At 38.6% G+C, this 72,089-nt stretch overlaps 5 protein-coding genes and 2 pseudogenes across 5 annotated transcripts; all 7 read right to left on the reverse strand.

Moving 5' to 3' along the window:
• Positions 1-9,544: 9,544 nt before the first annotated feature.
• Positions 9,545-10,471, reverse strand: LOC128100063 (taste receptor type 2 member 107-like). The gene has a single exon (XM_052722106.1). The coding sequence runs from the start codon at positions 10,469-10,471 to the stop codon at positions 9,545-9,547; it is 927 nt and encodes a 308-aa protein (XP_052578066.1).
• A 6,077-nt stretch (positions 10,472-16,548) lies between these two features.
• LOC128099788 (taste receptor type 2 member 106-like) lies at positions 16,549-17,511 on the reverse strand. The gene has a single exon (XM_052721605.1). It carries the CDS (start codon positions 17,509-17,511, stop codon positions 16,549-16,551), a length of 963 nt encoding a protein of 320 aa, XP_052577565.1.
• Positions 17,512-24,033: 6,522 nt separating this feature from the next.
• On the reverse strand, positions 24,034-24,945 carry LOC128099790 (taste receptor type 2 member 104-like; annotated as a pseudogene).
• Positions 24,946-33,533: 8,588 nt separating this feature from the next.
• Positions 33,534-34,463, reverse strand: LOC128099791 (taste receptor type 2 member 105-like). Its single transcript, XM_052721606.1, has one exon. The coding sequence runs from the start codon at positions 34,461-34,463 to the stop codon at positions 33,534-33,536; it is 930 nt and encodes a 309-aa protein (XP_052577566.1).
• A 2,940-nt stretch (positions 34,464-37,403) lies between these two features.
• LOC128098522 (taste receptor type 2 member 114-like) lies at positions 37,404-38,333 on the reverse strand. The gene has a single exon (XM_052719748.1). The coding sequence runs from the start codon at positions 38,331-38,333 to the stop codon at positions 37,404-37,406; it is 930 nt and encodes a 309-aa protein (XP_052575708.1).
• Positions 38,334-49,236: 10,903 nt separating this feature from the next.
• Positions 49,237-50,150, reverse strand: LOC128098181 (taste receptor type 2 member 114-like; annotated as a pseudogene).
• A 19,606-nt stretch (positions 50,151-69,756) lies between these two features.
• On the reverse strand, positions 69,757-70,682 carry LOC128099792 (taste receptor type 2 member 104-like). The gene is given in 2 exon segments (XM_052721607.1): positions 69,757-70,247; positions 70,250-70,682. Coding segments are annotated over 2 exon segments (924 nt in total).
• Between the last annotated feature and the right edge of the window lie 1,407 nt (positions 70,683-72,089).

Here is a 72,089-nt window from a genome sequence, read left to right on the forward strand (position 1 = left end):
CACTTTGTTAATGGGCTCATTGGGCAATGGCAGAGAAGCGTAGCTCCCATCTCTCATCAAAGAAGCTCCTTCTGCAGCAGATGGAGACCATTACAGAAAATCACAAATGGTCACAATACAGAAACCAATTCTCTGTGGTTGGCCTGCCCCAATCAATATATCAACAACATGTAAAACTCAGGGAACATAGCAAAAGAGGGGATGAAAAGATTGTTAAGGGCCAGAGAACCAGGATGTCCACTGTGAGACAGTGTGCTTTATGTATGGCAGAATGGCTGAATCAGTGAAATCTTAAAAACATAGTCACCAAAACAAGACCTGTACAATGACGATGTAGGCTGACAAGCTAATGTGGATGGGGAAATCTCATAAGACTTTCCCTTAGATGAAGAGTTACAGGTAACTGTTAGCTGCTAAAGAGAGAGAATCTTTTCCAGGGATGAACACCCTGATAGGTTATCTAATTCCAAGCAGTCATTTCTATATATAAATAAATATAAGCAACACTAATAGCAAGACTCAGCAGGCTATATATATACATATGCATGTATAACTGTATATATATACATACACATACATGTACATGTATATGACAATAATCAATAAGAAATGATCATGAATTTGAGAAGAGGAATGAAGGGCATGGGAAGAGTTGGAGAAGGGAGAGAGAGGCATAGAAATAATGTAAATACAGTGCTAATGTTTGAAAATTTCAAAACCTTAAATAAAAGAAGAATATGCCAAATCAGATGTCTGAAGCAATTCTTTACGTTCTAGAATATAAAAAAAAAACAAACAAACTGATAAGGACTGGGGAGATTTCTCGGTGGCTAGAATGCTTGCTATGTAAACATGATGATGTGACTTTGCATCCCTAGCACCCAGGTGAAGGCTAGATGCAGTGGCATGTGTCTGTAGACTCAGCATTTGAGGAGACAGAGAGGTCCCCAGGGGTGCACTGATCAAACAGTGAGACTGAGGAATACTATTAGACCACGGGCTTGTTGCTTTAAGATCAGGCCTGCCTCTCTGCGGGGCTTGTCCCCCGAGACAAAGAATTGTCAAGCCCCATGCTTTTCTCCTCCCCACATCCTGAGGATGCAGCAGGCACTAGTAAACAGATGTGCTATTTGTCTTAGCTGATGCCTCACTTGAAACTGGCTTTGAGCTATTACCAAGATCCCCACACCTCAGGAAGAGTTATCAAAGCAAGATTCCCCAACCCCTCATACATTATTCTCTATCTGCCAGAGGCCATGATGCCAGAAGCCCTGTTAAAGGAGCAGCAGGTGGTGATTGAGGTTGAGGGTGTCTGCCCACCAGGAGGAAATCCCCTGATGGACAGTCTCGGTTAGGCAAGGCCCTCCCACCCTCGAGACCCACAGACCCCAGAATGTCTTTTGCTTCTGCTGTCCCTTTGCATGCTTGCTGTTGCTATCTCTCTGTGATTTCTGGTGTGGTTGAATTGGGTGTGTGGAAGTTCCCCACTGTCTGTAAGGAAATGTTTATCTCTTTGGAAATATCCTGTGCTTCTGGGCAATTTTACCTCGAAAATGAGATGACTTCCTCCATAAGTTTTACCTTCTAACTGATAATAATATATAGAGCTTTGATGAATAAAAGTACATACAAAGACATGCTTTTCAGCTAAGACCTTTGAGCTCCATCTTAGAAACTGCTTTAGGTAACGGCTCAGCTTAATGGTTAAAGGAGAACAATTGAATTCTTCAGGAGCCAGGCTGGCTTGAATTCTCTTAATGTTTAATAAATGCAGACACAGGTGTCCTTGTACCCATTCTTGCACTCAATTCTCCTGACATAAGAAACTAGTGATAGATGGGTATACACACTGAAGATCTAAAGTATAGCTAACTGATTGCCTTTTATGTACATAGTTTAGGTTTGTGATTCCTTTAGGAGTCCTTGTAAGATGAACTTTCTAGATAGACAGCAGAATGATTGATTCTTTCTTTGTAGCCATGGTACACACCTTGCCAGCAAGCAAGGGAGTTGTCTGTGAAGAGATCCTTTCTGTCTGCTTATGCTTTGTTGACCTGCAATAAGTTACTTAGAAGTAAGTGTATATGGGATAGTGGGATGACTTTATTCTTAATCACATAAGCGAGATGAAGAAAATGTCACCTGCACTCTGTAGGAATTTAGCAAAATCACTGTATGAGATAGAGACTAGAATAAATAGACACTTCTTAAAAATACTTTGACCCTGAAGAATCCATGTGGAGAACAATGGTTGTTTTACTGAGGTGGACCTTGTGGCCATCCCATGACCTTGATCATAGGACACCTCAGGCACATCTGGGGCTCTTGTATTATTTGTGTATTGAACACAATGCTTAATGAAAGACTAGAGTCAAGGAGGCATGTGATGCTCCCCTTCAGTAAGACGTGTAGATTAAGGTTGGGGACCTTGGAATGAGGAAATACTTTGTGTAACAATTGATTAATACATTTTTGTACATCTGTGAGCACACAGTCAGCTCCAGCCCAGAGAATCCATCAGAAGAGGCTGATGAATAATGAAGGAAACCATCAAGAGAATGTGTGTCTTTTTATAACCCTCCCAGATAGAAAAGGTCTTAGCTTCACCAGCACCGTGGCTTGCCTCTGAACCCTGAGCTGTCTAGAGGCTGGCCCCTGAGGTAGCAATATCTATCTCTGTGTCTTACGTACTCCTATTCTCTCTTTCTCTCCTCTCTCTCCCACCATCTCTCCTTCTCTCCCTTCCCTTCTCTTCAGGTCTTTCTGTAATACTTTCCACAGCAGATATCTCTTTTACAATTTCATCTTAAGCCAACTTTCTTAATGTTTGTGTAATACTTTCTCACCTCATAGCCCTGTCATGCTGCCTTCGGCATGATGCACTATCTTTCATGATGCTTTCCCACTTCATGGCTTGATGATGTTCTCTTTGGTCACATATCCCTCTTGTTCCTAACAAATCTCATTTCCTGAGGGGGCATTTTTGTGTCATCTCCTTTCTAGAGTCTAACCACCACCCTTTTATAAACAGAGAGTGATTAAGAAAGACATCTGATATTGACTTCCGGTCTCCACATGTATGGATGGGTACACTCTGCTCACCCCCCATATTGGTGCACACATACATGCTGAATAAATATTCAGAAATATGAGTAGATGCCATAGCTTCCAGGAAATATATCTATCTATCCTCAGAGGTTGAAAGTGTGGGAAACACAAATTTTTGATAGAAAAATGAATGTTAAAATAGCTACTCCAAAGACCATTGACAATTGCCTTGAAGCAACTGTTTTGATATTTAAAGAATATGCACTTATAGAATGAGCCCTCTGACTAGGTAAGTCCAGGATTGGAACTAAGGCAGTATCTTACTGAGAAAATTGTATACAAGCAGCAAGTGGTTCAACTATGGCATCCAGTGGAAGAAGGGATGTACAGAATCCAAGTTCAGAGTTTTTTTTTTTTTTTTTGCCTTTCAAGACAGGATTTCTCTGTGAAGCAGTCCTAGCTGTCCTGGAACTCACTCCGTAGACCAGGATGGCCTCTAACTCACAGAGATCTGCATACCTCTGCCTCCCAAGGGCTGGGATTAAAGGTGTGTGTCACCACTCCCCAGCTTCAAAGACTTTCTTATAAAAGCCTTGTCTGCATGTATATTTGGAACTAGAATTTGTACTGTCTATGTTGCCTATTATTTAATAAACTAAAAACTTATTTTTAAAGAAGTTCAAGTCTGGTAGAGTCCATGTCACCCTTCATTAGCAAAATCAAGTCTTTGCTGGTAGAAAAGATTATGAGTCCAACTTCAAAGGACTCTCAAGGTAAAGGTCTAGTTAAGCTGTTAAAGATAGAATCACAAAATCCATCAGGACTAAACCATCCAACTTGAAAATCAGGACAAATAAGAAAATAATAAGAAAGTAAGGCATGGCACCTGCCATTGCAGCAGATGTCATGACCTGCACTTTCACAGACAGTGAGCTCACTTGAACTGGGCTTCTCTTGACTTATTAAGAAAAGCTAATGTCACTGATTTTTTTCATAGATTTTAACTTCTATCATAGTTTTTCATGGTACACGAGTTATTGGATAGAAAATATAATAATTTATAGGTGAGCAAATAAGAAAATAATATATAATGTTACCATCCACATATTAGGGACCTATCCATTTGGTTCAAATATAAATGTAAAGAAAATATCCTTCTAAGCAACATACCTATTGCCTGTTATCAATATATGTATGTATGCATGTATTTATCATCTATCTAAATCTATCTATCTATCTATCTATCTATCTATCTATCTATCTATCTATCATCTATCTATGTGAGAATCTTTGAATGCTGACTGGCAGAAAAATGATCCACAAGAGGCAAGAAGGAGATCAGTTCAGCAAGATTTAGTCTGTGTTGGTTCAAACTTCTAGAATCTGATACAAGGCTATTTATTTTAGCCATATTTAAGTGCAGCACAGCTTTAGAAAAATGTTTCCTGATGACAATTAACTCAGTACTGTTTGTACAAAAAAACTTAAGATAGGTTTACACTGAAATTCTTTACAAAGTTCTTCCATAAAGATGGGTACTGTTGAACCAGAAACAATACTCAAGATAAGGATCTATGGAGAATGACTGAAGTAAATATAATAGCCTGTTGGAGTCAGGATTGCCCTGGCCCTAAAATAACACAGAAGTTTCTTAAGGTGTTGTGAAGTGTAAGATGAATTGCTAAATGGTCTTATTAATAAAAAACCTGGAGTCAGATAATGGGGTGAAAGCCGAGAGATCAGAGGAACAGAACAAGCCACATCCACAAGTTCTTACCCTAGGAAATCTGAAGCCCAAAGAGAGAGTCCTACTTCCTGTACACTCACATCTATATGCCTTTCTGTCCCTGCCCTCTCACTTCCTCTCTCTACCCAGCTACATCACTTCCTGTCTGTCTGTACAGATCTCCAGATCTCCATGGTTAGTACTGGGATTAAAGGCGTATACCACCATGCCTGGCTCTGTTCCCAGTGTGGCCTTGAACTCACAGAGATCTGGATGGATCTCTGCCTCCCAAATGCTAGGATTAAAGGCATGTGCTATCATTGCCTGACTTCTATGTTTAGTATAGTGGCTGGCTTTTCCCTCTGATCTTCAGATAAGCTTTATTGAGGTACACAAATAAATTATCACCACAGTAAAGTACAAACGATTTTGTTCATACGGATGAGTTCTATGAACTGAGAAGCAATGCTCAAGATCTATGTGGAAAAAGTCTGGGACAAAAAAACATAATAGTTTGGAGAATTGGGGCGAAGCCTGGGCCTATAGATATCAAAAGATCACCAGATTGTAAACTATATCCATTCTCAACATTCTGAGTGGAAAACAGATAATCATCCCCCTCCTTAGAGGAGATGAGCATGTGTGTTTAACTTCCCTCATTTCCCTAGTGCTTATCTGTGTGCACAAGGACCTCGTACCCTCTACATATCTATATGTCTCTTGTTTGTCTGCCTGCCTGTGTCAGTTAATGTTTCTATTGCTGCAATGAAACACTATGACCCAAAGTAACTTGGGGAGTAAGGGTTTATTTCATCCATAGTTCCATATAATAGTTCATTATCAAAAGCAGTGAGGGCAGGAAACTGGATGCAGGAGCTAATGCAGGGACCACGGAGGAGTGCTATTGGCTTGCTCCTCATGGTTTGCTCAGCCTGCTTTCTTTTAGAACCTAGAACCACCAGCCTAGGGATGGCATCATCCACAATGGGCTGGGCCCTCTCACATCAATCACTAAGTAAGAAAATGCCCTACAGGCTTGCCTACAATCTGATCTTATGGAGACATTTTCTTATTTGAGGTTCCCTCTTCTCAGATGACTTTAGTCTGGTCAAAAAGACATAAAACTATCCAGCACACTGTCTGTCTATTTATCTATCTATCTTTCATATATCTACCTATCATCTATCTATCTATCTATCTATCTATCTATCTATCTATCTATCTATCATCTTTCTTTCTTTCTTTCTTTCTTTCTTTCTTTCTTTCTTTCTTTCTTTCTTTCTCCTGTTCTTTCATCTTTCCTCATGACTGTAACAAAATACTCAACAAAAGTAGCTTTAGGAAGAAAAGGTTTATTCTGGATCAAAGTTTGAGATACAGTAGTCCATCATGGTGAGGAAGTAATGGCAGCAGGAGTTTGAGGCAGCTGGTCATATTACATCCATAGTCAGGTGGGAGTGAGAAATGAATGCTTATGTTTAGCTAGCTTTTCCCTTTTTGTGCAGACTGGAACCATAGTTCATGGCATGATGCTGCCCGTATTGGAGTAGATTTTCCTATTTCAACCTCTGCTATATAATTCCTTATGAATATATTTGGTGATTTTATTTATTTGTTTTTGGATTTTGTGAGACAGGATTTCTCTGGGTAACCTTGGCTATCCTGGAACTTGCTCTGTAGATCAGGCTGGTCTCAAATTCAGAGATTAGCCTGGCTCCACCTCTCTAGTGCAAGAATTAAAGGTGTGTGCCACCACTCCTGGTTCTTTGGTGATTTTAGATCCTGTGAAGCTGACAGTTGATATTAACCACTGATGTATGTATGTATGTATATATGTATGTGTGTATCTATCACCTATCTGTAATCTACATTAGCATACCAGGTAATGGATTATTATTACATTTTAATACATATATGTCATTATTCTTTATTCATTTGAGGACTCCCCACACCTCTGCCTTCCTCCATCTCCTTTGCTTCTCTCTTCCTGGCCCCATTCTTAGTATCACAAAATCGCACTTTTTTTTGCTTTCAGCTTATAATTTCTCTCTCTCTTCCTCCTTCTCTCCCTCTCTTTCTCTCTCCCTCTATCTTTGCTGCCTGCACACTCCATTAAGACTCTTCTTCTCCTCTCCAAGTCCCCTTTCTACACACACACACACACACACACACACACACACACACACACACACACTCCCTAGATCTATACATGTGAGAGAAAAACACATTGTATTTGTCTTTTTCAGTCTGACTTGTTTCATTAAATGTAGTGATCTCCTCCTGCATTCATTTTCCAGCACATGTCGTTATCTCATAAAATTCCACTGTATATACCACATCTTCTTTATCCATTTATATCTTGATGGATGTTTAGGTTGGATCTTAGCTGTTGTGAATAGCACAAAAATACATATAAATGGGAAAGTATCTCTGCATCTCCAGACTTAGAGTCCCCCAGGTGTACACTCAATAATGATCCAGCTGTGTTGTATGATCATTCTGCCCCCAGTCTTAGAAGAATCTCACTGGATTTCATAGGGGAGGCACTAGTTTAGTCCTCCCTGTGGTGTACAATGGCTCTTTTTACTACATCCTTGAAGCATGGAGCCATTTGTTTTCTTGGGAGCCAGATAGTCACTCTGACTGAGTGAAATGGCATCCCAGAGCAGTTTCAGTTTGTATTTCTGTAATGGCTAAGGATGTCGAGTGCTTTTTAAAATGTTCACTCATCACTTAGCTTTCTTCTTCATCATCTATTTTCTTTAGACAATGAAGCACAATTCTAATTAGTCTTAACAATAAAAACCAGAGTCAGATGTCAGAGTGAAAGCTGAAAGGTCAGAGAAGCAGAACAACCAGCCACCAGAGACTTCTTTCCTCTATGAAATCTTAGACTGAAATGGGGGGCCAAGATCCTGTCTCCACCTGCCTTATAGTCCTGTCTCCACCTCCCTAGTGCTGAGATTAAAGACGTGAGCCTCCCATGTGCTAGGGTCAAAAGCATGAGATCCCAAGTGCTGGGATCAAAGGCGTGCACTACCACAGCCAGCTCTATTTCTCTTTTAGACTGGTTCAATCTCATGTGGCCCAGAGTGGCCTTGAACTCCGGATCTTCCTGCTTCCTCCTCCCAAGTGCTGGGATTAAAGGTGTGTTCCACCATTGCCTGGCTTCTATAGTTAACTAGTGGCTAGCTCCACTCTCTGATCTCCAGGCAAGCTTTATTTATCAGAACACAAACAAATATCACACAAGACAGTGTCTCATGCATTCTAGGCTGTCCTCACAGTTGCTATGTAGCAGCAAATGTCCTTGAGTTTCTGATTTTCCAGCCTCCACTTCCCAGGGACTTATAGCATGTGCCTCTACATTTGGTTTATGAGATGCCAAAAACTGGACCCAGAGTTTCACTCATGTCTTCCATCCTGTATTTTTTTCTATTAAAAAAGAGCTGTCTATGTACTTCATTTGTGAATTTATTGGTTGGTTTAATTTTGTGTGTTTAACTTTTGTGATTCTTAATATAGTCTATATATTAAACCTTTATCTGATGTGTACTTGCCAAATATTTTTCCTCACTCTATGGGTTGTTTCTTCACTTCAGTGACTGCATGTTAAAGTGGATATGAAAAAACCCACAAAACCTCAACCCTATGCAAAGAACTATAGGCAATTAAGGAATTCTGAGGTGGGGGAGAAATATTCTTCCCCAGAGAAGAGCACGCCAGTTGATTATCCAATAACAAGTGGTCAGCTCTGAAAACATACATTTCATATCATACAGACTAAAAATAGGTGTATATATATATATATATATATATATGTATATATATATATATGCATATAACAACAATTAGTGAAAAAAGAGGTCATGGGTTTGAAAGAGGGATATATAAGAAGGTTTGTAAGGAGGAAAGGGAAGAGGGAAATGATGCAATTTTATTGTAATCTCAATAAATAAAAAAAATTTAAAAAACATCACTTTAAAAATCAAATCAACATTTCTTAAAGACTGGCAAGTTAGTGGAGGATATGATTTCCATTAGTCCCAGGATATAGAAAGCAGAAATTTGAGACTTCACATAGATTCTACCAGAGTATTTTTATTCCTCTGTCACCAACAATATTAGCTCTTTCGGGTACATATTCTAGCATAATATTCACCCAACTCCCAATGGCTTATGGCTTTGCTTCATCTCAGGTGGGTTTGCTGGATTTATACTTAGTCCCTGTCCTCCCTTGGATAGACCCCACTTCCCAGCTGCTTTTGACAGAACTGTATTCAATACTATGGCTATTTTTATTACATAAGACATATACCATTAGCAAATAACATAGGACTTACATAATGAAGACAATAACATCTGTTTAAAGAAGAAAAGCCTCACACACAAGTATCAACTTCTGGCCCCCAGTTCTGTCTAGACATGAAGACTGCTTATAATCCTCTGTCATGTTTTCTTTTTATGTGGGTCAGCCTGGGAATTTCAGTGAATAACAATGAAATGAATTGTTTTTTAGGTTTATTCTCACCATAAAAGTCTCCATATGGACATGTCTCCAGGCCGATTACTATTCGGTTAGTTTGTGGGAAGAATTTGCATAGTCAACTCACAAAGTGAAGTGAGGCTTCCTGTGGACTTAATAATGTCACTAGAAAGTTAGACTCCTTGTTATGCCACCAACCACTGCAGGAGGTTTTAATAACGTTTGATACCAGTTAAAAACCGATGGAAGAGCACCAGTTTCTTCAGCTTTCTCTCACAGCTTGTTTACGTGTCTCTGAGATTTCTTTCCGTCTCACAGCATTTTAGGCGCTGCAGGACCTTCAAAGAGGCTTGCTTCAGCTGGTTGTTTCCTAGAATCAGGATGATTGAGTGACAGCAGGGATAGAGGCATGTAGCAGTCAAACCAGTTATAAAGAGCAGTTGGTTTCGTGGCAGAGTAAAGCACACTACTTCTATGGCAATGCCTGCAGCATGTAAGATAAAGAGGATCATAAAAGATATTAGAACTTTCATGACTTTCACGTGCACTTCTGTGTTGAGGTCTCTGAATCCTGAGACATGTGATTGCATCCGCCTGTTGTGTCTCCAGAGAAAAATGATCAATAGGAAACAGGTAATCAGGGCTACCATAGAGAAGAAAAGGATTCCCAGATTGCTTAAACTTTGGTTAATAAGGAAGTAATTTTTTCTTTGGTGGATCCGAGATGTGTTTTCCTGGTGCATTTTACTATCTTTAATTATCTTCATCATTTGTGAAAAAGACAGTAGCCATGAGATAAGCAAGCAACCCAACAGAAAGATAAAAACTGAACTGATTCTCCTTTTCAGCCAGAGAAATAGAGAGTGGGAAAAATTCGCTATCTTTAGAAAGTAGAGGATGTTGAGGTTGGTGGCAAACCAGACACTTAAGTGGTTGATAATGACCCAGAGAAAAGTAATAATTTCAGTTAGATTGCCCGAAGAAACCATGTGTGGAACAAATAATTGTACATACCCCTGTAAAATTATTATCCATATGACACCAATTCTGGAAATCGCCAAGCCAGTGAGAATGAAGCCAATTTTAGAGAGCTTCTTGTTCCTGGCACAGTCCCTGCAGTTCACAAGTGCAATGAATGCATTCCCCAAAACTCCCAGCACTGCCGCACTAGTGGCAACAAAAAGGAAGACTCCTTCTGCTATACTCAGCATCTCTGCAGAAGATCCCTAAAGTTGCTTTTGTTGCATCTATTGAAGATTATCTATCTATCTATCTATCTATCTATCTATCTATCTATCTATCTATCATCTATCTATCTATCTATCATCTATCTATAAGCTGTTTGATGGAGGAGTTAGGTCACATTGTCTGTCTACATAGAGACAAGTTCTTCAAGCCTGTTGTCATGCGATGGAATCAGAGTTATCTTTGTGGTGCTCCTTTCTGTTGTTCTCAAAGACTTAGCTTGTCCATGGAATGTGTGCAGACTAATGTCTGCTTTCAGGTTGTTAATAAGCAAATGAAAGTTTCTGTTTCATGGAATTTACTTGTTCCTCTGCAACTATTTGCATTTAACAATCAAATGTGGAGTGAGTGTCAGACACCTTGGTCAGACAACAGAAACCAGCACCACCCTGCCTCCTCTTCATTATGAAACCATCGCTGTCAACTAGGCTTGGTGCCACATACATGCAATTCCAGCTTCTTGGGAAGCTGAGATCTCTTGAATCCAGGGGTTTTAGACCTCGGTTATATATAGTGAAAGAACTTCAGAAATTGGGAAGAGTCCAAACTCCAGAAATCTTGCAGAAACGAAAGGCAAAATAGTATCAGAAATTTACACTGCTTACAATCACAGTTAAAATGTATAAAAAATAGAGGAGGAACAAATGAAGGTAACCACTGAGTATGAAATTGATTTGAGTAAAATATAAGTTCTGTGGCTTGTTCTGCTTCTCTGATCTTCCAGCATTCACCCCAATAACTAGCACGAGGTTTGTTTTTATTAATAAGACCTTTTAAGATTTGTGCTACAAAATTGAGAGGTTTCACAAAAACCCTACAGAGCTGCTGTTGTGATTTATACATTAAGTTCTATGGTTTTCATGCATGAAGATTGTGCTGATGGATTTTGACCAGTCCTTTCATTTGCATGTTTCTGTTTGATAACATCCATTCTTTTATTCATTTGATAGATATTTCTTAAGTGTTTCAGGATGCTCTCTTCTGGTCTCTGAGGTAAGATGCTGGTTCATAGACTCATAATGCCTTTTTGATCCCTGGGGCTTGTGTTCTAACAAGGGGGCAGGAGAGCCCAAGCAAATAGATAGATGATTCTAAAATTAAAAGTGACATTTAGTGAGTGTACAATATGCTAAACACTTCCTATTCACCGTCTCAACTCATCTTCAAAATCTGCCTTTACTGTAGCTATTATTTGAATTATCATCATCAACATCATCACCATCATCATCAATCTGTGAGTATGTGTGTATTTGAGACAGGACCTTCCTATGTATCTCAGGCTAGATTTGAAATTATGCATTCTGGGGGTTATGGTCATGTGTCACCTCCAACCATATCTTCAGTTTTAAATGAATAAATGGACATTTAGAGAAAAGAAAGTATCCTCTTTGTACTGGCCTGACTCATGGGTATAGATTGCTGGAGCTCACAGTGAAACACAATCAGGTGTAAGCACACTGTATGTGAGTGTCATTAGGGTACAAAGAATATTCTTAAAATAATTTCTGGAATAACTAGATACTCACATGGAAAAGAACAGAATGGACCCCTCCTTCACATATTATGAAAAACTTAAATTAATAGAGGTCACAACCCCCCAGAAAAGAACTGAAGCAATAAAATTTCAGAGAAAATCTAGTAGTAAACCTTTCAGAAATAGAATTTGAAAAAGATTACTCAACCTGACTTGAAAAGCACATGTAACAACACTAAACAGATAAACTAGATTTCCTTTGAGAGGAAAAATGACATGTGTCTTGTAAGGTTCCATAAAAATTATATCATTAATATGATTTATCTGGTTTATATGAATTTGACTCTGACAACATTAAGCTCTTGGAAGAAGATGAACTGTTAATAAATGCAGACCTTCTGTTAGGACAAACAGATTTGAATGCATTTAAAAAAATACTGAAAGGAAAGTTAAGGACAGTATCAATTTGAGAATGCTGAAAGAGTTGATTGCTGGGGAAAATGTTAATCTCCTTTAAGCAAGTGTTCATTTTGAAAGGAACATTCAAATATATAAGATGAGGTGTCTGGCTGTGCCCCTCCAAAATTAAAAGTAAGACTGGATGCTATCAACAAGAGCTCCTGGAAGGCAGTATTGCAATGAACAAATGAGAAAAGAATATGCATTCAGAGAAGGGTTCAAGTAGAGATACTTACCTCTGAACCATGGCATTCAGTGGGATTGTAAAGATTTATCATTCTGGGAGGTTTTAATAACAGTCTTGTATATGTGTGCATGGGACTAAAATTTGTGACTGCATTGCATCAAATTTTACAAGCTGGAAAATTTAGTTTTAATGATGTCTAACTTGAGTGTCATGGGAAATGCTTGTAAACCCAATACCCGGAAGGCTAAGCCAATAAGATTTCTAGAGTTTGACTCTAGCCTGGACTATACAGTGAGACCTTGTTGAAAAAATTCCAAGATGGGTCATGTCTTTAGATATTGTTAATATGTGAAATCAAATCCTTGTTGGCAGAACACACTGAAAACTTGAACTTCAGACTCCCACAGACAAATTTCTAATAGAAGTGGTTTCAAAATAGAACCACAAAATACAGGACAGGTAGGTATTTAGTTTAGGTAGTGGGATGCTTGCCTAGCATGCACAAATGATCCCCAGTGCCGAATAAAATTAGGCTTGGTGGTGCGTTCCTTATAATCTTAGTGTTCAAGAAGCAGAAGCACAAGGCTTGGAAGTTCAAAACCATCCTCAGCTACACAACAAGTTTGAGGCCACATAATACCCTGTCTCAAGAAGGAAGAAACTACATCAAGACTAGACCACCAGAACCATGTCAGCAAGAACAGCAAAGCAACTGATCAGGCCTGGAAAGACAGTGATCAGCATCCGCGAAGACACAGTGAAGACTCTTCCCCCAGTGTAATAAAGAACCTCAAGCACACTTTTTTTCATATTTCATAACTTTTATTTATCTGTTTTCTATGGACACGAACAGTACATAGAAAATTTAGCAATTTATAAAGGATTAAACAAGAAAGCAAAACATCATGTACTTCATTATTTACAGATAAAGTTACTTATAAATTTAACAAAAATACTCCTCCCTCTCATTCTTTCTCTCTATATATACTTACTGATGTATTTATCTGTCTGAAAATATAGTACAGTTAATTAATGATTGAAAGTATAGATAATCATAATCAATAATCTATTTCATACCTTTTCATTTTATAGTCTCATGCTCAATGAAATTATTATTTTATATAAAAATGGAACATTGTCATAAAAGGAACAGGCACAATTAAAACTAAACTAATATTGACAAAAATAGCAAGAAAAGGAAACACAAAATAACCTAATTTTGAATTCATATAAATTACAAACTGATTTCACTAAACATCATAAAATATTTTCTAGATAGCAAATTAAGAGAAACAAGAACAACAGCACATCTATGGCAGACCATTAAACCATAAAATAATAAAGGAAAGCATTATGACAGTCCTAAGATCAAGAAAGATAAGAATGCAGATAAATGATCACAAAAATGTTTGTGCTGGTTGCTAAAACCCCAAACTCAGTATTGAATATGCATTTATTTTTAAAGAGTGCTTTTGTAACCAAGACAGCACAGAAATAGTAAGACTGGAAGATGATGGGTATTTATTCCCATTTAAAATATTTCTTCACTCTTTCTGGAGACAGAGTTATCAGTTCTATAAAAAATTTACTGAATTCCTTCCAATGAGAATTTCTCTTAAAATAATTCAAACTCTGGTTGGTATGCACTTGGTTGCCCTGCACATTCATTTCCTGCAATGTCTTCAGCACCTTCTGTGTACAAGCTCTTTCCCCACCCAGAATACCTCCTGTTTTCCACTCTACTCCTCAGCCTTACTCAGCTTGAGTCAAAACCATCTTAAATTCAGAGAAACATTCTCTCCCCCAAGGACCTAGCCATTCATTTGTGAAGCACCAATTAGATTTTTTTTTTAGCCTAGAAATATAAGTACAAATATTTTAGTTACTGCTCATTATTTTTTCTTGCTAGAATTTATTATTCATTGCACTGTAGCCTCACTCAACACTATAATTTCATTATCTATGAAATTACTGTTTAAAGAAAGTTTTCTTTTTTTTTTTTTTGGTTGGAGTGATACCTCAAGTTGAGAGACTGCAGTAGGAGGTTCACTGTGAGTTTGATGCTAAACCTAGGCTAAAGAGTGAGACTTTTCTAATAAAAAATCATATACATATATATATATATATATATACATATTGTGTATAGTATTCATGCCTTATAATAGTCATTTCATATTGATTTGAAACAGTGGAACACAAGTCAAACTAAATACAAGCAACATAATATAAGTGAAAATGTTTATAAATACTTTTTAAAACAGGAAAATGAATCAATTATATACTAATATAATTAATTTTCAGAACACAGCTGTCCAGAGAGTATTATACATTTTTAACTGATCTGGTAAATTAGTTAAAAATGTGCAATGAACTTCAAGATTTAAAAAGTTGCTCTACTGCTGAACAGATAGTTCTGTGTTTTAGAGGACTTGCTGCTCTTACAGAGACCTGGGTTCAGTTCCAGCACCCACATGGTGGCTCACAACCATTTATAACTTAGTTCAGTGCCTGGACATCCAGCAGCCTCTTCTGGCCTCTGTGGGTACCTGAGACACATGTGGTACTCAGACATCCATGCAAGCAAATCACCTATACGCATAAAAAATTAAAAAGCATAGTATAATATTTGTCCATTCCAACGTATTAGACAAAACATAAAAATATTGGTATCAAAACTTCAGACAGAAAACAAATTAAGACTTTATATCTAGAAGTGTTCAGCCACCATTCTGTAAGTGTAAGGTCCACACACATTTGTAAATGAACTAAATAAGACACTGATGTGTTGCTGGTTTGGACATAAAAATTCACTTAAAAATCTGCATTTGAAATGTAGCTGTGAGTGCATGAATGTGTGTGTTTGCATGTGTGTGTGTGTGTGCATGTGTGTAACCATAAGGTGGAAAATTTCATACTATAAGCAAATTCTACCCGAGTTCAGTCCTGTGTCTCTTGGTCAAAGACAACAATAAGTTCTTAACATCTGCTCCAGCAGAATCTTTCCTCAACTTCAATTCATCCATTCACTTCATTATCTGAAATCATGGCCTCTGAAGAGTATACACTCCCTCTCTGGTGCTCCGCTCTCCTCTCCTTCAAATAAATTCTTTCCCTGGCTGTTTTTCATAGAGTTTCATCTATTTGCCATTAAGATTTTGAGGCTACATCAAATTTTCTGCCAGTAGAAAGGATTTGGGGCATTTAAACAGTGAAAATAAAAGTAACTTTGTAAGAAGTAAATTTGTGCTCACACACAAAAAACACCCAGTGCTTTCCCTAGTTTCACATTCTAAATGTCCAGATTGCACATGACTGTCCAGCTTTGCTTTTTCCTGGGTCTTCCTGGAGAAAGGGTGTCCGTGCTCCGTGGAAGTCAGACGATCCTAATGCAAAGCCTTGTTTCAGGTATTTAACCTCATGCTGAAGAACTTTATATGGAATAATTTCCTGTCCAATGCTTTCCCTTTGGGAAATGTGTAGGAAGAAGGGGCAGAGTCAGGAGATTGATTAAGTCACTAAATATGCAGGTGGAATTAAAAGTCCACCAAAGAATGAGGGTTTTTTGAGATATGTTAAAAAACAATTGAGGGGCCAGGTGTGGTGGCATATGCTTTTAATCCCAGTACTGGGGAGACAGAGGCAGGCAGATCTCTGAGGTCCAGGCCAGTCTGGTCTACAGTGCGAGTTCCAGGACAGCCAGAGCTACACAGACAAATTCTGTCTCAAAACTCCAAAACCAAAACAAACAAACAAACAAAACAACAACAAAAAGAGGTCTGTATGAGCTCTTAAATACTGAGCCATCACACCAGTCCCAAGACAAAAAAAAAAAAAAGATTTCCATAATGTCCAATAACAATTTTTCTTTTTAAATCAATGCTAGAACATGGTGGGAAACTCTCTTCAGAGAGCTCCACACCAGGCTATTCTCTGTGACCATTCATTTCTCTGCAAGTCTGCCCTGTTGATCTGACATCCTTGCCTTTCTCATAGCATTTTAATTGCTTCAATGCCCTCAAAGAAGCTTGTTTCATCTGACTGTTTGCTAGAATTAGGATAAATGAGTGACAGCAAGGATACATGCATGCAATTGTCAAACCCAAAATAAGCATCAATTTATTTTGTGATCTGAAAAAGCTCAATGTTTCTATGAAAATACCTATGAAATGCAAGAGAAACAGGATAATGAAAGAAATTAAAACTTTGATGGCTTTCACATGAACTCCTGTGTTAAGGTTATTGAGTCCCGTGACATTCAACTTCATTTGCCTGTTGTGTCTCCAAAGTGAAATAATTAACAGGAAGCATATGACGATTGCCATCATAAAGAAGAAAAAGATTCCAAGGTTGAGAAAAATATGGTTTATAATGTACTCACTTTTAAAGATGTGTGACTTCCAGGATGTATTTCTGTGTTGCAATTTATCATTAAACATCTTCATTATTTGTGGAAAAGAAATTGACCATGATATAAACAAGCATCCCAGAAGAAGGCTAAACATTGTATTGATTCTTCTCTTCAAGCAGAGAAACATGTAGTGAGAAAAATTTGCTATCTTCAGCAGATAGAAGAGGTTGAGGCTGGTGGCAAACCATGTACTCATGTGATTGACAATTATCCACAGATAAGAAACACCTGTAAAGTGGGCATCAGAGGCAACCATATGTGGAGAAAGTAATTTTAAATATCCATCAGAGATGATTACACCTATGACACAGATTCTTGAGATAGCCAAGCCAGCGAGAATAAAGCCAATCTTGTAGCACTTCTTCTGCCTGACAAAGTCAATGCAGGTCTCCCGCAGGATAAACCCATTCCCTAGAACTCCCAGCACTGACTCACTTGTTGCAAAACAGAGGAGGATGCCTTCCACTACAGTCAGCATCTCTATAGACCCCCAGGGATGCTCCTGTTCCAACTATTTTAGATTTTTTCCTTTTACCTGCTGCAGAATGTTGCTTATAATGGCAGTTTGACAGACAAGTGATGTTTTTCTTCTTTAAAGACTTCGGAGTGGCTCAAGAATGCCTTGTAGTGGAATCAGAAATGTCTTTATGAAGTTCCCTCCTGTTCTCTAAGACAGTCTGTCTACAGAATGTGTGCAGACTAATGTCTGCTTGTAGTGTGCAAATAAGCAAATTAAAGTTTCTGTTTCATGGATTTTGCTTGTCCCTCAGACATTGTTTTGCATTTGATAAAGTGAATGATGGGATGAGGATATCAGACATACATGGACAGGATCCAAACTGACAAAATCAGCATTGCATTTCATCTCTTTCCATAGCAACTCATCATTAGCTTGGGCACAGTGGCACCTGCCTATGCCTCTAACTCCTTGGGAGACTGATGCATGGGAATAATTTGAAGCCTAGAGGACCCAGACCAGTCTGGGTAATACAGTGAGAGTTCACAAATAAAAATAAATCCCACAAACCCCTGAAAACTCCACAACCATTCAGAAAAAAATAAACAAGAAAGTGAAAAAAGAACCACAATTTACACTATTAAAATAGCATATGGAAGTAACTTTTGAAATGTTACTTTAAAATTGAAATCTAAGTTTAATTGCAGATAGGATGAATTTAACAACTTAAAAATGTTTTACAAGTTTTTATTGGCACATATTAATTTGGTATAGTAATGGTTTCACAAAGACAATTTCATTCAAGTATCATACTTGTACTGTTTTGAACATCCTTGTTTATTGCACCACTAGTCACAAACATCAAGCTATGAAATCAGCCTATGCATCTATCAGTAGATAAATAGATAAACCAAATATGATGTATATATACAATGGAGTTTGATTGAGCCACAATAAAAAATGCAGTTATGGCATTTGCAAAAGAGATGGATGCAAAATGGAAATACATAATATCATTAAGTGAAATAACTCAGACTGAGAAAGAAAAATATTGCATGTTTTCTCTCATTTGTGGATCCCAGGTGTTGTAGTGGCATAAAGACACAAGAGTAGGGGCAGCAGAGGGAAAGGAATGTGACCACCAGAAAGAGGGAAGGGGGGGCACATATGAAATGTTCAAAACAGTACATACCTACATGCATCCTACACATGCACATATATTTGTACACCTAACTAAGATCACACCTACATGAATGGGATATGAAGAAATATGCAGAGGGATATACATATGCATGTACATCTGTAATGGGCCAATCATTAGCCAATTACTTGCATTCACACCTAGCATATGAGAATATATAGACACATGACATACACTCCTTAGCAAGATTATTGGCTCATTCTGTGCCACAATTTCCATGATTGTTAAATAGGAAAAGCAAAAGCAATAACACTGAGATAGAGTCTATCAGAAGGGATTAGCACAAGGCATAATGTGTAGTAAGTGGCCTATATACATTAGGAGATAAACCATTAGTATGATATTATGCAGGTAGATTGTTCAGTTTTAAATTTCCATCTATATCTCTACCCATCTCTCTCTGAAGGGGTGTCACAGTGTATCCCTGGGCTTTTGATTTGATTTGAGGTATTAGATATGAATTTCATGATGTGGATGAGGTCAAAACAGAAAGGAGTGGGTGATTCCCATAACATGTTTGCCACTGATATACTGGTGGATACACCCGTCCTTGCAGTTCTATAGTGTAGCATGCAGAGTACAAAGTTGAACAAAACGATTGATAACAATTCCCATACAGTAGGCTTCATAGCGTCATCTGGCACTATGAAAGCTAAGCCAACAGGGATAAAGCTTCCAGATCAGTCCCAATTTGACTTCTCTAGGCCCTGTCAACAAATCTTGTGGTGACTTCAGCAATATCTACAGCTACATTTTGAGGAACTACCATACTGACGTCTATGGAAACTGGACTAATTTTGTTCCCTCTAGCATTTTATTTTATTTTATTTTAATTTTTTTCAAGGAAAAAAATCAAATTTAATTGGCATAATTACTATATTCATGAAATAATGTATAAAATGAAAAATTATTGTAATAAGCATACATGAAACAATAAACTTTAGCATTCTTTGGTTATCACTAAGAAGATAAAATTATTAAAATGACAAATGTTACTCTCAAAGTTAAAGAAAAAAATTATATACAGTCTTCATAGATAAAGACATTTAGACAAAGGTTAAATTGACAATATATGTGATGCAGAGAGATTTCCCCATAAAGTAGTCCAAAAAGATGGAGTCAAATACCATGAATGAAATTAAAAGTAGACTTGAGTTAAAAGTAACATTCATGTGAAAGTAGTTCCATAAAAGGACAACAAAAAAAGGTGGGGAGAAAACAAAGTAACAATTTAAATAAAGTGTTACAAAACAAAAGTAACATTTAGAGTCACATTTTGATTGAACATATTACTAGAACACAGATGATTGACAATTAAAAGCAAAGGATCCTGTTAAATATGTAAATACACAATTCAAAATAACAAAAAAGTTACAAAAATATCTATTTTAAAATTCAAATGATTTTTTTTTAGTTTTTGTATGTTTGGAGATTATAACACAATCACATCATTTTTCATGCCCTTCCTCCCACCAAACCTTTACATATACTCCGTTTTACTCTCTTTCTGATTCATGGCCTCTTTTTCTTGTGTGTGTGTATATGTGTATCTGTGTGATATAAACTACTCAGTATTGCAGAGCGAGGCTGGTTCTAACTCATACTGAGCAACTGAGAAAGTTTGTAATGACAGAGATATAAAGTACATGAAATGGCTTGAGAGAAAATGAGGCTGGAAAACTGAGCCGGGAACACATTATGAGTTATCTTTTGTGACCAAGCACAGAACCTTTAGACTCACACTTTAAGCAATGAGGCTGTCTCTGGAGAGAGCCAGCTCCTTAGCACCTTTGCATAAGAGCACTGATGTGATGTGTTCTCTCCCAGGACCTGGATTTTCTGTTCTACTTGAGTCAACTTGGTTACTTCATATTTTGCTCAGTTCATCAGTGAAATGCATACTTAAAAATCTCACAGGATTTGTTAGGTACTAGTCACACCTGCAATTATGTGACTTTTCATTTCCAGAACTGTCTGTTTTCTTTTTTGCTCTCTGGAAGCTGCAGCTTATTAGATGGGAAAGTTCAAAGAGCCAGCTCTTGCTATTACTTACCTTTTGTTGCCCTAATTATTGCTGTTTCCTTCTTGTTTTGTTCCTGCTCTTATCATGATTGGTTGCTTCCCAATGCAAAGGAATTTTAAATTGCTTTTGATCTTTTACTCTTTGATCTTTGAATTAAATATCTAGGTTTTTAAAAATCCAATTTGTTTTTCTGTTTAAGGATGCATTCACAAATTACTCTTAGCACCACTTATTTGATTCTGCTCAGTACATTAAAAATGTGCTGAACAGGGTAAGCACTGAAACCACACATTCAGATATTTTAAGAACTGATGAGTTTGCATCACCCTCTAGAGTTTTAGAAATGTTTTCTTTCCTCTGTATCTTCATCAGCACTCATATTCATTTACTTTCCTGATGATGATAGCCATTCCAACCAGAATTAGTTAGAAACTCTCTTAATGAAAGAGGAGTAAGATGTTTACAATAAAGATTCCAAGCCAGTGGAAAAGGAAAACAAAGATGATATTGGATTATTGGAAGTAGTTCATGGATTAGCAGATTTAATTTGTGTGGTCTTTATTGGCTCAAGTTCAATAAAAATGTAAGATATTCAACTAACTTGTACTAATTCATAAAGAAAATAGACTTTTCAAGGCAAAAGTCACTCTTCAAGCTAGGCTTGTTGTGGGGTATACATGGGCTGCAAAGAGGGTGCCAAAAGAAATTTAGATAAATAGAGCTTAAGCTTTAAGCTGTTTGTGCAGAGAGTGGATACAAAAAGGTACCAGAGGAAGTTAGTTTATGCTGTTTGTACAGAGAATAGATACAAAGGATGGCTAAAAGGAGGTTAGCTTGGGTTGTTTGTATGGAGATTAAAGACAAATAGTGAGAAAGGAAGTTAGCTCAAGTTGTTTATGCTAAAAACAAAAGATGATGTCAGGGCATAAACAACTTGTAAATAGGGTGATCTTTAAAATGATTGGTTGGTTCCTTCATCCCCTCCTAGGGTTCTGAGGTTTTCTGGTATAAAAGAGGCTTACTGCCCATCAATAAACGAGTTTTTGCTTGACTTGACTCCCTGCTGCATCTGATTGTCTCCAGGTAAGAGGGAGGCTGGGGAACAGGTAAGCTGCATGCACTTGCCTTTCCTTGGTTCCGGGCCACCTCTTCACAGGTGACCTAAGTTCCCGGTGAGGCAGGTCCCCACAGCTTGTCAACTTGCAAGGAAATATATAAATTCTTATTGGAGAGGATCAGTGTGGTAGGAATGGAGAATAAGAACATTTTAGTTAAGTCAGATGAGGTATGCTTATGTAACGACATTGTATGTATATTCTTTATAAGAACATTTTGCCAAGGCACTGCAGTATTTCATTTTTTTTTTTTTTCACTGTCACTTGGGAACAGTAAAGACTTACGAGCTAAAATAGGATCAGCTATCTGGATACTGAGTAACTGAAGACTCTTGAAAAAAAAGAAAACTGGTAAAATATGCACACAATTTTGAAATTCTGAAGCATTATAAACTTATGACATTACCAATTGACTAATAAATATAAATATCTTAATTTTAAAAAGTCTGAGTATATAAGGATTGATGCATTACCATGTCACCCAAATCCTGGATTTTTCTTGTTTCATCTTTCCGCTGTGTACCACCAGGCATGCTCCTTGCTCTTTCTTCTGTCTTTTTCTTATGCCTTTTGGGGATTCAATCCAAATTAGCTCATCTTCAGTGACACCTTCACACTCCCAGGACCCAGTCAAGCCATTTGCTCAGAACCCTTTAGATTTGTTTCTCACTGCACTATTAACAAGTTACTGCTCCTTGTTTATTGTTTGCTATATTATCATTGTACTGATATTTAGTTCAGTTTTGTGTTTTCAACATCTAGCAGTGTTAGTCTTCAAAAATATTGGATGAAGATATAATAATTTTCACCCTTCATAAGGCTTGTTTTATGTCTATATGACACAGTGGAAAATTGAAGCCCAGCTAAATATAAATAACATAATAGAAATAGGAACTTCATGATTCACTTTCACAGGGACTTATTATACACCACTCAGAAGTTATCATTTCACAGGAGTTTTTTACAACATGGGAAATCAATAAATTCTAATGTAATTGGTAGAAAGAGTAGCTGCCTACAAGTGTGATTTCAAATGATATGATCTGATGAATTTTTTTGAAACTGGTTGGTAGCATTAGATTTTTTGTAATTTTTATTATTCTTTCATATAATATATTTTGGTCATATTCTTCCCCTCCTCCAACTCCTCCCCAATTCTCACCACCTCTCTACCCACCCAACTGGGTTATTTCTCTCTCTCTTTCAAAAACCAGGTATTTTTAAAATTTGTTTTTGTTGTTTTCCTTTTATATATACATTCCAAGTAAGATATTTAAAATAGAAGAATATTGCTTCAGAAATCTCCCATAGCAACTGAATTAATCTTTTAAATATAGAAACATATAGGTCTGAACATAAGCATAAAACCAATGTACTTTTGAAAGTCGTCAAAACAATATATTCACCTAGATTATTAGGTTGGACATAAAATTCTCTTTAAAAACAATAGATATATATGTCTGTGAGTATAAGTCTACATACATGAGTGTGTGTGTGTGTGTGTGTGTGTGTGTGTGTGCGCGCGCGTGTGCGCGCACACGCATGAAACCCTAAGGAAGAATGCTATACAGCATAGATTCTACTCCTGGTTCATACTTTTGTTCTTTGGTCAGTAGCAGACTGTGGCCTTTGGATCTGCTCTAGCAGAATCTTTTCCTCAGGTCTCTTTGCTTCACCACTTGACTTCATCTGAAATCACTGTTTTTGACACACATGAAGACCAATTTCACCAGTGTTCTGGTCTCTTCTTTTCAGACAACCTTGTTTCCTCAGCTATTTTCCTGTCTACTCTAATGGCCGTTCCTACTGCACCAGACATCTACTATAACTAGAACTTCAATATTTAAACTGGAAAAGTAAAAGTAACTATGTAAGAACTAAAACTACAAACACACAAAAGCAGCCCTTTGGCTCCTCAGTTCCATGTTCTAAATGTCAAGGTTCATCATACATTTCTGCCTGCCCACCCTCACCCCCTTTGGTTCTTCCTGGAGAATGGGTGTCAAAGCTTCAAGAAGTCAAATGGATCACACTGGGTAAGTCTTGTCTCAGATGTTTGTTCTCACTACAAAAGTCACAACAGTTGTGAAAGGTTTCAAAGATGTTTAACAATTCAATTAAAAGGCAGTGTGAGGGCATAGTTAGGAAGGAAAAGGGCTTCAGGGATTCCCTTGCAGGACTGTGCCAGACCATCCATTTCTCCGTTAAGTCTCACAGCACCTTAATCTCTTCAGTACCCTCACTGAGGCTTGCTTCAGTTAGCTGTTTGTTAGAATTAGAATAAATGAATGACAGTGGGAACACATGGATGACATTGTGAAGCCAAAAATAAATAGAAGTTTGTTTTCTGTGAGAAACAGGTGTAATGTTTCTATGAAAATACCCATAAAATATAAGGTAAAGAGGATGATAAAAGAAATCAAAACTTTCATGGCTTTCATGTGAGCTTCTGTGTTGAGGTCTCTGAATCCCGAGACATGTGATTGCATCTGCCCGTTGTGTCTCCAAAGGGAAATGATTAACAAGAAACATGCAGTTAGGGCCATCACAAAGAGGAAAATGACTTCCATATTGGCAAAAACATAGTCTATAAGTAACTCACTTCTCTCCAGGTGTATCAGCCAGGATGGAATGCTATGATGCATTTTAACATCTTTAATCACCTTCCCAGCTAGCGGAAAATAGGTAACAATATTATAATTAAGCACCTCATTAGAAAGACAAAAACTTTATCGGCTCTCCTCTTTAACCAGAGAAATATGTAGTGGGAAAAATTTGCTATCTTCAACAAATAGAAGATGTTGAGGCTAGTGACAAATCAGATGCTCAGGTGGTTAATAATTACCCATATGTAACTGATGCATTCACTTAGATTGCTAGACATAAGAATATTCTGAAAGTAAACCTTTGCATGTTCATCTAAAGTTATTATCCATATGATAAAGAAATATCTTGGAAATCACCAAACCAGTGAGAATGAAGCCAATCTTAGAGAGCTTCTTGTTCCTGACCTAGTCTATGCAGTTCACAAGCATAATAAATGCATTCCTTAAAACTCCCAGCACAGACACGGTAGTGGCAACAAAAAGGAAAATGCCTTCTGTTGCACTCAGCATCTCTGCCAATTTCCAAGACTGCTTCTGCTGTACCTGTTGTAGGTTGGCAGCTGCAGAATTGTTGCAAGTAGTGGCTACTTGGTATAGAAGTGATTTTCATCTTCTCTCCTTAAATAAAAACTACAGAGTGCCTCAGGAATGTGTGGTGGTAAAATGAGAAATGTCATTATCGTGTTCATTCCGTGGCTTCTGTAAGATTTAGCTAGTCTACAGAATTTGTGCAGACTAACTATCTTCTCCCAATTCATTAATATGCAAATTGAAGTTTCTGTTTCATGGATTTTACTTATCCCTCTGAGACTATTTTGCATTTAATAAGCTGAGTTATGAAATGAGTGTCATTTATATTTATATATAAATACATAAAATAACAAGATTTAAAATACAAAAACTAACATTGCGTTTCATCATTTAAATATGAAAATGAGACAGGAAATAGCTCTCTGTGTGATATAAGGGAGGGTCTACTGTAAATTAGGAGACAGTACCTTAACATATGAATAAGAAAGTGCCATCAAAAGCCTATTAAATTGTTAGAACAGTTTGAGCAAGAGACTCAATAAAAATGACCATTTCCTTGACTGGAGGAGTAATGCGTGATTGCCTCTGCAGTTTGATTGAGGAGGCTTTTAAAGGAAGTGTGGATTGCACAGAGATTTGACTCTCAAAGAATGCACTCAAAGAATGATCAGTCTAATAAAGATGACCTTGGTCTCGACCCACTTCCTTCCTTAAGTCTCAAAGGAGGCCACTGGGTGCTAGGAGCCATATGACTTCTTCAGGGGACAAGGCCTGAAAATAATACAAAAAGGTTGTTGTGGAGGCAATGGCCCAGGAGAATTTAACCCATTTTGGCAAGGCTGATGAATAGTTTGCTGCACAATTCTGGGCATGACCCCAGGAGCATATATGCTACCTGCTTTCCTCATACCAATCATATTGCTGTCTGCCTCTTGTTTCACTTTCTCAGAGCTACTGATAGAATAGCTATTACATAGGGAAGACTTTCCCTGATGACTCTCCTCTGGGTGAGCCAGAAGGGGTGTTGTTACAAATATATGGTGTATTTTATTCAGCTCCTAATGTCTTTGATATTTCAAGTGTAAACACGAATTCAGGATTCTTAAGAACTGGATGCTGGCTTTCCATCGCACCTTGTGACTAGTCTGAAAGAGTCACAGTAGTTCATGATATTACAAATTTGCATAACTGTTCTGAAGAGAAGGATTTTCACAAGTGTCTAGGAGAAAGGCAAATAAATAGATGATATCAAGAGTTAATGGGAACAGCAGAATTCACCAGCTCTGACTGAACCAAGAAGTGAGTGAGGTAGCTGTGGCTTGTTCTGCTTCTCTGATCTTCCAGTTCACCCCAATACCTGGCTCCAGGTTTGATTTTATTAATAAGAACTTTTAAGATTCCTGCTACATCTGGCGCCCAACATTCGTGGTACGAATTCATGAAAAAGCTGTTTGCCTGTGGCCTTGTGGGCCCCTGCTCAGACCTGAGCTACACTCGGCCGGTTGTGGTGGCGCATGCCGATTGGATTTGCTGAAGGAGGCAGAGGCAGAAGGATCCCGATTTTGGCCTAGGAGGCTTGCTAAGGAGAAGTTTCTGCCCGGAATCTGGCCACAAATAGTGGCAGTGGGACCATGGAGGCAGCGGCTGCTGCTCCGAGTTGCTGGCTACTTCTCATCGTGTTGGTGACTGCGGTGATGCTGCTACCTGGGACAAAGATTTTACCGCTGCTTGTTCAGAGAACAATTGCCAGGACCATCGTGTTACAAGAAAGCATCAACAAAGGTCAGTTTGGAAAAGTTTGGCAAGACAAATGGTGTGAAGAAATTGCTGTGAAGATAGTCTCTTCTAGGGAAGAACATTCGTGGTTCCAAGAGACATACTGCAGGGAACCATGACCACGCCTAACAGTGACTTTGAAACCTTTAAAAAGATGACAGGATCCTACAACGATGACCACATGGACTATGGCAAAGCCATTAAGCTGATTCACACCACGGAAAGATTGACTTTTGACTACAAACTGGTCAGGACATTTTCAAGACGACTAGCTGAGATGATCCAGCCTGACAGACTACTCGAACAAGGACTTGTGACAAGCCCTGAACTTTCCTATTATGCAGAGACTGGACAAATGATACAGGACTTGACATTAACTCAAAATTTTCTTTTCAGGATTCCCTAAAGATGTCTTCGCCCCTAGAAAGCAGAAAGTAATTTTAAGAAAAGGATGCCCACATTCCCAAGAGGTGGGATGGGAGGTTTTTGGTCTTTTGAGTTTTGGATATTGTCATTGTTTATGATGGTTGGTTACAAGTTGTTAATTGTTAATGGTCAGAAAAAAAGCTGAACAAGGGGATTAGATTCAGAGTTTTTGTTTAAAGAAAAAAGAAATGAGATAGATCATTGAGTCTATTCTGAGAAAAAAGATAAAAAAAATAGGATAAATGGGTAGATCACTGAATCTACATTAAAAAAAGAGGGAAAGATAAAAATGACAAAAGGTAGATTATTGAAACTTTTATGAAAATATGAATATAGTAAGATAAAAGGTCAATTTTTGAATCTACTTTTAAAAAGGAACTACTTGTTTTAAATAGGATAAATAATGAAAATTTTTTGTCTGAATTTGTCAAATGTAACTGGACTGGACATTGTTAATATATATAATGGAATGTTTTTTCTGAATCTGTCAAATGTTAATGGACTAGACATCGTTAATGTAATCTTGACTGTATATTGTATATACTTACTGGATATAATTTTTTCATGTATTAGTTATAAGCTTTTTCTAATTTTAGACAAAAAAGGGGAAATGTGTTGGTATTGTGTTTCCCAAAATAAACTTATCTGGGGTCAGAGAACAGACAGCCACTAGATACAGAGGCTAGAAAATGGTGGCACTCATGCCTTTAATCCTAGCATTCCAGACACAGAAATCCCTCGATCTCTGTGAGTTCATGGCCACATTGGAAACAGCCAGGCATGGTGACTCACGCCTTTAAACCCAGAAAGCCAGTCTTTAATTCCAGGGAGTGATGATAGAAAGCAGAAAGGTATATAAGGCGTGAAGACCAGGAACTAGAAGCATTTGACCTGGTTAAGCATTTGGCTGGTTAAGCTTTCAGGCTTCTAGTAGCAGTTCAGCTGAGAACCATTCTGGATGAGGACTCAGAGGCCTCCAGTCTGAGGAAACAAGACCAGCTGAGGATCCGGCGAGGTGAGGTAGCTGTGGCTTGTTCTGGTTCTCTGATCTTCCAGTTCACCCCAATACCTGGCTCAGGTTTGATTTTATTAATGAGAACTTTTAAGATTCCTGCTACAAGTGAGTGTTTCTTTTCCCACCCAGAGAGTCCTGCCTCTAGGACCTAGGTTCTGAGGCACAACCTGTGCCCCCCCACTCCCACCCTTAACTGCCCCAGTTGCAGATCAGCAAAGAAGACTCCTGAGGGCAGGGTCCCCCCAGCACCCCCTATTGGACCCTGCAATCTACAAGACCCATTCCCTACCTCAAACCAATCCATCCCTCTGTGATCTCAGCAGCTCCCTGAGACACAGAATCTTCCAGTTCTGATTCAACCAAGATATGAGTGACTCTTCTACCATCGAAAGAGTCCTACCTCTAGGACTAGGCCCTGAGGCACAACCTGTGCCCTGCAACCCCCACCCATCACTGCCCCAGTTGCAGGCCAGCAGGGAAGACTCCTGTGTACAGGCTTCCCCACCAACACCATCCATCGGACATTGTAATCTACAAGACCCACTCCCTACCCCAAATCCACCCACCCCCCTGTGACCTCAGCTGCTTTCTGAGACACAGAATCCACCAGCTCTGATTGGACCCAGAGTGGTCCTCTGAGAAACAGACACAGCAAGCACAGATTGGACCAAGAGCAGCTCCCTCAGACACAGACACCTCTTGCACCAATTGGAGGAAGAGATGGGTAGGTGCCAGTGCAAAATACATACAACAACATAAAGAGTAGCATGACACCACCAGAACCTAATGGTTCTACAACAGCAAGACTTGAACATCACAATGTAGAAGAAGGAGAAGAAAACAACCTTAAAAATAATTTTATGAAGATGATAGAGGACTTTAAAGAGGAAATGAAAAACTCCTTAAAGAAATTGAGGAAAAGACAAACAAAAATTGGAAGAAATCAGTAAACTCCTTAAAGAAAGTCAAGAAAACCTAGTAAAAGCAATTAAACAAGTGAGGGAAACAGTTCAAAACCTGAAAATTAAATAGAAACAATGAAGAAGACATAAACAGAGGGAATGCTGGAAATAGGAAATCTGAGTAAATGAACAGGAAACACAGATGCAAGCATAATCACAGAATACAAGAGATGTAAGACAGAATCTTTGGTGTGGAGGAAATAGATTTGTCAGTCAAAGAAAATACCAAAGTCAAAAAAGTCATAGCACAAAATGTCCAGGAAATCTGGGACACCATAAAAAGGCCAAACCTAAGAATAATAGGGATAGGAGAATGAAAAAAATACCAACTCAAAGGTATAGAAAATATATTTAACAAAATCATGGAAGAAAACTTTCCCAACGTAAAGAAGGAAATACCTACGAAGATACAAGAAGCTTATAGAACACCAAATAGAAGTCCCCTTGCCACATAATAATCAAACCACTAAACATATAGAATAAAGGAAGAATATTAAGAGCAGCAAAGGAAAAAGGGGTGGTGTGTATGTAGAGGTCAAAGGACAACTTGTAGAAATTGGTTCTTTCCTTCTACCATGTGGGCCCTTGGGATTGAACTCATGTTGCTAAGCTATCCTTCCTGCTCCAAATATATTTCAAAGTAAGTGAAGCAGCACCCATGTGAGAAATTTTTGTAATTATTTTATTTTCTTTTCCTTCTAGCATAAATATTATCCTATTGCTATTCCAGAAAGACTTTTTAAAAACTAATTTTCTATCATATTCTTGCATATTAACAATCATATACATTTAAAAAAATGTCTGTTTTCTAGAAGGCTCTGGGTTAACTTTTTATAATTATAGTTACCATACAGGTTTTAATAATAACTTAGAACAGAAGTAAAATTTTTATGCAGAGTTTACTTGAAATGTGAAATAATCTTGAGCAGACATTAAGGCATAAAATTCTTGTACAAGTTGTTACAAAACAATATTAGTTTCACTGGAAAAAGCTAATATTAAAAAACTCAGAAAGTGAAAAATATTGAATTTCATTGTAAAATAATTTGCTTTAAAGCAGTGATAGAATGTTGTTACTATGATTAAGGCAAGTTTATAAGTAACTCAGAATGTCCATAACAACTTAGAAAGAATCAGTGTTTCCAAAGGATTGTAAATTTATTCAGTGCCCTAGAGTTACACTCTTAAATGGTTAAAATAAGAAATTTTGTTATATGTATTTCATAATAGAAACTTTTATGACTATTTAAAAGATCCTAAAAACCATGTAAAATTTAGCACAGGAAAGTTTAGAAATAAGTAACAATTTCAAATTTAATTTTAAAGAAGGTCAAGACTTGAAGCACTCACAGCCTCTTTTATAGGCAAAATTGGGAGAATAAACTGTGAGCATAATCTTGAAGACCTACCACCCATAAAGCTCTAATGAAATCAGGTTCAAAGTGTAATCACAAAATAAATGAGAGCCAAGGTAGCAGAATCAAAGGCCAATACAGAAAGTAAGATGGGTGGTCAGACCTGAGAAACGATCTGACATCAGAGCTTGGAGTTACTCGTAAAAGCACTGGAAATGCTTTTTTGCACTCATTAAGAACCAAACATGTTTTCCCATATATCTTAGCTTTGCTTTAGTTATATTTTTCTGTGTGTAAAAATTATTGCATAGAAATTTCAGGAATTTACAAAATATTAAAATGGAAAACTCAGATCACCTGCACTAGTACAGAGATGAAGGACTTATTTATCCAGTTTTTCCATGAATGAAATTAGAATAATTTCTAAGTATCAATTATCTGTTTCTTATATCCAGCACTGATCATCTATGTATCTATTCCTACCTATCATGTATTTTATTTATTTATTTATTTATTTATTTATTTATTTATTATTTATTTATTTATTTATTTATTTTTGAGAGAGAATTTCTCTTTGTAGCTTTGGAGTCATCCTGGAACTCACTCTGTATACCAGGCTGGCCTTGAACTCATAGAGATCCACCTGCCTCTGTCTCCCAAGTGCTGGGATTAAAGGCATGTGCCACCACTGCCTGGCTCACACGTTTGTCTTAAGATTTACACAGAAACAGTAAACATGGAGAGTTGAGTACTGTAAGAGTTTGTAATCAACTTTTTAAAACGTTCTGTTTCTAATCTTAGTCTAATAGAAGCTGTCTTATTTTATAATAAAAATGAGGCTATTCATATAAATGGAAAACCCACCAATGAAACTCTTCTAATGCTATTAAAATAGAAGTTGGAGAATTCATGGAGGAAAATATGAATAAATATGAATTCAAAAAATTACAAATATCACAAATTATTTTCTAGACAGAAAATTAAGAGAAAAATGTGACAACATACAGATATCATAGTGTTAATGTAAATAGGTACCACAAAGAAATCTTAAGACCCAAAAGCTAAGAAGAAAATAGATAATCCCTAAAATGCATGTGCTGTTGACTAACAAACTTGTCAAGAATGTCAACATCATAAGGAATAGGTAATCACAGAAAAAAGTGTTTCTGTAACTAAAACAGGATTAAAAATAACTTCTAGTCTTTTGCTTTTAGATTTGAATAAGATAAATGTTATTCACTCTTATAATATTGATTTCTCTTTGATAGAAGAATTATGAATTCTGTGATGAATTTCCCAAATTCCTTATTATTATAATTGTCTTTAAATAATCTAAAGTCTTCCCTGTGTGCCTGGGTTGCACAACATTGTGATCATTCAGTGGTCTCCGCTCTTTCCAGGCACAACTTTTTTCCATCTTGAAACCACCTTGCTCTTTCTACCTCGCCTCAGCTTATTCAGCTTTAGTTTAACCCACCTTCTCCTCAGTGACACCTCTTCTCCCTAATACCGTCCTAGGCCATTTGCTCAGCATCTTCCAGAAGTTTTTGTTACAAAATATAAATACAGATTTTTGTCATTACATACTACTCGTTTTCTACTAGAATGTATTCATTATATGATGGCTTCTTCAGCAATACCCATTCAACAGCTGTCAGAGTTAGTCTTCAAAAATAGTTACTAAAGCTTGAGTATTCATTACTAAGAAATCAACCTTTCAAATACACCTGTAGATTTCTGTACATGAATATGCATGTGTATATTTATTTCAAACCCTTAACAGTACGTTGCTTACTCTACACAGGTCCTGGACTTGGTCCACTCTTCTGCGTTGGTTAGATACTGTACCTTTGGATGTGTTCTCCAGGAGAATCTCTCCTCAGCGCTAATTGATCATGACTGACAATTTCAAATACCTAGGATTGAACAGTATGAAGATTCCTTTCCTCATTGCTCTCATTTCTTCTTCCACAGATGGTCTCTGCTTCTCTACCTGTTTGTCACAGAGCCACATCCACTCTTATAAACATTTTTGCTTCATCAAATATTGATTAGTAACAAGCACTTTGGGGTTTAATGGATGAAATAACAGTAACCGTAGGTAGTAAAATTGAACACAAAGGAAACATCCTTTTCTGTTCTTCAGTTCCATGTAGAAAATGTCAAGAGTGACCACAATTATCTGCCTTGGTTTCTTTGTCTGTGAGTCCTTCTGGGGAAAGGGTATCAGTGCTCTAAGGAAGTCACAATAAAATCTTTTTCAGACCATTCTAACTGTGTAAGTTTACATGGAGTAGTCTGCAGGTTGATGTTTTTTTCTCTGCCAAGTGTATGGGAATAAATGGCAGAATAGGAGGCCGATTAAACATTTAAATTTTTACATGGCATTAAAATTCCACCCTAGAGTGAGATTCCAAGATATATAGTCAGAACAGTTGCAAAAGATTAATAAAATTTAATACAATATTTAAAAATCAATATGAAGGGTCCAGCAAGATAGCTCAGTGGATAAAACTGCTGTGCAAACCATGCGACCTGAGTTCAATCCACGGAACCCTTATTAAAAAGCTAGATGCAGTGGCATGCACCTGTAATCCCAGAAATACTACTGTGAGAAGAGAACTGTAGATGGGTGAACTGGCTGAGAGCTCTTAGCTCAGCTAGCTGGAAGCATCAAAGTGGCAGCAACAAAAGAGAGATCCTACCCAAGGTGGAAGGAGATAACCAACTCCTTGGCTTGCCATGTTAAAAATAGCACCAACACATCTATCCCATCTTATACCTTCTATACCAAACACACACACACACACACACACACACACACACACGAGAGAGAGAGAGAGAGAGAGAGAGAGAGAGAGAGAGAGAGAGAGAGAGAGAGAGAGATACACATCCACATAGGATAATAAATCAAAATGAAAAAGAAGCTAAAACATCACCCCAAACACAACGTAAGAACATTGTACAAATGAAAAAGATCTTTTTATGATTTCCTCCCTATTACTCCAGACTATCCATTTCTGTTCTAGACTGTCACATGGTTCTCAGATCTTTTCCTTTCTCACAGCACGTTAATCTCTTCAGTACCCTCACAGAAGCTTGCTTCAGCTGATTGCTTGTTAGAATTAGAATAAATGAGTGACAGCAGGGATATGTGGATGACATTGTCAAACCAAAAATAAGTAGCAAGTTGTTTTTTGGGATAAATACGCAGATGATTTCTATTAAAATACCTATAAAATGAAAGATGTAAAGGATAATAAAAGAAATCAAAACTTTCATGGCTTTCACATGAGCTTCTGTGTTGAGGTCTCTGAATTCTGAGACATGAGATTGCATCCGTCTTCTGTGTCTCCAAAGTGAAATAATTAACAGGAAACATGCAGTTAGGGTCATCACAAAGAGAGAAATGATTCCAATATTGACTAAAACATAGTTAATAATTGATTTTCTTGTCTCTTGGTTGATCTCCCAGGTTCTGTTTCTATACTTCATTTTATTATTCTTCATTGCCTTCACAGTGATTGAGAAGGAGATTAGCCATGAGATTAGCAAGTACCCCATTAGAAAGTAAAAAAATTTATCAGCTCTTTTCCTCAACCAGAGAAATACATAGTGGGAAAAATTTGCTATTTTCAAGAAATAGAAGATGCTGAGGCTGGCAGCAAACCAGACACTCAGGTGATTCACAGTTAGCCATATGTAAGTGATGCTTTCAATTAGACCTCTAGACCTACGCATACTTGGAAAGAATACCTTTAAATATGCATCTAAAGTTATTATCCATATAATAAAAATCCTAGAAGTCGCCAAGCCAGTGAGAAGGAAGCCAGTCTTAGAGAACTTCTTCTTCTTGGCCCAGTCCGTGCAGTTCGCAAGTGCAATGAGTGAGTTCCCTAAAGCTCCCAGCACAATCTGAGTAGTTGCAAGGGAAAGGAGGGCACCTTCTGCTGCACTCAGCATCTCTGCAGCTCCACACAGTTGCTTCTGTTGCATCTGTTATAGATTATCTATTGCTGAATGTCCTCTATATGGACTGCCTGATAAAGATCCCCCCCCCGCTTTTTTTTCTTAAATAAAGGCATCAAAATGCACTAAGAATATGTTGTGGTGAAATCTGTGTGCAGACTAAATGTCTTATTGTAATTTACTTATAGGCAAATGACAGTTTCCATTTCATGTATTTTGCTTTTTCCTCTGAGAATATTTTGCATGTAATAAGACTAGTAATTCTAGTAGTTGAGTAGGAGTGACAGATATATACATATATATTCAGAAATTAAACAATAGAAACAACACTGAATTTCATGCTTTAAATATAAAGACACCATCATGAGTTGTGCAAGACAGTGTATGCTTATAGCACCAGCTCTTTGAGAGGTGAGTTGTGCCACCATTTTAGCCTGTGAGGTTTGAGGCCAGCTAGCTAGCCCACAGCTTTCTTTTGAAGAAAAAAATCCTGTAACTCTAAATCCAAAAGGACAAAGAAGGAAAACCCCCAAAAAGGAGAAAAATAATCATAATTTCATTGTTTATAGATGTAATCTGAAGGTACAAATAAAAACTAAATGGACATAGAAATATAGCCACTTTACCCTGATATATTGACTTAATGTTTAATTAAAATATAAGCTCCTTTGTAGGTATGGTAAGTTTCAGAGTAACAAAAAAGTTGAATTTGTGCATAATAGTTGTATTTAGTGATAGGTTTCATAAAGATATTCTCTCTCAAGCACATCACAATTTTAACATTTTAAAACTCACACTATGGTTCTCTTCTTTTTCTTTTCCATTTCCTGGACAATTTTCTATTTTCATGTCATGTGTGCATATTTATATATTTATATATGCATTCTATATTTGTAAAATCTAAGTTGTTTAGTTTGGCAACATTTAGTATTTGAACTTGTCATATTTTATAGATATTAATCCTATGTTGGATATATGGGTAGATAATAAAGATTTCCCTCCATTCTGAAGGCTAGCTATTTTCACAGAGAGAAAATGCTCAACATCTATCTTTCTGAGTCTGATATAGTTTGTTCCAATTGCATCCATTTTTCTGCATATGATATACTTCATTAATCTTTATGGCAGAATCCGTTTCCATTTCCTTTATCTATTCTGCTCTTCATGGACAACAAGGCAGGTTCTTTATCTTGAAAAATGTGATAGTGTTGCAATAAACATGATGTCCAAGTGTCTTTGTGGTATGCTGACTTAAAATCCCTTGGATGTGTAGTCAGTATTGCTATAGATAGGTAATATAGTAGTTCCTTTTTATGCTTTTAAAGATCATTCATACGGATTCCTGTAATGGCCAGACTGAGTTACATTTCCATCAGCAATGCAGAAGAATCCCTTTCCTCAATACCACTGTCAGTATTTGTTGTATTTTCTTTTCTTGATGATTGCCATTCTGACTTGGGTAGGATAGAATTTCAATGTGGTTGTAACTTGTAATTCCTGTATAGCCAAGGTTGTTGAACAATTTTTGAAATATTTATTGGTATTTGTGTGTGTGTGTGTGTGTGTGTGTGTGTGTGAGAGAGAGAGAGAGAGAGAGAGAGAGAGAGAGAGAGAGAGAGAGAGAGAGAGAGAGGGGGGGAAGAGAGAGAGAGAGAGCTGTTTGTTCATTTCATTAGCCCATTTATTTATTAGGTTGGTTGGTTTTGTGGTATTTAGTATTTTGAGCTCATCATATATTATGGATATTAATCCTGTGTTGGATATATGGCTAGACAATAAAGATTTATTCTGTAGGCTGTCTCTTCACTCAACTAGCTATTTCTTTTGCTGATTTACATAGTTGTTGGCTTAACTTTATATTGTTATAAGCTATACATACATATATGTATATACATATACATATATATCTTTTCCTTCCAGGTCAGTAAAAGTTTCAACCTCAATGTCCGATGACCTAAGATTGTTCTGTTTTCCTCAATAAGGTCTTATTATAAAGTTCTAGTGAGTAAGCAAGAACAATGGCAATAGGCTATTTTGTTTTTGATTTCTAGAGGCCTCCCTTCCTGTCCAACAACTTGAAGTACAGTATCTGGCATTGAAATTTTGTCTGATGGTGTCACTGGCACTGAAGAATCATTTCATGAGTGCTCTGATCTATTTTTCCATTACTGTTTTTCTAATTATTTATCAGACCTAAATTCACTCTTATGATCATGTTATTATATGAAATACCTAATGTAGTAAGAACTTTGTGGTTTAATGGGTAAAAATAAAGGTAACTTGCCAGATGGTTGTGGTGCACGGCTTTAATCATGGCTCTCAGGAGGCAGAGACAGGTGGATCTTTGAGTTTAAGGCCAACTTGGTCTATAGAGCAAGCTCTAGGACAGCCAGGGCTACACAGAGAACACCTGTCCAAACAAACAAACAAACAAACAAACAAACAAACCAAACCACCACCACAACCACCACCACCACCACCAACAAGCCCCAACCAACCAACAAACAAACTAAATAAAGGTAACTTTGTAAGAAGTGAAAATGTCCAAAAAGTCCCATGTTCCACATTTCAGGATTGATTATAACTATATGTTTTGCTTTCCTTTGTTTTGGGTCTTCTGGGGAAAGGCTATCAATGGTCCAGGAAAGCCAAGAGAATCACAATTAGGCACACTATGGAGTCTTTCTTTACGTGGGATAGTCTGTGGTTGATGCTTTTCCTTGGGCAAATGAATGGGAAGAAGTTAAGGAGTCAGAAAACGGACTGAAAAAATGAACATGCACATAGGATTGAAATCCCACCAGGGGGTCCAGAAGAGTCCAACAATGTTTGATAACAGCTGAAATCAATAAAAGGACATAGTACAAATGAAAGGGTCTTCAGGGATTCTTTTTCACTTCACTATTCCAGATCGTTCATTTCTCTCCCAGACTGTCATGTGACTCTGAGATCTTTTCCTTTCTCAGAGCACTTCAATTGTTGCAGTGTTCTTACAGCACCATGCTTCAGCCGGCTGTTTGCTAGAATTAGGATAAGTGAGTGGCAGCAGGGATATATGAATGTAGTTGTCAAACCAAACATGAATAACAAGTTGCTTTCTGGAATGAACAGACATAATACAGTGATGGTAATACCTGTGAGATGCAATATAAAAAGGATGATAAAAGATATTACAACTTTTATTGCTTTCACATGAACTTCTGTGTTGAGGTCTCTGACTCCTGATTCACTCAGTTGCATCTTCTTGCTGTGTCTCCAAAGGGAGATGATTAACAGAAAACATACAATTAACATTATCATAAAGAATAAAAATACTCCCGCATTGGTGAAAACAAACTGAACGATTAACTCACTTTTCTTCAGGCGGATCAGCCAGGATGTGTTTATGAACTGCATTTTTTTTTCTTTAACCATCTTTGCAACTACTGGGAAAGAAAATAACCATGACACAAACAAGCACCCTATCAGGAAGAGAAAAACTGTGTTAATTCTTCTTTTTAACCAGAGAAATATGTAGTGGGAAAAATTTACTATCTTCACGAAATAGAAGATGCTGAGGCTGGTGGCAAACCAGAAGCTCAATTGACTGAAAGTTACCCATAGATAACTGATGTGTTCAATGATGTTGGCAGAAGACAGCAGCTTTGGAGAGAATATCTTAATGTATGCCTCTGAGATTAACATCCACACGAGGCAAATTCTGGAAATCGCCAAGCCAATGAGAATGCAACCAATCTGAGAGATCCTCTTGTTCCTGGTACAGTCTGTGCAGTTCACAAATGCAATGAATCCGTTCCCTAGAACTCCCAGCACAGCTTCACAGGTTGCAATGGAAAGGAGGACACCTTCCGCTGCACTCAACATCTCTGCCGATCTTTAAGATGGCTTCTGCTGCAGCTGTTTTATGTTATCCGGTGTAGAATGTCTCACCTACTGACTGCTCAATACAGGAGTGACTTTATCTTCTTCCCTTAAAGACTGCAACATATCCCCAAAATTCTTTGTGGTGGAATCTGAAATGTCTTCACGGAGTTCCCTCCAGTTGCTCCCATAAGTCTTAGCTTGTCTACAGGATGCAGCAGACTGCAATTTGTTAATAGGTAAATGAAAGTTTCTGCTTCTTGTATTTTACTTGCCCCTGTGAGACTATTTTGCATTTGGAGAAGTGTCAGGTTGTGAGGTCCATGATCTGACAGCAGGAATGGAGGAGGGTTATAGGCACATACTTAAGTCCATACTCTGCTACTCGGGGATGAGGCATTGTCTTCAGGGGTTTGAGGCCAGCCTAGGTTTCTATTGTAAATTGTTTTGTTATCACTTCTATAAGCCTAGCACAAGAACTTTTTTTTGGTCTTAGTTTCTAGAATTAACACTGAAAGTGCCAGGAGCAAACAATTCCACAAAGGATCTCAAAATTAATATTTCAAAACCTATATTAAAATAAATTTATATTCTATTCTGTACCAAATTCCAGAGTCAATTCTAAAATTTTTATCATGAAAACACATTGGATTGTTTCAAAGGGCTTTCCTGCATCTAATTAGTTGATCATAAGGTGTTTATAAGTCTATTTATGACTGTGTTTATTGACTTAACGTGTATTAAATCATCCTTTTATCTTTGGAATGAAGGTGACTTTATCATGGTGGATGATATTTTTTATGTATTCTTCTTGAATTTGGTTTTAAAGTATTTTGTTGAGAATTCTTGTATCCATGTTCTTTAGGGAGTTCTTTCTATTTCATATTTATCTGGTTTATATATTAATGCAATGTGGGCTTCATAAAAAGAGTTGGCTGCATTTCCCCTTCTTATTTCATGGAGTGGTTTGAGGAACATTGGTTTCTCTTCTTTTTAAAAAGCTAGTAAAATTCTGCAGTGAATTTATCTAGATTTTGAATTTGTTTTGTTCAAAGATTGTCTATTGTCTGTATCTCATTGCTAAAGATGGACATATTTAAATTTTCATCTCTTCATGTTCTAACTTTGGTAGATCATACACATTAAAAGTTTTATCTGTATCTTTTGGGTTTTACAATTTTGTGAAGTTTGGAGTATATCTTTATGATCCCCTGGGTTTCATTGGTGTCTGTTATAAAATCCCCCTTCCTACTTCTAATTTAATTAGTTAGAGTCTTCTTTATCTCTTTATTTGGTTTATTTGAGTAAAGGTCTGTCCCTCTTATTAATATTTTCAAAGAACCCACTCAGCTTCATTGTTTCTTCATATTTTTTCTATTTCTTTATATTAGTTTTTTTAATCTAATCTTGATTATTTTCTTTGTTTACTGTTTTTATTTTTTTATTTTTTATTTATTTATTTATTTTTTGTTTTTTTGAGACAGGGTTTCTCTGTGTAGCTTTGCGCCTCTCCTGGAACTCACTTGGTAGCCCAGGCTGGCCTCGAACTCACAGAGATCCACCTGGCTCTGCCTCCCGAGTGCTGGGATTAAAGGCGTGAGCCACCACCGCCCGGCTGTTTACTGTTTTTAGATGTTGCTTGGTCTTGTTTTTTTCAGGCCTGGCACTACATTGTGAGGTTGTTTATTTGGATTCTCTCTGATTTTTTTTTTTTAATGTAGACACAGTCATAAATGTTCCTCTTAGGTTTTCCTTCATTGTAATCCACAGATTTTTTTTAATGTTGTGTTTTCATTTTCATTCAGTTCTAGAATTTTTTTAATTTCATTTTTTATATCTTCTGGAATACATTAGTAATTTAGTAGTGATTTGTTTAATCTCCACAACTGTGTGTATACTTTTGTGCTTTCAATTGTATTGATATCTAGTTTCATTCTGTTGTGGTCAGATAAAATACGAGGAGTCTGTTGTGGGGGTATCTTTGTGGATTTCTGTGGGCCTCTCTAGCACTTTGCTTCTTCCTATTCTCATATGGTCTTCATTTACCATGGTCTCCTATTCCTTGTTCTCCCTCTCTGTTGTTGATCCAGCTGGGATCTCCCGCTCCCCCAAGCTCTCTTTCCCTTGACCCTCGCCCTTCATTACCCCCACTCATGTCCAGGCTGTTCATGTAGATCTCTTCCATTTCTCCGTCATTGGGCGATCCCCATGTCTTTCTTGGGGTCCTGTTTTTCAGGTAGCCTCCCAGGTGATGTGAGTAGCAGTCCAGTCATCCTTGTTTCATGTCTAGTATCCTCCTATGAGTGAGTACATAGCATGTTTGTCTTTCCGAGTCTGGGTTACCTCACTCAGGATGATTTTTTTCTAGATCTATCCATTTGCCTGCAAACTTCATGATGTCATTGTTTTTCTCTGCTGAGTAGTATTCCATTGTGTATATGTACCACATTTTGTTTATCCATTCTTCAGTTGAAGGGCATCTAGGTTGTTTCCATGTTCTGGCTATTACAAACAATGCTGACTGCTGGCAATGGTCGAGAGACAGCCCAAACTGACCTACTCTGGTGATGGGATGGCCAAACACCCTAATTGTCGTGCTAGAAACCCCATCCAAAGACTGAGGGATCTGGATGCAGAGATCCATGACTAGGCCCTGGGTGGATCTCTGGGAGACCAATTAGCGAGAAAAAGGAGGGTTTATATGAGCGAGAATTGATGAGACCAAGGTGGATAAAGCACAGGGACAAATAGCCAAAGGAATGGAAACACATGAACTATGAACCAATGGCTGAGGGGTCCCCACTGGATCAGGCCCTCTGAATGGGTGAGACAGTTGATTGGCTTGATCTGTTTGGGAGGCATCCAGGCAGTGGGACCGGTTCCTGTGCTCATTGCATGAGTTGGCTGTTTGAAACCTGGGGCCTATGCAGGGTCGCTTGGCTCGGCTTTGCCCTGGAGGAGGTGGGAATGGGGGGTGGGCTGGGGGGAAGGTGAGAGGGGGGCGGGAGGGGGGAGAACAAGGGAATCCATGGCTGATATGTAGAACTGAATTGTATTGCAAAATAAAAAAAATGAACTAAAAAAAATATGAGGAGTTATTTTAATTTTCCTATATTGTTTGAGACTTACTTTTTGTCCTAGTATATGGTGTATTTTAGAGAATGTTCTATGAGCTGTAGAGAAGAATGTGCTCTTTCTGTTAGAATTCCTAGTCACTCCCATAGCTACATGACTGCACATGCACTATCCACTAGCCAGGCAAGATGCTTAGTCATCCCAGGGTCTTACATCCTACGTAATCTATACGCTGCATGACCATGTAATTTGAGTGCAGTGTGATCAAGTAATCTATGTGCATGTGTTGCATAGCTGTGTAAGCCCATATGTGCATGTATGGGGGAACCTATAAAAGTGGGTTCCACTATTCCCCCTTCTCTCTTTTCTTGCATGATCATTCCCTAGGCCTATGCACACCCCTTCTGTTCCCTTCCCTTAATAAACTCTTATAGTGGCTTTCTTTGTGCCTCGTGGCTTCTCTTGCATGGTAAACAGCACTGCTTAATAAATAATATAGGTGCCAACATGAAGCAGGCCCTTCCAGCACTCTGTGCCCAGGACCCTGCACTGAAGCTTGCTGCTTTACCTACAACTGCCCACTTTTCCATTTGCCTAGCCACCGGGCCACTTTGCACAACATCAGCTGCTTTGATTGATGAGTCTTTCCTCTCCAGCCAGTGTAAACAGTCCCCTGGACAGTGGGAATGACCATAAATTGTCCAGCATCCTTCTGCTGTCCGCGGGATTGGGGGAACCCCCATTCACGGCTTTCGTCAGCTATGGTTGGCCTTGTTGCAGACTTAAATCTCTAGCCATTTTCCATGACTGCAGTCTGAGATATTGTTTTCGTTGTCAGACTCTTGTCCCCAGGCTGCATATCCCACCCTCATTCTCTCACTTGACGAAACATTGAATGACTTGCACCAACTGCTGTTGGACCCTTGTCTTTGGACTACGTATGCCATGGCCCTCATTTTCTGCCCTGATGAAGCATTGAATGACTTGTACCAATTGCTGATCCTCACTTGATCTTGGGGATGCCTAAGATTGTAGTTTTAGATAACGTTTATTTATTTATTTATTTATTTATTTATTTATTTATTTATTTATTTTTAAAAATTTTTTTCTCTCTGCCACAGTCAGGGGAAATAAGGATTTCAACCCTATTAGTCCTACCTCTCCTCTGGGATGTCTTCTAGAAACTCTTAAACCCCTCAGCTTAATGCCTTACTTAAAGACCTTTTAGCTTCTCTGCTTGTGCACAAAAAAATGGCCTAAATATCCCATAGATAACAGTAAAAAATGGCCACCTAATGGCTCCTTGGACCCTGATATTTTACAGGAATTATCTAACTTCTGCCAGTGAATGGGCAAATGGAAAGAGTTACCTTATATCCAAGCTTTTTTTTTTTTTAACCTAAGCTCCAAACCCTGCCTTTTTGATTCCTTCTCTTCTGCTCCTGCCCACATACTCCTAGACATGCAACCTGAACCTGAGGAATCTCTGACTACCACTCTGGACTCTGCAAATGAACCTCTACTTATCCGACCTCCTGCTCCTGCTCCTTGGGTGTCTGCCCTTTCAGCTTCTCCTCTAGCCCCCTTCCTCCTCTCCAATATTGGGCTGCTCCAACTGCCTGACTCTGGCTCCAACCTTTACACCTCCTATCACTTGTTCTCATACTACTAAGAAATCTGACTCCAGCCGGCTATGTTGACTCATCAACCATTCTCCCTTTGTGAGAGGTAGCTGGGGTGGATGGACTGGTTAAGGTTCATGTCCCTTTCTCCCTCATGCAACTTTCTCAGATAGAAAAAAAATTGGGCTCTTATACCTCTAATTCTGCTTCTTTTATTAAACAATTCCAATATATTACCCAATCTTATAGCCTCAGCTTTCGTGATATATATATATATATATATATATATATATATATATATATATATATACACACTCTCCTCTCCTCTCCTCTCCATATATATATATATATATATATATATATATATATATATGATACTTTATATTAACCTACTTCCTGAGGAGTGGAGACAAGTTTGGTAGCAGGCTAGAATACATGCAGATGAAGTTCATCAAACTAATGCTGCCCATCTACTCAGGGCCGAGATGGGTCCCAATCAGGACCCACATTGGGATTACAATACCCCGGGTGGCTCACTAGCTAGGGAAAGGTTTACAACCTGCCTCCTAGCAGGTCTTTGTAAGGCTGCCCTCAAACCAGTACACTATGAAAAGCTAAAAATCATAATTCAAGATAAGGAAGAAAATCCGTCCCATTTTTTAGAACAGCTTACAAAGGCTCTCTTATAATATACTAGTCTGGATCCTGAGAGCCCAGAGGGCAGACAGCTACTTATGACCCACTTTGTCTTGCAGAGCTTCCCTAACATCAGGGCTAAATTTAACTGTGTGGAGAGGGGTCCCCTCCCACAGGCAGAAGTCTTAGTGGTGGCATTTACGGTGTATCATGGGAGAGATGGTACCATCTGGGCTTTGTCCAAAATGCCACCAAGATGGACACTGATCAGCTGAGTGCCCCGTCCACCTTGTGGCATGGGGACATCAAATGAAGACCACCTTCCAGCCAATCTCCTAGGCTTGACAATGGACAAGGTTTGAAGATGCCCCATTCCTGGCTTGACCACAACCATCTCTCACAGGGAACCTAGGATAGTCATTACAGTATTGGGGTGATCTATTTCCTTCCTTTTGGACACCAGAGCGACTTACTCAATCTTGAGGGAGTTTTGGGGTCCTACCTCTCCTTCTTGTCTCCCCATTGTTGGGGTAGGGGGACAGCCTTACCTACCTCACCATACCCCACCACTTAATTGTATTTTCAGGGGTATCCCTCTTACCCCCACATTTTTAGTTGTGCCAACCTGCCCTGTGCTCCTAATGGGAAGAGATTTTCTAGCTAAGGTAGGAGCTTTTATTTCATTTGCTCCTCCCATTTGCCTTATGACAGACTCATCAGCAGCTCCTTTCTTCCTCCTCCTCCTAGCTACCCAGCCTACTAGCTTTAACATTTCATTTCCCTTGTGAGCCTCTCAGGTGAACCCCAAGGTCTGGGACAACCAGTACCCTTCTATTGCTAGGCACCATCCCCCTATTATTATTCAGTTGCAGGACTCTACCAGGCACATTACCCGAGCTCAGTACCCTCTCTCACTCCAGAACCTTAGGGGACTTAAACCTATAATTTCTGACCCTCTCAGAAAAAAGCATGCTCCAGATTTCTCTCTCTCTCTTGCTAACACTAACCAATAAAATTCTGATAGCAGAGTACTAAACATTATAATATAGTGGCTACCAGCTCAAGATTTTAAATTCCCTGTGGCTGCTTCTTAAATGTTAAAAATTTTTCCAAGCTCCAGAGCCAGTTTGAATCCACCTGGACAGCACCTTGTCACACCAAAATAGTCACAAAGCCTGAAGCAGCAAAGGCAATGGACAATTTCTAAAGCAGTGGAGGGCAATCCACTACCTCAGTATGTCTGGCTAACCCAAAAGCCCCCTTCCCCACCCTCAAAAGTTAACCAACACCCACCGAGTCATCGGGAAGCAGTTTTGGGAGACACGGTGCCCCCATTCATGTGCATCCACATTTTTTATAAAAACAAAGAATCTAGACTGTTAGAATTCCTAACTACTCCCCCAGCTACATGACCACATGTATGCTGTCAAGTAGCCAGACAAAATGCTTAGTCATCCCAGGGCCTTACGTCCTATGTAACCTGTGTGCTGCATGATCATGTAATTTGCACCCAGCATTATCATGTAATATGTGTGCACGTGTGGCATAGTTACATAAGCACATATGCACATGTGTGGGGGGAACCTATAAAAGTGGATTCCACCTATTCCCCCTTTTTTCTATTCCTGCAAGGTTATTCCATAGGCCTTTGCACACCCCTTCTATTCCCTTCCCTTAAGAAACTCTTATAGCGGGTTTCTTTGTGCCTCATGGCTTCTGTTACATGGCAATAGCACTGCTTAATAAACAACATTGAGCCACTTAATAAATAACACATTCTACTGTGTAGACAGAATATCCACTTTTTTCTTGGATGACTTGTCTATTAGGTGACAGGGCCATACTGAAGTTACTTACTAGTAAGGTGTTGGGGCTAATACATTGCCTTATATCTTGTAACAGTTGTTTTATGAAATTGAGTGTGCCTGAATTTGTTGCACATATATTTAGGATATCAATATCTTCTTGATGGATATGTATGAAGTAACTTCTTGATCAGTATGAAGTAACCTTCTTTATCTCTTTTGATTAGTTTTGATTTGAAGTCTGTTTTATCAGATTGTGATAGTAACTTCTAATTTTTTCTTGGTTTCATTTCCTTAGAATACTTTTTCCCATTCTTTCACCTAAACATAATATTTATTTTTGGTGTTGAGGTATGTTTCTGGGAGGCAGCAACATGACAAAACCTGTTTTTATATCGAGTCTGCTAGTCTGTGTCTTTTGATTGGAGAATCAATACCATTAATAGTCAAAGTTATAACTGAAAGATATGTCGTGATAGGAATTCCAACCATGCCCCCATAGTCGTGCATGCCCCGGCGGGACACTTAGTCATTTCTGTCTAGTCATTTCTGAGTCATACATCCTATGTCACCCATGCACTGCATGGTCATATAATCAAGCAGCTTGACCACATGATCTATGTGCATGTGTGGAGTAGTCACGTGGGCCTGTGTGCTCAGGTGCGAGCCAGCCCTTAAAAAAGCAGGCCCCATGTCCTCCTGAGTCCCCCTCCCCCGCCCTCTTCTCCCACACATGTCCTTCAGCAGGCCTGATCACATCTATCCCTTTCTCTTTGTCTTAATAAAACTCATTAGTGGATTCTGTCGTGTTTTGTGACTTTTCCTCAAAGGGTAAGAGTGCTGCTAAAAAGCACCAGTGATTTCTTCCATTTTGTTGATTTTATTGTGTGTGTTTGCTAAGATCTCATGGAATGACCTGTCAGTGTTGTTCTTTTCCTTGTCACCCTTTGGATATGTGTCACTGCCTGGAGGGCCAGCAGCTTCCAGCAGTGCTGGGCTCAAAGAGAAATCCACAGAGCTGGCGCGTACTAGATTCTCTACTCTTCCATGTTCTTTCTGTGTTCTTTCATTGTCAGTCGAAGAAAAAAGGTACTCCAAGATGAAATTTTAAGGCCTATGTGACAGCAGGAAGGTACAGCCTCTTCTGATGGACTGGACAGGATTGGGCTGCATCCCAAACAGCCATAAAAAGATGTATTTATTGATTGTTACACCAAGTATTTCCTCATACCAATCTCACAAATCTTAATTTACACATCTTATTGAAGGAGAACATCACATGCCTTCATGACTCTAGTCCTTTATTATGTATTGTGTGCAATACACAATAATACAAAAGCTTCAGGTGTGCCTGAGGTATCTTGTGACCAAAGTCACAGGATGGCTGCAAAGCTTCTTCATCAAAACAATCATTGTCTTCTACAAGGATTCTTCAAGGTCAAGGTACATCTGAAAAACAGCTGTTCATTCTAATATTTACCCCATACCATGATTCTGCTAAATTCCTATAGAGTACAGGTAAAAATATGTTTTTTTTTAAATATCCCTTACATGATTAAAAACAAAGTCACTCCAATAACCCATACCTATTTATATCGAAGTAACTTGTTACATGCTAAAAGAACATGAGCAAGCAGAAAGTATTTTTTCATAGCCAACTGTTTTGTTGGCAGGCAATAGCAACAAACACGTAAAGGCACAGCAGAAGCAAAAGATATTTTAGGGTTTGTGGTATGAAGCCTTGCCTGATAGATGAAATTTATTCATCAGGGGGTTGCCTTCTGGTGGGCTGACACCTTGAACTTCAGTTGCCACCTGCTGCTCCCCTGACATGGCCACTGGCAGATATAATTATTTTTTTCTTCTGTCCTAAGTATTTCTTCAAGTATCTTTTGTAGTGTGGGTTGGTGGTTAAGAGATTCCTTTAGCCTGCATTGTCTTTCTTTCTTTCTTTCCTTCTTTCTTTCTTTCTTTCTTTCTTTCTTTCTTTCTTTCTTTCTTTCTTTCTTTCTTTCTTTCTTTCTTTCCTTCTTTCTTTCTTCTTTTTTTCTTTCTTTCTTTCTTTCTTTCTTTCTTTCTTTCTTTCTTTCTTTCTTTCTTTCTTTCTTTCTTTTTTTTTGTATTTTCTCTCTGAACTTTCCAAACATGCTATTCAAAAAATACAAAAGTATTGATTTGGAAAATTCACATAAAAAGAGCCAAGCCTTTATATATAGAAATAACTAGGCATCAGACCATAAATACAAGAATGATGAACTTCTGTAAGTTTTCAAAATAAGACATTCATCTATCACATTGAACAGAAAAGATTCAGCTTCAGAATCAACAGGTTAAATGTATTTGTGAATATACATTTCCATAAGTGAATATGTGTGTTGAGTCTCTGCATGTGCATGAGCATATGAATGTATGTATGTGTGTGGCGAATATCTTTGTGTGAGTGTGTATGTGTGGGAAACCCCAAGGCAGAACATTGCACACATCACACAGGTTCTCTCCCTTGTTTATTCCTTTGTGCTTTGGTCAGACACTGTAGATGTAACCAACCGTCTTATTAAATAAGAAACACAGAGCCGATTCAGAGAAGAAAGCCAAGAGGTCAGAACTAAGAGCCTTACCCTTTCTGCTTCAGCCAAGAGAGCTCTCCGAAAAGGGACCTACTTCCTGTGTGTTTGTCTTATATAGTCTTTCTGTTCTGCCTTCTCATTGGTTGTAAACCCAAACACATGACTGCCTCCTCACTGCCTGTCTGTAGAGACTTCCAGGTCTTCTATGGTTGGGATTGAGATTAAAGGCGTGTGTCTCCAATGCTGACTGTATCCTTGAACACACAGAGATCTACCTAGCTCTATCTACCAAGTGCTGGGATTAAAGGCGTATGCCACCACCGCCCGGTTCTTGCTATGGCTCTAAAAGCTCTGACCCCCAGGCAACTTTATTTATTAACATACAATTAAAATCACATTTCAGTACAAATAAAATACCACCATAAGACACCGTAGGTCTTTTGGCAGTGCTCTTCAGCAGAACCTATCCTCAGTTCTAATTGACCTACAACCACTTCATTTCAGATCACTGTATTCGTAGAGTATGGACACTACTTATATCAGTGCTTTGAACCTTTCTTTCTCAGATAATATAGAGCCTTTTCTTCCACCCTCTTTCTCTAGTTAATTTTCAAATAGCCGGATCTGCTGTTGTGACCATTGCTACTGCATCAGACATCCAATAACATGACCTTCAGGATTTAGTGGGTAAAAATCATAGTAAGTTTGTAAGAAATAAACTTGCACACAAAAGAAACATTTCTTTCTGTTCCTCAGTTCCATTTTTTAAGTGTCAAAAGCAATCACATCTGTCTGTCTTGGTTTCCTTTACCTTTGGTCTTCCTATGGAAGAGTGTCAACCATCCAGAGAAGCCAAGTAAATCACAACAAAGCCTTATTCCACTAGTTAGGCTCACCTCAAGTTTTTTTGATTTTTTAAACATGGACTAGTCTATAATCAATACTTTTGCTCTGGTGTGTGTGGGAAGTAGTTGCAGACTCTAGAGACTCAACAAGCAAATGACTTTTCACACTGAAATAAATCTTTCCAGAGAGAGAGAGAGAGGTTCCTTAAGAGGCAGTAGGACATTTCAGAAGACTCCAATAATGTTTAATAATAGTGTTAAAAATCAGCACAAAAACACAGTGAAAATAAAAATGGTCTTTAAGGATTTCTTTACTGGATTATTGCAGACCATTCATTTTCTTTTCTTCCAGACTATCATGTGACTCTGAGATCTCTTCCTTTCTCACAGCGCTTTAATCTTTTCAATACCCTCACAGAGGATTGTTTCAGTTGGTTGTTTGTTAGAATTAGGATTAAGGAGTGACAGCAAGGATACATGCATGCAATTGTCAAACCAAAAATAAATAGCAATTTGTTTTCTGGAATAAATAAACACGATATAACTATGGCAATACCTATGAAATACAATATATAAAGGATGATAAAAGAAATTAAAATTTTCATGGCTTTCACATGAGCTTCTGTGTTGAGGTCTCTGAATCCTGAGACATATTTGCATCCACCTGTTGTGTCTCCAAAGTGAAATAACTAACAGGAAGCTTGCAGTTAGTGCCACCATAAAATAGAAGATGACTCCCGCATTCACAAAAACATAGTCAATAATTAACTCTTCTTAATGGGGATCTGTTGGGATGTGTTTCTTTTGTTATCTTGAATCAACTTCCCAAGTAGTAGGAAAGAAAGTAACATGTTACAAGCAAGCATTCTATCAGGAAGATAAAGACCACATTAATTCTTCTCTTCAACCAGAGGAACATATGGTGGGAAAAATTTGCTATCTTTAGAAAATAGAAGACGCTGAGGCTGGTGGCAAACAAGACACTCAAGTTGTTGATAATGAGCCATAGATAACTGATGTGTTCAGTTAGATTGACAAAAGAAAGCAACTGTCCTGAGAATAACTTTGCATATGCATCTATAATTAATAGCAACACAAGACAGATCCTGGAACTTGTCAAGTCGGAGATAATGAAGCCAATCTTAGACAATTTCTTATTCTTGATATAGTCATTGCAGTTCACAAATCCAATAAATACATCCCCTAAAATTCCCAACACTGACTCAGTAGTTGAAATAAAAAGGAGGATGCCTTCTGCTGCACTCAGCATCTCTACCAATTCCTAAAACTGTCTACTGCTGCTATTGGAGATTACCTGCTATAGAATATTTCGTAGACTGGCTGCTTGATGGAGTTTTTATGCTGATTTTATTTTTTTCATAAATAAAGATTTCAAATTGTTTCAAGAATGTAATGTGATAGGATCACAATTGTCTCCCCTGTGTTCCCTCTGCTTGCTTCTATAAAGCCTAGCCTGTCTACATGAATGTGTGTGTTCTAAAATTCCTCCTTGCCATTTATTAATAAGCAAATGAAAGATTCTGTTTCATGAGTTTTATTTCCCCTCCTGAGTCTATTTTGCATTAAATAGATTGAATTGTGGAGTAGGAGGAGTGTCAGATATACTGAGAGGATTCAAAACAACAAAAACCAATTTTGCATTTCTTTCTCAATATTGGATCATCATGAGCTGGGCATGGTGGCATAGACCCGTAGCCCCAAGATCCTGTGACACTGATACAGGGGCATCACTTGACCTCCAGGTTAAGGCTAAGTAACATAACCATACATCTCCTTTGAATAAAAGATATCCTATCATCACAAAATCAAGAAGAAAAAAAGGAAAACAAAGAGGAAAAAAATCATAATTTGTTTATGAACAGTTTAAAGATATTAATAAAAATAGTATATAAAATGGTCATGACCATAAACACTATGAAAAACTGATTTAATTTTGAGTCTTCACTTCAAAAAGGGGTATTCTTGGAGAATTTCATACATGTATACAATGAAATTTTTCCCACCTCAACTCCTGTAAGGCTCCCACTCAACATGCCCCTATCTAACCTCAAGTCTTGTTCTTTTATTTAATGACCCATTAAGTCCAAATAGTGCTCCCAAACATTCATTGGTGTGAGGCCATCCACTAGAGTATATGTAAACTACCAGTGGCCATAGCCCTAAAGAGGAATAAGGCTGCCTCCTTCACCCCATAGCTCCTCAGGCATATGGTCAGAAGTGTTCCTCTGCTATTAATACTGCTATTAGTACTGACATTTGGACTGGCTTAATCTTGTGTAGGCTTTGTGTTGATAACCATAGCTGCTTAGAATCCATGAATGCAATAACCATATAGCATCCATAAAACTCTTTCACAGCATTCTTGTCCATCAGTTTGCTCTTAAAATCTTCTTACCTCTTCTGCAAAGTTCCCTGAGCCTTAGTTGGGGAGATGGCAAAGACAGTCCATTTAGCAGTAGGCCCTCACAGTCACTTTTTCTTAGTACATTTATCAGCTACAAGCCTGCATTAGTTGTTACCCACTGCAAAAGCAAACTTTTCTGATCAAAGTTAAGAGAAGCTCATCTCTATTGGTATAAACAAAATTAGAAGGCAATTTGACAGCACATTTATTAAATCAATAACGGTAGATTATATTCTACAGCTCAGGCCTCATTTTGAAACAGATGTATGGTCCCAAGCATTAATTTCCTTTGGTGAAGTAGGCATCATTCCGATCAGAAAGTAATTGGTTATCCCATATCTGGTACTATTATATCAGTATACATATCTTGCCTGGTAGCTGGTATTTTAGCAAAGAGGGTCCTGTGGTCATGTATTAGTCAGGGTTTTGTAGAGTATGAGTATAGAATGAATCTCTCTCTTTCTATGTATAAAGGGGATTTGTTAGAATGGCTTACAGGATTTGGTATAGCTAATCCAACAGTGGCTAGCTGTGAACAAAAAGTCCAGGAATAAAGTAGTTGCTCAGTCTATGAGGATGAATGTCTCAGCTGGTTTTGCAGCTGGAATCCTAAAAAAGTAGCCTGTAGTGCCAATTAAAAATGGACTTACTGGCAAGGTGAGAACAATCAGGCAAAGACCAAAAGCTTTCTTCTTCCATATCCTTATGTAGGCTTCCAAAAGAGGAAGGTGTGGCTCACATTAGAGGTGGGTTTTCCTAGCTCAAATGATCTAGATTAAAGGTGTCTCAAAGATCTGGATTAGAAGTGGATCTTCCTACTTTAAATGAAGTAAAAATACCTCACAAGTGTGCCTTGCATGTTTGGGTTTTAGTTAATTCCAGATGTAGTCAAGTTGAAAACCAAGAATAGCCACCACAAGTCTACTCCTTGTCAACTGGACACAAAATTGTATCTCTTTATGTCATGATTAATTTCTAAATGAAACAAATAACCAGGACATATTCATGTGAGAATGGAGTAGTCACCTGAAGTAGTCCTCTGATCTGACTGGGAGTGAATCTACCTTGCAGGCAGGAGAAGGGAGAAGGCCTTTCCTTATAATAAACGCTTATTTCTCTTCAAATTTTAACTTTCCTTATAAGAAGTCATATACAGCCGCAAGAAGCACCGCCTCCTTCGGGCCCTATAGCCCAAGGTCATGGGCAGAGCAAATACCAGGTTAGTTGATTCTGTGAGTTTTCTTGTGGTCTCCTTGACACTTCTGGTTCCTACAATCCTTTCTACCCCTCTTCTGTAGGATTTCCCAAACTCTGCCTAACGTTTGACTGTGGATCTGCATCTGTTTCCATCAGTTGCTGGATGAAGCCTCTCTGATGACAATTGGGATAGGCACCAATCTGGTCACAGGAGATGGCCAGTTCAGGACATGTATGTATCTGCTATTGCTAGGAGTCTTAGCTGGGGCCAGTTCAGGACATGTATGTATCTGCTATTGCTAGGAGTCTTAGCTGGGGTCATCCTTGTAGATGTCTGGGTGATTCCCTTGCACCAGGTTTTTACTCATGTGGGATGAACTCATCAGGATAGTCTTTCCTCTCATTGTTGCCCCTCACAGGCCCCACATCCATGTTCTCATCCTTCCATTCTCCCCTCACAGCCCCCACATCCATGTTCTCATCCTTCCATTCCCCCCTTCACAGCCCCCACATCCATGTTCTCATCCTGTTATCTGGGCTCTGAGCTGAGCTCAGGATCAGCAAGCTTACTGTGAGCATGACAAACAAAATCATGGAAGAGGCTCTGCTGTAGAGAGCAAGGCAGCTTCCTCAATAAGGAAAAGTAAAACGAATGATGCCTTTGAACTCTAACTGGGTGTCCACTACATCTTGAATCTTTCACACTAGGATGTCCTGCACATCTTACTTCTCTTTGGGATTTTCACCCAGCAGGATGGGGTGTGGAGAAGCTTTGTAGTGTCATTTCTAAAAGGTACAATTTGTGATTTGGATGGCATTGTTGAAAATGCACTCTAAGAAATTCAGGCAGATAAAATAATTTAAATTCATATAGTATTTTCACTTCTGACTGGTTCTACTGAATGTGAAATGGCATGTAACTTTGTTCAGTTTGTGTTGAGGGGTAGATATGTGTGCATGGAGGGTGTCTGTATACTAGCAGTAGTTCTAAAGACTCTAATTAGATTGTATGTAGCTTAATTAATTTAACCCCAAATGAAGATGTTCAATAATTCTGTTGCTATGGCAAAGACTCCATCTATTATGATATATATCCCTATATATATGATATTTAGATAAGCTTGGATAATAAGTCATTTCTGATCAATTGTGTAATGGGTTTGAACACTACAGGAACAAAGGAATACCACAAGGTTCACTCCATGTCTCCTCATACCATGAGATTATCCCAGAGTCAAAGAACTCAGATTTAATCAAAGACTTTGAATAGATGGCTTAAAATCCTTTGTTTTTATTAATATCATTAAGGTTAGTATAATAGAAGTAGCCAAGGAATGCACTGTTGGGTTTCTAGTGTGGAGCATCGTGAATACATGTTTCCTAGAACGAATGATTGTGTTTCATGACTATAAGACTTTTTATAATATTCCACTCTTTCCCAGTTTGTTCCATTGGGTTGTATTTGGACTTTAGTACTTCTAGGAATTTATTTTTGTCATTACCACCATAATTGTAGACCACAATTAAGTACCTGATTAAGTTGTTCTCATATAATCTTTACACAATCTATTCTATGGTATGTTTGTTCTACTTTGTAAACATGCTCTATACCTTTTTTTCCACATTGGTCTTCTGTAAGAGGATTTTTTCTCCCATAGCAATCTGATTCTTCCTCATCTTGTGAAAAGGGTGTGTTGAGTATTAAAGTTCTTTTTTTCCTTTTTATTTATTCTATGTTACATCATGTATCTTGATCCTACTCGTTTCCTTGTCCCTTTACATCTGCCTTTCACCTACACCTGCCCCACCAAATAAAATTTAAGAGAAAAAAGGAAATAAATAAAAAAATTAAAAAGGGAAAAAATAAAAACATCTCATCATGGAAACTTCAGTTTGACACTGTGAGTCATGCCTTAAACCCATTTGTCCATATTTATCTTTATTTGCAAGTGTTCATTGCAAAGAGTCATTGGTCTTGTTCAAGGCCTCTGGTTTCTACTACACTATCAATGTCAGTCCCTCACTAGAACTCTTCCTGGATATCCTGTTTTTGCCCTGTGTTGTGGAGATCCTGCAGCTTTGGATTTGTGGGTCAGGTCCTTTCATGTGCTCTAATAGATCATAGATGGGTAGATGTTGAGGAAGGCCAAGTCATAACCCTGGTTCTGGACCTGGAACTGTAGGATTGAACTCCCAGACGAGAAATAAGGATAGCTCTCCCATGCTTACAACTTTAGGGTTGGTGCACCCACACTTAAGACCACAGGGCCAGCTCTTCTATCTGCCTCAGGCATTGATGGGTTAGGGGAGGGCATGTTTCCCTTGCCTATGCCACTATAAGACAGATAAGAAATGGGGACAGCTCTCCCACGCTCATGACTTTGGAGCTGGCTCACCCACACCTGCCCTAACATGGTTGGTTCTATTGTGCTGCCCTAGTGAGGTGCAGGGCCTGCTCTATCAAGTGTTGAAGCTGGTGGGGGTCAGGGACGGCTCTCTGGCTCTTATGACCACAGGGCCAGCTCTCCCATCTGCCTCAGACATTGATGGGTGGGTGGGTGGGTGGGGAGGGCAACTTCACACACTTCCCCCCTTGCCGCCTCAAGACAGATGGGAAATGGGGTCAGTTCTCCCATGCTTACAACTTTGGGGCTTGCTCACTCACACCTTCTCTAACAGGGTTGGTTCTATTGGGTTGCCCTAGTGAGGTGTGGGGCCTGCTCTCCCAAGTATTGCAGCTTTTGGGGGTGGGGCAGGGACAGCTTTCCCATTCTTGTTCTTTTAGGGTCAGCTCTCCTACCTGCCTTAGGCATTGATGGGTGGGGATGGGGGAAGGGCATCTCTCCCCATCCCATACCACCATGTAGCAGATGAAGGGTGGGGTTAAGTCTCCCATGCTCATATTCTCAGGGTTAGCTCACCCATGCTTTCATCAAGAGGGTCATCTTTGATGTGTCGCCCAAACAAAGTGCAGGGCTTGCTTTCTTGTGTGCTGCCGCTGGTCAAGGAGTGAGCTCCCTCACCATCTCAACCCACTCACTTCCTCTCTCTCTCATCTCTTCAGATAAGCCTCTTCCACAGGACCTGAACCATTCTGTCTGTCTCTCCCATAAAACACCATCCCATACATCTGTTCTCTCTAATAGTGTCCATCTGGTTGGTGCTGCAAGGTACCATGTGGGCCCGTGTTTTCTCCTCGGAGCCTGGGGTGGACAGCCCCAGGGCTGTGTGTGGGTCTCTTTGTCCCATTCAGGTCACCATGATGCTGAGCTGGGCCATGCTTCCTCATAACAAAGAGACCATTATAGTGCCCAACTGCCTGGTGCCATATGGGCTCCTGATTGGGCAGGCTGTGCTCTGCCCAACCTGGCCACATGGTATGGGGTGGGGGCTTTGCTGGAGTCTGACTGTGGGCTACAGTTAGAATCCCCAGCCCTTGCTTATACTTGCTATTCTTTTCAAAAATTTTTATACTTTTTTCTCCTTTTTATTTATTCTTTGTGTCTTTTACATCATGCATCCCATTCCATTTCCCCCTTCCTTTGTATCCACTCTCTGCCTTTGCAATCTCCCCCATAAAATAAAATAAAATGATATTTAAGAGAAAAAAGAAAAAAAATAGAGAAGGAAAAAGTTGATCTCATCGTGGAAGCTGTAATGTAACATAGTGAGTCACACAGTAAATCTTTTTATCCATATATCTTTGCTTGAAAGTGTTCATTGCTAAGAGTCATTGGTCTGGTTCAAGGCCTCTGGTTTCTGCTACACTATCCATGCAGGACCCTCACTGGAACTCTTCTTGGTTATCCTGATATTGACTTGTGTTATGGAAATCCTGCAGGTTTGGGTCTTCAGGACCTGTCCCTTCATATGCTCCAGCAGATCACAGTTGGAGTGGGCCAGCTCATAACCCTGGTTCTGCGCCTGAGTAGTTGCAGGGCTGGACAGCCCACTAGCTCTCCCTTGTTCTCATCACTAGAGTGAGCTCTCATGCATTGCACAGTAAAGTTCAACCCTTGCAGCCAGTTCTCCTGATTTCATGCCCTCAGAGCCAGATCTCCCATAACTACACCTTTAGGGTCAGCTCTACTGTTTGCCCAAGCGTGTCTCCCAAGTGCTGCAGCTGATGAGGGGTTTGGCCAGCTTTCCTGCTGTTATGACCTCAGGACCAGATCTCCCATCTGCCTCAGTCATTGATGGGTGGGGTAGGGAAGGGCATCTCTTCCCTGCCCATGTGACCACATGACAGATGAGTAATGGGGACAGCTCTCAAAAAGACTAGATAGTTACAATTCCCTTAGTTATGATAAAAGATAAGTTAGATATGAAACCTCAGACTCACAAATATAGGATAGATAGGATATCTTCTTTAATTTTGCCAAATATAAATAGACTAGATATTATAAATAGACTAGGTATTGTAACTCTAATTCTTGCTTGATAATTGTTTTGTTATATGTAATTTTACTATGTTAAAGTTAAAACCTACCTTTTTGAAAAAAAAGTAAAGGGGAAGTGTTGTGGATATTGCTCTGTATGCTATGAATGCGTTGCTCTGATTGGTTAATAAATAAAGTGCTGATTGTCCAGAAGCCAGGCAGGAAGTATAGGCAGGACAAAGAGAGAGGAGAATGCTGGGAACAGGAGGACTGAATCAGGAGATGCTGCCAGCCATCACCATGAGAAGCAAGATGTGAAGGCAGAACTGGGAAAAGGTACCAAGCCACGTGGCTAAACATAAATAAGAATTATGGGTTAATTTAAGTGTAAAAGCTAGTCAATAGCCTGAGCTAATGGCCAAACAGTTTTAATTAATATAAGCCTCTGTGTGTTTACTCAGGTCCAAGCAGCCACAGGGCTGTGTGAGCTGGGCAGGAATAGGATAACTTCAGCTAAAAAAGCAGGAAGTGCAAGCAAGTGACTTCCAAAAAATGCAAGGAATCACAGAAACACCAGGCTGCCTGGACAGTCACTCAAGGACTCTCTGCATTGTCAAGGCATCTACTTTTGGCTACAGGCCTAGAATATCTGACAGAGCATTTTTAGAAGCAGGGAAATTTGAAAGACTGTTCTACCCTGTCTTGGCAAGGTTCAGCAGTTGCTTTTCCTGCTTCCTGCTTGTCCAGGATGGACAGTGTGCATACTGTTAGCAGCTGAGGCAAGGACAGTTCTATGCCCAACAGGCTATATTTTTTAAGAAGAAGACAAATTCCATATGGAGTGTCTTTGATGCCCAACATCCTCTCAGGAGTAGATTGGTGCTGCCAGGAGCAATTGTGTCTCACATTAACAGAATTCTAAGTTATTAAAACATTTAAATGCCATATTCTCCAGGTCTATGAAGTGTGTAAAGATTACCTATCCATCTTACACATATTTTTCTATGTCTAGGAAATCTAACTAACAAAGCTATAAGTATAGTAAGCATGGGTGACTTAGTCTATAATTATTATCAACCTAAATAGTCTGAAGACTAAAGTTTCACATTATAAAAATAATCAGTAAACATATGCACAGTATAAAAACAATGACCTCAAATTGTGACAATATATGAAACAGCTCAGTCAGAGGTAGATATGTATAGTGCAATATGATAACAATATTCTTAATACATATCAATATACAAAATATCCTAAACAGAGGTAGATTATACAGCATGACAAATATAATTTACATGTGTATCAATATACAAAAATATTTTAAACAGGAGTAGAAACATATAAACAATATGAAAAATATAATTTTGAATTTGTATCAATATACAAATTATCCTAAAGAGTAATAGAAATATAATTTTACATTTGAATCAATATACAAGAATTCATACCAATGCAAATTATCTAAAGCTGATAGTTTGCTAAATTAGATTACAAGTAGATACAATAATCTACCTTATCCTATTCTATCTATTCCCCCTTTTTAAAAGAGATTCCTGAGTCTAAACTTTATTGATCTCCCCCCAACCCTATTAACTTACAACCAACTCCTAAAAGATGACAATTATCCATAACCCTAAGGAAATAAAACCTGCTGGGAGAGGGGTTGTCATTTTTTTAGAATTACTTCCTGATGTCCAGGGGGTGATGGTGTCTCTTTGAGATCCTGTAAGAAAACTAAAACAGTGGTTAAATCTCATTAAGACTAGCTGTAACATTTGTAGCCAGTCTCAGACTAATGGGCAGGCTTATCTGAAGTTCTGGCTATAGGTGTAAGATGGTGGACCGCCTCAGCCAACCACCTTGGAATTGTCTTGAGCAATTTGTACTACAAAGCTAATCTTTGAGTGGTGTTTATTGGCTCAATGGCAACATTATGGACCAGGTAGAATTGTTGATGTGGTGCCCCATCTTTCTTTTTGAGACTTCAGAGATCACTGTTAGGAAAACTTTATGGCTCACTGTTGAATACTTAAACATTATTAATATCAAAATGGAAAGTTTAAATTTTAGGATATCACTATATCTAAAGAAAGGTTGAAAAGAGTCAAGAATAAATATGGGGAGAAATAGAATTTCAACAATAGTCCCCAAATTTTTGGATTGTTTCTGTCTCACACTAGGTGGCTCTTCTGATATGAGACAGAAACTCTTAATTATCTTTTGACAATATGATTGGATTTAGAGAAGGAGAGAACTGTACTCCAACTCCAAAGGCAGCTTTGATTATAATCGAGTCAGGACTACAACTTTTGAGAGGGTAAATTAATGTTTAAGTAGTGAGATTTTACCCTGCAAGAATATTGGTACCATTAGGTCAGATTTTTCTTTGCTTGGTAATTTATTTTTAGATAGTTTTTTCTTCTTCCTTAGATGTCTGCATGTCCAAGGTCTTTTGACTTTTTGAAGATGGTTACTTCTATTTTTCTGTAAAGACAAAAGCAGAACCCTGCCCTGACCTTTGTTTGGTGAGTTTTCCTTACAACTTGTAGAATTGTCACATCGGTGGATGACCTATCATTTTTCCTTATCAAGATGTTTTTCTTGTTCAAATCAAATATTTCTTAATTTTGATGGTATCGTAGCTTTTTGTCTCCTATGGAAACAAAGATGAAACCCCTCCCCCAATGTAACACATATCCTGGTTTCTATATTGAGGTCAGCACATCTTTAAAGTACACAAGCTGATTTAACTCAGTACTTTTTTTTTTTTAAATTGTCTAATGTCTCTCCACAGCTGTTCTTCCTTTCTCATTAAAATTAAGAAAATTCAAGGTTAATAAGGCATTAGGCTATTGATAAAATTATTAAGGCCACTCCACATAGTTAAAAGGAGATTTATTTAATGGTGTAACTTACAAATTAAGGGATAGATAGGTCGCGGGGTCTGGGGAAGGTGTATTGCAGTCCAGCCGTGTTCTCTGGAGCTCTGCTCAGTCCACCTCCACCGTTCAGGGTCCCGGAATAGAGAGAGCGCTGGCCCATCCCGATCTCGGGTCTCTCTCTTGGCCCCGCCTTGTAGGCGTGACAGTTGCCGAAGCCTCAATGGGGGTTGGAACTTCCAGATCAAAGCTGGAATGGCTACCCACTACATTAGGCAATCTATATTTGGGGGGTTTTAATTCCCCCTTTCTGTTCATTAAGCATTTCTTTTAAGATATGATTAGCTCTTTCAACAACCGTTTGTCCTGTAGGATTTTGTGGTATACCTATAATATGCTTTACATTATAATATGCAAAAACTGTTTCATTTTACTGGCATTCTCCTAGTGCGCCTGATGGGATGCACCTTGTTTGAAGCAGGGAGAGTTTCAAAAGATCTAAAGATCCATATCAGGCAGCAGATAGGCCAGTTGGCTGCTGCCCTGTAAGGGGCTGCTGGGCTAGCCACAAACACTGGGTGCCACTTGAATCATGAACCAAAAGGGTGTATATAAGAATACATATCAATTTATTAATGGGTGCGATGGGAATACAGACTCACTGTTACAGGATAAGGTAGTTCCAGGTTCAGAGTCCTTCCACTTTATCTGGGAAAGATGGGGATTGATACATCACTACTTCATGCTGCCTGACTTGGTCTCCACAACCCAAGAGAAAGTGAGACCCCTATCTTCCCTTTTAAGGGGTCACAAGAAGCACTGACTCTATCAGGCCAGGTAGCCCAAGGTCATAAGTGGAGCGAATACCCACTACATAGAATGATACCACCTTAGGGCTAGTATTAATATAATGTCTATACAGCTATGATGTGTACCTATGCACTCAATAGATGTTAGCTGTTATTACTACTACTGCTCAGAAGTTCCTCTCCATATGATATTGGTGGGCTTGTGGTTTCTGAAAGGCAGAAACCACCTGTGAACTTGTAATCATAGAAATCTGAAGAGAAATAAAATACAAACTCATGCAGATGGTCTCCACGGTGGCAGGACTCTTACAAGCTGGCTGGAGCCCTGCTTTCTAGGCACAGAGGCAACTTGACCTTAGCTAGGCAGCTGCATTACACGAGCTGTCCCTGTAGGATTTTCTCCTCTTTCCACCTCTTCTGTGAGTTAGATCACTGCTACAAACAAGGAGTTGTCTTAATTTGACACTAAACCTGCATCATGATAAAGGTCTAGCAGGAGCCAGGTCCAGCAGCCAAAACATAATTCATTTTCTTGATGCTCCCATAGAGAACCAGTATCCTTGGTAAATCTGTAGTTACTTCAACTCCCAGCCTTCAGTGGGTGAAAAATGTCTACTGTGAGGCTCTGTTGAGAAACACATAGTAGGACACTTCTGTGGAATCACATTGCACAGTATTAGACATTTCTGCTAACACAGTCAGCAAATTTCCACTACTCTCCAAGGATCTGACAGGGTGAGGAATCTAATGTGTACATGAGCATTTTCCTTAGAGTCAAACAGTCCATTTTCTGGCAAAAATCCATATTTGGGCCTCAGAAAAGGCAGCTGGTTCTAGCCTAGAAGACAAAGAAAAATCATGGCCTGGGAGGGAGTGACAGGAATTTCTCCCCTGGTTGTAGCTGGAGTTTTCCTGCCTGGCCCACAGTCAGGACAAACTCTCTCACCTGCCAGTCCCACAGACGCTCAGACCTGACCAAGTAAACACAGAGACTTATACTGGTTACAAACTGTATGGCCGTGGCAGGCTTCTTGCTAACTGTTCTTGCAGCTTAAATTAATCCATTTCCATTAATCTATACCTTGCCACATGGCTCGTGGCTTACCGGTATCTTCACATTCTGTTTCTCATCGTGGCGGCTGGCAGTGTCTCTCTGACTCAGCCTTCCACTTCCCAGCTTTATTCTCCTCCTTGTCCCGCCTACGCTTCCTGCCTAGCCAATGGCCAATCAGTGTTTTATTTATTGACTAATTAGCAACACATTTGCCATACAGAACATCCCACAGCACTTCCCCCTTTTTTTTTCAAAAAGGAAGGTTTTAACTTTAAAGTAAAATTACATATAATTTGGGAATTTGGGCGTAGCTTCTCTTACTACTTCCTGCTGGAGGGGGGCGCTGTATCTTATGGGGACACAAAGAAAATTTTAGGATCATGGAGTAGTCCGTGAGGCTGTATCGTCTGAGCCAGTTGCCTTGAAACCATTCTGGATGTTGGATCATCTGGGCCATGGTGTCATCGGAGACCTTTCAGGGGGTCTTGGCTGGTCAAACCTGATGTATCTTAATCTGGAACAAATCCATAGCCTCTGGCTTTCTGTGGGAACAAAAGCAGAGATTCCTTTCCAAGGCAACATATCCTTATATCCAAATTTTGAAGTCAAGGTACCTTTAAAATATACATATTGGCGTAACTCAACAGCTTTTACAATGAAATGTTTTTCTGCAGTTAAAAGTCCCAAAGACAAGACAATGCAGATTCTCTGTGTAATATCCATTTTTACGTGGCTTATTTTTTATACTACCTTTACTGTCTCTTTAAAGACTTTATTTTTTAAAACTATGTGTTTGTTTCTATAACTCTATATATCACCTTTTTTGTCTCTTTTAAGCCTACGTATATTTTACACATATTGTAAACTATTACATCTGAATCTGTCTTATTGTGAATCTATTGCCTTAAACTGCAGCAGCTGTAGCTGCTGGCTCCACCCACCTTAGCTTCCCAACATGGCGTTTTCCACCAGCTCTGGGAGCTATCGTGGGTCTCTATGCTTTTATCCAAGCAGCGTGTAGCCCAGAAACCTCTTTTTTTTGTTTTGTACCTGCAAAGGCTAAATCCACCATGCAGCTTAATGTGCCACTTGCAGAGGCCTCATTCCCGCCAAACTGCAGGTCGAGCATGCACAACAGAAACCCACAAGTAGCTCAAACCGGCAGCTGCCGCTCATTTGAGAGAGACAATTAGGAAGCTGTTTTTAGCTCCATTTTAGAATCTTTTTTTTCTCAGTTTTTAGGTGGAAACTCTTGCCACTACGTTGGACGCCATTTGTAGCTGGAGTTTTCCTGCCTGGCCCACAGTCAGGACAAACTCTCTCACCTGCCAGTCCCACAGACGCTCAGACCTGACCAAGTAAACACAGAGACTTATACTGGTTACAAACTGTATGGCCGTGGCAGGCTTCTTGCTAACTGTTCTTGCAGCTTAAATTAATCCATTTCCATTAATCTATACCTTGCCACATGGCTCGTGGCTTACCGGTATCTTCACATTCTGTTTCTTATCGTGGCGGCTGGCAGCGTCTCTCTGACTCAGCCTTCCACTTCCCAGCTTTATTCTCCTCCTTGTCCCGCCTACGCTTCCTGCCTAGCCAATGGCCAATCAGTGTTTTATTTATTGACTAATTAGCAACACATTTGCCATACAGAACATCCCACAGCACCTGGTCCTCAAAGATAATGGAGCTAATGCCAATGTGTGGTGCACCTGATTTCAAAGAAGTCTTTATTCATACACTTCCTCCTAGCATAGCCTGGCTTTTATTGTCCTACTGTCCCTAGTTAGTTTTTCTTAATTTCCTTCCTTGGACATTTTTTAATGTTTCATCATGGTCCTCCCAAATCCCCTCCCTAACATTCTTTCTCTAGCCAACTATGGGTTACCTCAGGGCCAGGGTAAAAGAATGTATGAAATCCCAGAACTCTTTTTGTGCTATTCCTTCCTCTTGATCACTACCCAAACCTCAGTGAAGCACGATGCTCTATAAGGTCCTAGCAATCTCTACCTTCTTTGCTCTGACAATGACTTTCCCCAGTTTAGACATAGGTACATGCACGTTGAAATCCTTTGTAGATGGGAGTTGACATTTGTGAGTGTGTGTTTTTGTTGGGATGTGTGGGGCAGATATTGACTTGTGAAAGTTTTAAGTAGAAATTGGATAATGCTATCAATGTGGTCTTAGGTGAGGATAGCAGCTGAGTAATTGAGGTATTATTTGGTTGTAAATTTGAATTGACTATGCACATATAGGTAACATGCGTGGTCAGATGGGATCAGTGCAGAATGGCTGAGTGTTTTCTGATGGTCCCCTCCTCACTAGCTGTCAAGGAAGTGGCATGATTCTGTTTAATTACAGTAAAGAGATGGGGGCACCTCAACACAGTAAGCTCCAGCCATGTTTGAGAGCAGTGGCAGTCAGTGCTGTCACTGACTGTGAATCTGTGTGGGGCTGGGATAGAAACTTGTACCATGTTGAGGAAGGAAAGAAATAATGTCCCTGTGAACTAGAGAGAAAAAGGACCTAACAACCACAAAGCTTTCTGTTCTAGTTCCTTCTGAATTCAGGCAGTTTCCCAGGAGATCTGACCATTCAACTTTCTGGAAGTGACCTCTCCCTCTCACCTGCCTCTTCCAGGTGACTCTCTCTGGACTGCTCATATAACTGTATAAAAATGACCTGTCATCCTCATTTTCACCTGTGAGATGACTCTCACTTTCTGGACTGCTTGAGGGGCTTCCTCATTGCACACACATTTGAGATGAAACAAAGTGAGGAACAGAGAGAGAAAGTGATTCTGGTGACTTAGCAGGGTATCACTTCACCACAGTGAAACTAGTCTGTCCTTGTGAAACACAGTCTGTGACGAGTAGACCACAATTGTGAAGGTTCTAGGATGTGTTGAAAATGGGTCCTGGACTTAGGCTGTTATATAAAAGGTGTTGGAATGGAACATGTTAGGGTTCTATTCTTGCTTACACACATGATCGGTAGTTTCTTTACACTCTAACCCTTGAAAATTTGTGGTGATATTACGTTCCCCAAAATATTGTGCACCCTAATAAATTTACCTGGTGTCAGAGAACAGAATAGCCACTAGATATAGAGGCCAGAAAATGGTGGCACTCACGCTTTTAATACTAGCATTCCAGAAGCAGAGATCTGACTGAATCTCTGTGAGTTCAAGGCCACACTGGAAACAGCCAGACATGGTAACAAGAACCTTTAATCCCAGGAAGTGATGGCAGAAAGCAGCAAGGTATATAAGGCATGAGGACCAGGAACTAGAGCTGGTTAAGCTTTTAGGCTTTTGAGCAACAGTTCAGCTGAGGTTCATTCTGGATGAGGACTCTGAGGCTTCCAGTCTGAGGAAATGGGATCAGCTGAGGAACTGGCAAGGTGAGGTGACTGTGGCTTGTTCTGCTTCTCTGATCTTCCAGCATTCACCCCAATACCTGGCTCCAAGTTTATTTTTATTAATAAGAACTTTTAAGACTCATGCTACGGAAGTTTTGTTTGTGACTTTCAGAAACATGGAAGGATTGCAGAAATCTGGAAGCATTACAAAGATTGGTCTTGACTTTTTCTCCTGTTCCAGTCTGACCAGCACACACAGATAGAGATACAATACAGATGCTCTTTCCTCAACTGACCCCTCAGAGAAGGCAGGAGTGGGCTGTGATCACATTGCTCTGAGCAGCCGTTAGCCCAGGGACTTTAACTGTTGAACAGGACTGCGGTGGGACCACACAACAGCAGTCGTTTTATACTTTCCCTTAAACAGGGCTGAGGAAGGGAGGAAGGGGAGGAGATGACAGAGACATGCTCACTGGAAAAGACTTGAGCTGTTTTTTTTGGTTTGTTTGTGTTTTTTTTTTTTTTTTAAGAAGTCAGCTGAAAGAAATCAAGAAATATTCTAATAGTTGTAACAGGAATCTTAAAAGTTCTTATTAATAAAATCAAACCTGAGCCAGGTATTGGGGTGAACTGGAAGATCAGAGAACCAGAACAAGCCACAGCTAAACTTACCTGACCAACTTCTCAGCTGGTCTTGTTTCCACAGACTGGAGGCCTCTTTGTCCTCATCCCAATGGCTCTCAGCTGAACTTCTGCTCAAAAGCCTGAAGCTTAACCAGCTAAAAGCTTAACCAGCCAAATGCTTCTAGTTCCTGGCCCTCATGCCTTATATATCTTTCTGCCTTCTACCATCATTCCCTGGGATTAAAGGCGTGAGTTACCATGATTGGCTGTATCCTTGAACACATGGATTTCTGCCTAACTCTGCCTCCCAAGTGCTGGGATTAAAGGTGTGTGCTACCACTGCCTATCCTCTATGTTTAATATTGTGGCTGTGCTGTCTTTGACCCCAGATAAGTTTATTAGGGTGCACAATATTTCGGGGAACACGATACCACCACAAATAGTTTGCAGAAATCTTTAAATAAATCTACATTACAACCCGAAAAGAAGAACTACCACAGAAAACATTCAAATAAACTGGACTCAAATTAAAATCACAAAACTCAGGACCAATTCAGCAAACTGGAAAAAAAAAAGTAAGTCAGCACAAACATTCTAGTAAAAACAAGAACTGCAAAGGTATCAGCATTTCAGTTAGCACTTACAAGTCTCTCATTAAGTGAGCTCACCACACATATTTCTCAGATATATTAATTTTTATTAAATTATGTTTTTATTGCTACAAGAATTATTACCTAGAATCTTTAGAAAATTATAGATCATTTAAAAAAGTAAACTCAAATCACCTGTACTCCTTTTATCCAAAGAGAAAAGATATACAGCTTATAGACAGATGTAATCAAAATACCTATGTATTTTTATCATCCACCATCTACCTCTATTCATCTTAATATTAATATGGAAACATGTTAATAATGGTTAGTGAAGTATTTCAAGTATTTATAATCCTTTTCCCTTTTCTACCTTTCTGTTGTCTAATTTCAGGTTCAATCGATCTATATTATTTTAGAGCAAAAATTAAATTATTGGTACAAATGGAATAGGCACCTGTAGCTAGAGTTTTCCTGCCTGGCCCACAGTCAGGACAAATCTCTCTCACCCGCCAGCCCCACAGCCGCTCAAACCCGACCAAGTAAGCACAGAGACTTATATTGACTACAAACTGTATGGCCGTGGCAGGCTTCTTGCTAACTGTTCTTACAGCTTAAATTAATCCATTTCTATTAATCTATACCTTGCCACATGGCTTGTGGCTTACCGGCATCTTCACATGCGGCTTGTCATGGTGGCGGCTGGCAGTGTCTCTCTCACTCAGCCTTCCACTTCCCAGCTCTATTCTCCTCCTTTTCCCGCCTATACTTCCTGCCTGGCCATGGGCCAATCAGTGATTTATTTATTGACCAATCAGCAACACATTTGACATACAGACCATCCCACAGCAGGCACCAATGCAACTAAATTAATATGAATAAAAATACCCACTGAAGAGATCATAAAAAATAATAAATACATAAGTTTATGCAAATCACAATACTATTTCTGAAACATCACAAACTAAGGGGAAAAAGTCACAATGTACACATAACATAGTGTTAATAGTGTATAAAAAACTTACCAACTGTTAAGAAAACTCTATAACCTGTAAGACTGAGAACAAAATAAATGATCCTAAAATGCATGGGTAATTAGCTAATCATCCTATGGAAGTAAAACCACATATGCAATGTGAAGGTGGTTTTGAAAGGTATCATACCCAGAATAGCTTTAAAGTACTAAGTTGAAGTGTTTCTGAGATTACAATAGAATAGATATGTATGCACAATTACTATGTTGCTTTACTCTCTGCAGGAAAAATGACCAGTTCTGCAAGAATTTACCACATTCCTCCCATTAGAATGAGACTTTAAGTAATTGAAACTGTCATCTGTGTCTTGGTCGCTCTGGACATTCAGTCCCCTGCAGCACTCTCCCTCTTTGTCTCTGCACCTTCTCTACACTCGCCATTTTCCAACCCCGATGCCTCTTGTTCCTTCAGTTTTACTCCTAACCTCATGACCTCAGTGACATCTTTTTTCCTAGATTTAGTCAGGTAATTTGCTTATTCAATAGTGTATATTAATCATCTAACAGAGTTAGCATTAAAAATATACAGTATATAAAGTGTTCATAATACACAGTATTTATTTTTATTTATTTTGAAACAGCAGGAAACTGAAGCTGAATTAAATAATATGATAAAGATATTACCACATACCTGTAAGAGTGCCTATTATAGATGCTTCAGAACTCATAATTATGTATAATTTTTAAAATATGAGAAATAATATAATTCTAATGTAATTTGGATACATGCCATAGATAAACTATGAGCTATATAACTTCTAATGAACCAGTTTGTTGAATTTGTTTGACACTGACTAGTGACATTAAAGGAGCTTTTGTCTTTGAATTTGTTTTGTTTGGTTCTTTTTGTATCATCTCTTATCTTTGTGCACATTCTAAACTTATTAGTTAAAATACAAGTATTGATTTTGAAACCTCCCAGAGAAAATGAACCATGCCTTTGTATACAGAAATATATCCAGGCTTCAGAAAACTGATACACTGTGTAGTTTGTCAAAGACAAACTTAACCTCATATATTAAGTTGTATATAATAATGAAATTCGTAAATGAAGAGATGCCATTGAGTATAAGTTTCTATATACATATGTGCATGTGTGTTTGCATGTGTATATGTATATGCAAACTTCACACATGTTCTACCCTTGGAATATCCTTCTGTGCTTTGGTTAGATACAATGTTAAGTGTTTTATTTATTTATTTATTTATTTATTTATTTATTTATTTATTTATTTATTTAGTTTCTTTGGGTTTTTTTTGTGTGTGTGTGTATGGGCTTTTCTTTGAATGTGCTTTTCAGCAGAATCTATCCTCAACACAAACTGATGTAGGATGGACTCATTTCAAAAGGCTGAACCAGAAGAGTATGGAGAATCTTTTCATTAGTGCTCTAGTCCTTTTTCCACAGATAGACTCTACTTCTCTAGTTATTTTTCCACTATTACGACAATTGCTACTACATCAAACACCCACTAGTAATAAGAACTTTGACATTTAATGGTGAAAACAATAGTAATTTTGTGAGAAATAAAACTGTACACAGCAGAAGTGATCTTTTCTGTTCTTCAGCTCTGCATTGTACATGTCAGGGGTGATCACAGCTGTCTGTCTTGGTGTCCTTCCTCTGGGTCTTCCTGTGGAAATGGTATCAGTTCTCCAGTCTTTTTTGAAGATTTATTTTCACAATGTGAATGCTTATTTTCACAAAAAAAGTTGTGTTAGAGTTCTCTATAGTCACAGAACTTATGGAATGAATCTCTCTTTCTCTCTATATATAATATACATAATACATATATAAATACATACATACATATATACATGAGAATTTGTTGGAATGACTCACAGGCTGGCATTCAACAATGGCTAGCTGTAAGTGGAAAGTTCAAGCATCCAGTAGTTGCTCAGTCCACAAAGCTGGTTTCGCAGTTGGTCTTCTGTATATGTTGAAATTCAGAGGAACTAGGTTCTATGAAGGAATGGATGTGCTGACAAGGTGAAGGCAAGCAGGCCAGGAACAAACCATTCTTTCTTCCATTGTCCTTATATGCGCTTCCAAAGGATGAATAGTCTTGATTAAAGGTGTGCCTTCTCGCCTCAAGATCAGGATTAAAGGTGTATGTCATCCCACTTCAAGATCCAGATCAAAAGCTGTTGTCTTCCAGCCTCAAAAACTGGATCACAGATGTGTTCTCTATTTCTGGATTGTGGTTAATTCCAGATACAGTCAAGTTGACAACCCTCACAAAAGTCTTTACATAGAAGGGTCTGCAGGCCAATGTTTCTTTCCTGGCAAAAATGAGTGAATAAGCTATAGCATCAGGAGGCTGACTGAGTAACTGAACTTGAATGTGGGATAAAAATCCTACTGCAGAGAAAGAGCCCCAAGATATAGTTAAAGCAGTTGCAGGAGATTTAGTGTTTTATATTTGAACTACAAACTATTTGTAAGGACTAGTGAGTGTGAAAAAGGTCTTCAAGGATTTTCTCACCAGATTATACCAGGGTATTCCTTCCCATGACACACTGTTATGTGCCTCTGAGCTCTCCATTGTCACAGCACTTTAATGGCTGCAGTAACTCCAAAGAGACTTTCTTCAGCTGGTGGTTTGCTAGAATTAGAATAAATGAGTGACAGCATGAATACGTGAGCATAATTATCACACCTAGAATGAACAGCAGTTTTCCTTCTTGCCAAAAGAAACACAATATTTCTATGACCAAACCTGCAAAATACAAGATTAAGAGGATGATAAAAGAAATTAAAACTTTAATGGCTTTCACATGAGCTTCTGTGTTGAGGTCTCGGCATTCTGAGACATTCAATTGCATCTGCTTGTTGTGTCTCCAAAGAGAAATGATTAACAGGAGACTTGTAATAACAGCTATTATAAACAGGAAAAGCATTCCAAACTGAAAAAAGACATGATTAATAAGTAGCTCATTTGCCTGTAGGTGAACCTGCCAGGAGATGTTTCTGTATTGCATTTTAATATCATTGGTCATCTTCACAACTGTGCAACAGCAATAAACAATGAGACAAACAGGAATCCTACCAGAAAGCTAAACACTCTGTCAGCTCTCCACTTCAGCCAAATAAATATGTAGTGAGAAAAATTTGCTATCTTCAGGAAATAGAAGATGCTGAGGCTGGTAGCAAACCAGACACTCAGGTGATTCATAGTTACCCATGGGTAATTCATGTATTCATATAGCTTGCCATAGGTAAGTTTATGTATAGAGAGTAAGTTTGTATATGTGTCAAAAGTTATTATCCACATGAGACAAATCCGGGAAGTTGCCAAGCCAGTGAGAATGAAGCCAATCTTAGAGAGCTTCTTGTTCCTGGCACACTCTGTGCAGTTCACACATACAATAAATGCATTCCCTAAAACTCCCAGCACTGCTTCACTAGTGGCAATAAAAAGGAAGATGCCTTCCATTGCACTCAGCATCTCTGCAGATCCCTAAGAATGCTTCTGCTGCAGAATATTTCATAGATTGGCTGCCTGATGGAGGAGTGATTTTCTCTTCTTTATTTAATGAAGACATAGAAATGCCCAGGATTGGCCTGTGGTTATATCAGAAATATCTCCATAGGTTTCCTTTTTATTGCTTCTGTAGGACTTATAGTCCACAGAAGGTCAGGAGACTTGCTTGAAATTTGTTAGTAACCAAATGAAAGTTCCTGTTTCATGAATTTTATTGTATCCTCTAAGACTATTTTGCATAGAAACACTCAGCTATGGAGTAGAAGTTTCAGGCATATACTGCAGAATACTATATATAATATGAAGTAGCTTTGTGTATATTTTCAAATGCCAGCCATCAATATCAGCTTGGAATGGTGGCACATAGCTATCTGCAATTCCAGCTAAGACTGAGCTAGGGGAATTAGCATTACTCAAGCCAAGGACTAGTTCAAGAAAAACAAAATAAAACAAACAAACTAACAAACAAACAAAAACTCTAGCTATAATGAAAAAAGAAAGAAAAGGAAAAACAAAGAAATACAATTTGCTTTGCTTAAAACATAGTTTATATAAGGAAATAGAACATATAGAAGTAATAAATGAGTATTTCTACTTAGTCTGTAAAATGATCATTTTAAATAAAGCTGTGAGCTAAACTATAGAACTGGCAATTTTGACAAATATCTCTGAACAGCTACTGTGTCTCACATCCTGACAATTATGTCACTGCTTTTGTGACTTAATTCATGGTGGTCACTATTGATATGAATGGTCTTACAAATCCTTCCTTCAGTTAGCATATTTCATTTTGTTAACATTTATAACCTTCATTCCTTTAATTGCATTACCTAAGTGCTCAAATACTGAAAGCCTCTTTTTACCACTGAGGGGATATTGGTAGATAGAATCTTTAAGCTTTTGCGATTCATGAGGTGCACATTCAACAAAGGCAGGAAACTCTCAGTTAAACCAATTGGTTATTCTGAAGGTCAACAATGAAATCTAGCATTTAATAAGCCTTTATTATTTTCTCATCACTATGTTAGATGCTTTAGTCTCATTCTCCATTTCAATTTCAAATTGTGCCTTTAACATTGGTTCTATTTGTATTTTAATTTTAACTTTTTATTTTTTTGGCATTTGAATTAGGGTATTGCTATATATCCCAGTTTCTATAATATTCTGGAATCAAAAGAACATGTACTTCATGTGTTGTTGCTAGAGTTTTCCTGCCTGGCCCACAGTCAGGACAAATCTCTCTCACCCGCCAGTCCCAAGCCGTTCAAACCCGATCAAGTAAACACAGACACTTATATTGGTTTCAAACTGTATGGCCGTGGCAGGCTTCTTGTTAACTGTTCTTAGAGCTTAAATTAATCCATTTCTATT

Source organism: Peromyscus californicus, unplaced genomic scaffold (genome assembly GCF_007827085.1).
Source record: "Peromyscus californicus insignis strain IS unplaced genomic scaffold, ASM782708v3 Scaffold_6__1_contigs__length_162567912, whole genome shotgun sequence".
Lineage (NCBI taxonomy): Eukaryota > Metazoa > Chordata > Mammalia > Rodentia > Cricetidae > Peromyscus > Peromyscus californicus.

Coding starts and splice junctions, on each gene's coding strand:
- LOC128100063 (XM_052722106.1), bottom strand. CDS start 10,471: ATGCTGAGTATAGCAGAAGGAGTCTTCCTTTTTGTTGCCACTAGTGCG.
- LOC128099788 (XM_052721605.1), bottom strand. CDS start 17,511: ATGCTGACTGTAGTGGAAGGCATCCTCCTCTGTTTTGCAACAAGTGAG.
- LOC128099791 (XM_052721606.1), bottom strand. CDS start 34,463: ATGCTGAGTGCAGCAGAAGGTGCCCTCCTTTCCCTTGCAACTACTCAG.
- LOC128098522 (XM_052719748.1), bottom strand. CDS start 38,333: ATGTTGAGTGCAGCGGAAGGTGTCCTCCTTTCCATTGCAACCTGTGAA.